Source organism: Symphalangus syndactylus, chromosome 15 (assembly GCF_028878055.3).
Source record: "Symphalangus syndactylus isolate Jambi chromosome 15, NHGRI_mSymSyn1-v2.1_pri, whole genome shotgun sequence".
Taxonomy (NCBI): Eukaryota; Metazoa; Chordata; class Mammalia; order Primates; family Hylobatidae; genus Symphalangus; species Symphalangus syndactylus.
This window is the reverse complement of record NC_072437.2, coordinates 31,126,524-31,198,612: the sequence shown is the minus strand read 5'-3', so window position 1 is coordinate 31,198,612 and position 72,089 is coordinate 31,126,524. Positions and strand designations below refer to the sequence as shown.

The window sequence follows — 72,089 nt, the reverse complement described above, 5'->3', positions numbered from 1 at the left end:
AAATTTTTTGGAAAATTTGCATTTTTCTTCTAAGTGTTTTACTTGGGCTATGGTATATGACTCCCAAAAAGTCTTAAAATCACATGCCAGAAATAGCATAATATTTTCCATGAAACACTTAAAGTCTAGTCAAGTTTGTCTAACCTACAACCCTCAGGCTGCATGGAATGCAGACCAACACAAATTCGTAAACTTACTTAAAACTTTCTGAGAATTTTTTGAGATTTTCTTTTAGCTCATCAGCTATCATTAGTGTTAGTGTATTTTATGTGTGACCCACCACTCCCCCCAAATTTTTTTGTCTACCATTGTGGCCCAGGGAAGCCGAAAGATTGCTTTGTCAAAAAACACTTGGAGGGCTGGGCGTGGTGGCTCACACCTATAATCCCAGCACTTTAGGAGGCCAAGGAGGGTGGATTGCTTAAGCCCAGGAGTTTGAGATCAGCCTCGGCAACATAGGGAAACCCATCTCTACCAAAAAATATAAAAAATAGCCTTGTGTGGCAGTGCAAGTTTGTAGTCCCAGCTACTTGGGAGGGTGAGGTGGGATGGTTGCTTGAGCCCAGGAGGCAGAGGTTTCAGTGAGCCAAGATCACGCTACTGCACTGCAGCCTAGGTGACAGAGTGACTCTGTCTCAAAAAATAAAAAGAAAATAAAAGCTTAGAGAGAATATTTTAAGTTTCTACTCCATACTGCCTCTGCAATTCAAAGTACAAGCTTTAGTAGTATTCTACCTTTAGTGACATGCTAGAAGGTAAAGTATTAAATCTTAATGAAGGTAAATAACTCCAAAACTTCCACTTATTCATTTCTTTCCTTCCATTCTTACTTCTATTCTCATATATGCTTCTACTTATATTATACACAATTTTTTTTTTACTAAAAGGGAGTGCGGTAGACACACTCTAAGGTGATCCCCAATAAGCCACATCCTTGTATAATTCTCTGTCTTTGAATATAATATAAAGATATAAAGTATAAAATATACAAAATATACTTTTAAAAAAAGGCAGAACCTACCGATTACTTCTAACTAATGGAATATGGCACAAATAAAAAGATTTGCAGATGTAATTAAGTCATTCATCAGTTGAATTTGAGTTCATCAAAAGGAAGATTGCTTTGAGTGGGCCTGAACTAATCAGGTTATCCCTTTAGAAGAGACTGCAGTCCTTTCCTGTAGTTAGATAATTGACGTATCACAAGCTTTCTCTCTTTATTAATATATTTTAAGAAGCCAACTGCTATGAATTCTACAGCCAAAGACTTATGACCTCTGTCAAAAACCTGAGGAGTTGAGAAGAAAATCCTTCCTTAGTCAAGCCTCCAGATGGGACCACAGCTCAGCCAAAACTTTGATTTCAGCCTGTGAGATCTTAAGCCAAGAACTCAGTTTAGCCGTGGCCAGACCCTTAGCCTATAGAAAGGATGTGATAATAAATGAGTTAGTTTCAAATCACTAAGTTTGGTGATTTGTTACACAGCAAAGAACACTAATGCAAGGATGAATTTGTTATAGATTCTACTAAATTTTAATAATATATTAAATTGTATATTAAAATTAATTATATACAAAATTTATTTTAGTTAATGTTTTGAAAGCTACACTAATACTTTTATTCCACAAATATTATAAAGGCATTTTGTATACATTCAATATATTTAATTCTTACAACAATCCTTTTGGGTATACATATTAGTACATTTTGCTCTTTGCTCCTTTATTTGAGGTAACTGACATTTACTGAGTTTAGACACATAGCTTCAGAGGTAGGGGCTGATCTAGGATTAGGACCCTACCTCTTATTTTCAAGTCTTATTTTCAAGCCTATTTCATGCATATTGTCCTCCACTGATGTTCATTCAATGACTGTTACAGGGAACACAATGCTATTGCATCTGGAGAGAAAATTAATTACACAATTAAGGAAAATCTGGTAAATGTATTTGTTTTGCTTTGTCTTCTGCTTTGGATTTTAGTACCATTGTGCATTTCAAAAGGAAAATTCTAGGTTTATTTAGAATAGAAGAAAATAAACTCGTAATGACAAAATGTTACTTATCTAAACATTTTGGGGACAGAATAAGAGAAATATTGTTGCAGGTCCAGTTTATCAGGCAAGAATGTTTGCACTTGAGCTGGCAGTATGCCTTTCAGAGTCTGAATTGCTAAAAATAGTGCAAAACTGGGACACTGCTTAGAATACAGTGCAGAAGAAATATTCCATTAGTTATCACAAGCAAAATCACTATTTCTAATGATAAAAAAAATCAGCTGGGATGACCCAAATAAGTTATCTGAGAAAAGGTCTACGCCTTAACTGTGCTACTGTGATTAATGATTCTTGCTTTATTCTACCATAGCTCTCTCCTTAAAGAGATGAACAAGAGGTAAGTTAGAATTATGTAAGGTAAAATATAGAAAACAGTTTATTTCTCATCAGTTTTTAGAGTTTGCAAATCGCTATTCAAGTCGCATAACTCTTAAAAACTAAAACAGGAATATGAGGTGTATTATGGCAGAGTAATATATCCTGAACATATTGTGATTCATCCTGTGGAAATCATCACAGAAGAAAAGGAACTGAATTGAGGTAGAGGCATTGTTACTAAACGGATTCAAGGCAATAAATACATAGATTTGATCTTGGATTTTGTTAGTCAAATGGTGCCAGGATAAAATAGTAACCAAGTTGGATTTATATGAGCTACCTTTACTACTGTCTACAAATTTAGTGATGTTGAAATAAGATTGTGTAAATTAAAACATTTTAAGCAGTATAAAGCACTATATAAGTGCAAGAAATTATTATCATCAAATTAGACCTTCAGCATACTGTTGTTTTCTTCCCCCCAGATAGATTCAGAATTATATAAATCACTTATTTCCTTTAATTGGAATTGTAACCATAATTTTTTGCTTTCAGTAGCTCTCTACGGTACATTATGGCTAAAACCCCTTCTGGAAGCTACAGTGTCACTAAAATCTGAAAATTCGTAAAAGTACAATTTACATCGTAACATATAATTGCCTGTATGAGATTTAAATATATGTAGTTGTTATTTCCAGTTTGAAATCATAGAAAACTAAAGTACTAAAAATTTTATGTTCTGAAAGTTCAATAAAAAAGTGACCAATCCTGTTAAAGGTTATGATTCCTGAGGAACTAAGTAGATGAAACAAGTAATGACCTAAAAATGGGCATCATAATAATATGCTCTAAAGAGAATTCGCAATAGCAAGTGATAAAAAGTTACAACTATAAAAGCCTTTTTTGCTTTTGTCATTATTCCCTGTGAGATCTACTGCTAGTCTACTATTGCGTCCACATTGCGTTCTCAAAAAGCTAAATAGAAAAATCACTATCTACCCATTATTAAAATCATTAAAACAGAACCAATGATACACCAGACAATAAAGACAATAACCAACGTACTTTTTTCCAAACACAAATCACCTTTCCTGTCCCTTGTCTTGACAATACACAGCATCAAATCCTCTCACATCCCCACTCTATATTTTAATTTACTAAAAATGAGTAGTGAGCATTTTTTACCTGACCCAAAACAGGCTTTTCCTGACAAACTTCATCTGCCTTTTCGTTCATCTTTTGTAAACTTTGTGTTTTCATCCTGCTGATTTCATGAATAACTTCACACAGAACAAATTTTTACATTTTAACACGTGACCCCTGTCTTCCCTGCCTCTATTTGAAAGGCCCAGAGGATATTAACTAGAAATGAAAGGAAACCTTCGGCAATGCACATAGTGGGCATTTTAACCTGTCACAGCGTGTTAGTGTGTGTTTCTATTTTCTGGACATTTGGCCAGAATTACAGAAAATTAGCATTAACTCTGCAAGAAAACATCCAGGCCTAGCTACAGTGATTGCCTGCTGGAAGACGAAATTAGGTCATAAACCTTTCTGAAATTTGAAAATCTGATTTCCTACCAACACAAAAGTACATGTCAAACAGGACCAATAACAAAGCACAAGCAAGAATTAAATCCCCAATATATCACATTTATCATGCCTCTTCCCAACTGTCAATTTTTTAATGTAACATTTAATATGCTTTGGCCACAGGCCTCTTCAAGTAACACAACCACTGCCCATAGGCCCTTAGTTGTGTTACTTCCTAAATTTTAGCCCCTCCCCCCTTATCCAAACACCTGTGTTGTCTTCTGTTTTACCTCTGAAAATATAGAAAGCTAGCAATAAGCCAAGCATCTCTAAAACAATACTTTAAAAAGAGTAGTCATTAAAAATATGTAAATTCCATCCATTTCTATTGGCTCTTGCTGATTTTAAGGTGTTTACCTCTTGCATAAATTTTAAAATTTATACTAGCCTACACCTCTTGAATGTATTTTGCCTAAGCTAAGTTAAAAGCTGTTGCTTATAAATGAGCCAACATGACCTTCTCTGTCTCTCTAGCATAATTCATGCTTCTCATTCTTCTTAGTGTAAAATATACTTTATATTAGGAAATGCAGGTAGTGGAAAAGCCTGGCTCAATAGTTATGACAAATAGGGTAATTGTTGGCTTTCTTTTTCTTTTCTTTTTCGAGACTGAGTTTTACTCTTTTTGCCCATGCTGGAGTGCATTGGTGCAATCTCGGCTCACTGTAATCTCCACCTCCCAGTTTCAAGCAATTATCCTGTCTCAGCCTTCCAAGTAGCTGGGATTACAGGCATATGCCAACATTTCTGGCTAATATTTTGTACTTAGTAGAGACGGGGTTTCTCCATGTTAGGCTGGTCTTGAACTCCTGAGTTCAGGTGATCCACCCGCCTCAGCCTCCCAAAGTGCTAGGATTAGAGGCATGAGCCACTGCACTCGGCCATTATTGGCTTTCTTAATCACTAATATAAATATAGGAGCTCTTTAGAAGAGACATTTAGTTGCTCAAAATATTTGCAATCTCAAGGTTTTCCTTCTTATTTTTTTACTATACTACACTTGGTATAAGAGCTTTTTCCTCCAGTGATATATTAGGTTCACAAAATGCCTACAACAGTTCCAGGAGATGAACACAGTAAATGATTTCACCTATTCCTTATATCTCCTTGTATTAGTCTATTCTCATGCTACTAATAAAGACATACCTGAGACTGAGAATTTATAATGGAAAGAGGTTCAATTGGCTCACAGTTCCACAGGGCTGGGCAGGCCTCAGGAAACTTACAATTATGGCAGAAGGGAAGCAAACACATCCTTATTCACATGGTGGCAGGAGAGAGAAATACAGTGTAGGCTGGGAGAACCCCTTATAAAACCATCAGATCTTATGAGAACTAACTCACCATCAAGAAAACAGTATGGAGGTAACTGCCCTCATGGAGGGACCCACTGGGTCCCTCCCATGACACATGGGGATTATGGAAACTACCATTCAAAATGAAATTTGGGTAGGAACACAGGCAATCCATATCATTTCATCTTGGCCCCTCCCAAATCTCATGTCCTCACACTTTAAAACACACTCATGCCTTCCCAAGTGTCCTAGAAAGTCTTAACTCATTTCAGCACTAACTCAAAAGTCCAAGTCCAAATCCAAAGTCTATACACCCATTCCAAATGGGAGAAATTGGCCACAACAAAGGGGATATAGGCTCCATCCAAGTCCAATCCAGCAGGGCAGTCAAATCTCAAAGCTCCAAAATGATCTCCTTTGACTCCATGTCTCACACTCAGGCCTCTCTATTGCAAGAGGCGGGCTCCCATGGCCTTGGGCAGTTCCACCCTTGTATCTTTGCAGGGTACAGCCCCCCTCCTGGCTGCTTTCATGGCTGGCATCAAGTGTCTGTGGCTTTTCCAGGTGCATGGTGCAAGCAGTGGGTGGATCTAACATTCTGGGGTCTGGGGGATGGTGGCCCTTTTATCACAGCTACACTAGGCAGTGCCCCAGTGGGGACTTTGTGTGTGGGCTCCAACACCACATTTTCCTTCCTCACTGCCATAGCAGAGGTTTTCCATTAAGGCTCCACCCTGTAGCATACTTCTGCCTGGACATTCAGGCATTTCCCTACATTCTTTGAAATCCAGGTAGAGGTTCCCAAACTTAAATACTTGTCTTCTGTGCACCTGCAGGACCAACACCACTTGGAAGCTACCAAGGCTTGGGGCTTGCACCCTCTGAAGCAATAGCGTGAGCTGTACATTGGACCCTGTTAACCATGGCCGAAGTGGCTGAGACACAGGGTACCAAGTCCCAAGGCGGGACCCAGACCAGGAAACCATTTTTACCTCCTAGGCCTCCATGTCTGTGATGGGAAGGGCTGCTGTGAAGGTCTCTGACAAGTTCTGGAAACATTTTCCCCATTGTCTTTGTGATTAACATTTGCTGCCTTGTTACTTAAGCAAATTTCTCTAGCAGGCTTGAATCTCTCCCCAGAAAATGGGGGTTTCTTTTCTATCACATTGTCAGGCTGCAAATTTTCTAAACTTTTCTGCTCTGCTTCCCCTTGAACAGTTTGCCTCTTAGAAATTTCTTTCACCTGATACCCTAAATATTCTCTCACAAGTCCAAACTTCCACAGATCTCTAGATAGGGGCAAAATGCTTCCAGTCTCTTTATTAAAGCGTAACAAGAGTCACCTTTGTTCCAGTTTCCAACAAATTCCTCATCTCCATCTGAGACCACCTCAGCCTGGATTTTATTGTCCATATAACTATCAGCATTTTGGTCAAAGTCATTCAACAAGACTATAGGAAGTTCCAAACTTTTCCACATCTTCCTGTCTTCTGAGCCCTCCAAGTCTCTAGGAAGTTCCAAACTTTTCAACATTTTTTTTTCTTCTTCTGAGCCCTCCAACCTCTGCCTGTTATCCAGTTCCAAAGTCGCTTCCACATTTTCAGGCATCTTTACAGCAATGCCACATTCCTGGTACCAATATACTGTATTAGTCCATTCTCATGCTGCTAATAAAGACATACTTGAGACTGCACGATTTTAAAAAGAAAGAGGTTTAATTAACTTATGGTTCCACAGGGCTGGGGAGGTCTCAGGAAACTTACAATTATGGCAGAAAGGGAAGCGAACACGTCTTTCTTCTCATGGTGGCAGGAGAGAGAAATGCAGAGCAAAGTGGTCAGGTGGTGGGGAGTCCTCTTATAAAACCATCAGATCTTGTGAGAACTCACTCACTATGATGAGAACAACATGGGAGTAACCACTACTATGATTCAATTACCTTGCACTGGGTCCCTCCCATAGCACTTGGGGATTATGGGAACTACAGCTCAAGATGAGATTTAAGTGGGAGCACAGCCAAACCATAGCACTCCTTTTTCTTAATTAAATGTGAAGAGGCTTCAAAGATTATGTATATTCTTCTAGCATGTTACTGGTCAGATTACATCATATGGCCATCATTAAATCAAGTTATAGCAAAAGAAATGGAACACTTTGATTGGCTTAGAATAGCCAAGACTCATATCTTTTGGTTTGTAGTGGGTTTCCTTGGATGAGAGTGGACACTTGGACAGCATTGGGGTTTGTTTTGGAGAAAGGGTTGGGGAGGATGGACATTGAGCTGACCAACAATGCCTCACTCTCCATTAATCAAAATTTTATTTCAAACAAACACACATGGCTGTATGAAAACCTCTCTACTTGAGAACTCTGAAAAGTAATAATCTATACTACTTATATGAACGTTAATTTATCATGCATTTGCGTTGTATTTTTAGTTTTAATTTAATATGCACACACTGTCTCTCAAAATAGATATGAGCTCTCCGAAGACAAGAATGTTTTTTCTTAATAATTCTCTTTCAACCTAAGATAATATTCCATACAGAAAAATTAAAAAGCAAATGCACTAATTAATTGATTGAATTTAAGAAGTGTTTTATTTACATTTATTTCATATTTTAAAATTACTTTTCTGGCCGGGTGCGGTGGCTCACGCTTGTAATCCCAGCACTTTGGGAGGCCAAGGCTGGCGGATCATGAGGTCAGGAGATCGAGACCACGGTGAAACCCCATCTCTACTAAAAATACAAAAAATTAGCCAGGCGTGGTGGCGGGCGCCTGTAGTCCCAGCTACTCGGAGAGGCTGAGGCAGGAGAATGGCGTGAACCCGGGAGGCAGAGCTTGCAGTGAGCCGAGATTGCGCCACTGCACTCCAGCCTGGGCGACAGAGCGAGACTCCATCTCAAAAAAAAAAAAAAAAAATTACTTTTCCATATTTCACTGACATTTCAGGAGCTTAAGGTTTTAGCATGAACAAAAGTAAACTGAATTGAAGAGGATAAATGGATACCTGAGAAGAAGCTATCTAAAAGGCATACTACTCTAGGAAAAAAAAAAAAAGGTTTATTTTAAATATAGGAACATCAAAGAAACGTACAATAGGAAATATTTATTCATAGATAGTTCTGCAATATGTTACTAATTAACACAACCAGCTGCTCCAAGATTTGTCAAATCATATTATTTAATAATTATAGAAACCCACTCAAATTTTAAAACACAATTAACAGTGATGTTTTTTCTGTGATGCTTTCAGGAGAGCAACCAAAGAATTAGAACCATCTCAGCTTGTAATAATCCCTTTAGGTGATCTTCTAAATGCTGCCTTCGCGAAAATACATATATTTTTCACCTTTTTAAAAATAATTTCAGAACTAGCAAAACTTTTCTTATTCATTTTTCTCTAGTGAATATACCTGCCAAGGTAATCAGGAATAAATTGACCAACTAAATCAAAATACAAAGCTTTGGTGTGATTTTGGCTCACTGCTGCCTCTGCCTCCTGGGTTCAAGCAACTCTCCTGCCTCAAACTCCCAAGTAGCTGTGATTATAGGTACCCACCACCATTCCCGGCTAATTATTGCTTTTTTAGTAGAGATGGTATTTTTGCCATTTTGGTCAGGCTGGTCTAGAACTCCTGACCTCAACTGATCCATCCGCCTCAGCCTCCCAAAGTGCTGGGATCACAGATGAGAAAATTTTGTGAACTATGGGAAAATGGAGAACCAAGAGGAACATGGTTAGTTTTGGAGAAAATCTGAAATGAGCAGTGGGAAAAACAAGAACCAGATATTTACATATTGAATATTTAATGTCCAAGAGAAACTTTCCCTGATGCATTAGGGCAATGGTTATAAAATATGTTTGGACATAACTCTTTCAAATGAAAACCTATACTGATGACACACACACAAAGCTGATAAAAGAAGAAATATTAAGCTTAATGTTAGGCTATGATCCTAGAATTTGTATGTTTAATTACCCACTTGCTTCTTCTCTTCATTAAAGTACCTCCTAAGAACTTCTGAGGATCTCCTGACACATGGAATAGTGCAGTTTGCAAAGTATGTAAATTCCAGTGAAGCAGGAAGACTCCTGAGATAAAATACAATCAGTTATAAAAAATAATATAGGTAATTTTGGCAGAAACATAAATCACAAAAGACTACTAGAATTTGAAAGAAAACTAAAATATTATCAGTAAAAGTTAAATGAAAATTCAATAAATATCTCCTAATTTGTGTTTCACATATCAATAAAATTATGTCACTTGTATTTAAATAATTTTCTCTGATATAAATGCATTAAAGCAAATGTCACATGGGGAAAAAAATCCCAGGGGTAAAATCCATAACATGATTTTGCGTGCATATCAACCAAGTTTCCCTGAAATTTTTCATTATTTCTGAAGAACTAGTGCTATTAAAGTCTGAAAAGGAGCTGAGAGGACGGAGTCTCCCAAGTTAGGAAGAGTTAAGGAATTTATTTGCACTTTTATACTGTTTTCAATGAATATAAAATAATTAAAAGGCTACTCGTGTACTTTCTAGTGTTATATTTTTCAGGCCAGAAATAAAAATGTGAATAAAACTATTCACATGTATGTACAACAAACTTATAATTTGCAGTGTTTGATTTAGATTTGTGTTAAAGCCAGCATTGTAGAAAAAATGGGCAAAAATATATGGACCAAATTAGAAGTAAATACTGGGTACAGCAGTGTACAAAAAAATTAGAATGATGAAAAGTTTACTGAACTATTGAATAGAAAAAAAAAAAAACAACTGAAATAAAAAGAGGATTATTCAAGGGAGAAATTAGAAAGGTATTTAAAAGAAGCTGAGAATTACCCATAAACCTAGGTTGAAAGGACAAATTAGAGTATTTATCTTAAATAGCTAATTTTCTCAGAAAGAATAAAACTTTTACTTTCTCCTGTTAAATTGGCTTCCTGGTCATGAGTCTGCACCTTGGAAAGAAATTCAACTGCCTTCAAAATAAAACTAAGCATAGAATGGTAATTCTATAGAACAAGGGAATTTAAAACTGTGTGTGAATTGGAAAGCTTATGAGGAAAAGGTACACTTATCTGCCAAAATCTCAGTGTTGTGTTAAATCCCTAACATTCAGCACTGGAGATCTCAGGAGACTGTTGTAGACTTTAATCAAAAGAACATTTTGCAGTTTGGTTTAAAAGGTCAAATTTACTAACTTATCCTTATGTGATGGTAGTTTAGTAATGGTCTAGCAACTTGGCTTGTGGTTTGTCATGACCTGGATCACTCTGTGGTAATAGGAAATTGATGTGAATAGTTTTAGCCTTACTCAACCATTAAAAAGAGCATTAGCCAGGCTTTTGTGTCAAACACAGTATAGCTACTCAAAGAAAGAAAGTCTAAGAAGTTGCAAATAGAAGAGATCCAAGAATATTAAAGCTTTTTTCCCCATAAACATTTGAATGTAACACAAAAATGTAAACATCAGTCTGCTTCACATAGAATGAAAAAAGTTGAGAACAAAAGGCAGAAGGGTGTTGGTGCATTTGGCTACTATGAGTGTCTGTATCCCTGTCAGTCCTGAATATTTACTCCAATATGGAAGATAAGGAGAAGTGACCTCTCACACCTCCACTATTTGTACTTCTAAAATGAATGTTCCACAGATACTTAAGGCAGGAATGGATAGTAAATGAGTTATCCAATTATACAGGTAATTAATGAAAACGTTGGTACCAGAAAACTAGGGGAAATTATCTATTACTTTAAAGAACAATGTTCTCAAAAATTGAGGTGGGAAACAAGAAGTATTGGCTCAGATACTTCTTGATTCAATGCACATATGAATATAGTTAACATAACATCTGAGTTCTTTATATCTGTGGGTCATCGGACAGATAGTGCTAATAAATGAGCTAGCACAAAGTTTATTAGATAATCAGGACATTGCTGAATTCAGGTTGTTTTAATTCCTTGCGGTACTATATGTGAAAGCAATGTACTGGTTTTGGTTTCATTTTCTTTTGACTTTTTAAAAATCATATTTTTTAAATTGACACAAATTATAATTGTACATATTCATGGAGTACATAGTGATATTTCCAAACGTATGATGTATAGTGATCAGATCAGACTAATTAGCATATCAATCATCTCAAACTTATATTACTTGTTTGTGTTGGGAATGTTCATTGTCATCCTATAGCTATTGCAAACTATATATTACTATTAACTGTAGTCATCTTATAGTGCTATAGAACACTGAAACTTATTCCTTCGGTCTAGCTTTGACTTTGCATTCTATAACAAATCTCTCATTTTGTAGGTTTTAGTAACAGTGCTTACATAATTTTATTATTTTTTATAAATATATAGAATATACAAGTGAATAAATTCTTCAGATCAATACATCATTGTAGTTTTAAAGATATGTCCACAGACTGTCAGATACTTCTTTCCTCAAGACATGGAACTTAACTCGCTTCCACTTGAGGGTAGGCTGGTTTCAGTGACTTACTCTAAAGAGAATATCGTCATATTCTAATGATGGGATCCTAAAAATACCATAGCTTCCCATGATGATTTCTCTCTCTCTTCCTTTCTCGATGTCTGGCTCTGGGGGAAGCCAGCTGCCATCGTGTGAAGATCCTCAGGCAGCTTACAGAGAGGCAAGGTAAGGAACTGGGGCTTGTCAGGATTTGTGTGGCCTTGGAAGCAGGTCTTGCCCCAGACAAGCCGTGAAAAGATTGCAGTTCTGACCAACAGCTTGATTTCAAGTTCATGAGAGCCCATGAGCAAGAACTTCCCAGTTTAACTGCTCTTGAATTCCTGATCCCCAGAAACTATGAGACAATAAACGTGTGCTATTTTAAGTCACTGATTTCAAGTAATTTGCTATGCAGGAATAGGTAATTTGTGTGTATACAAAATGCAATTAGGTTAAAACTAATACTGCATATGTATGCATATTTTTATAATTTCCAAAGACTGTACCTATGTGAATAAGGAGGAAAAATATTCAAAGACAGTGATAAGGCCAGGTGCGGTGGCTCACGCCTGTAATCCCAGCACTTTGAGAGGCTGAGGCGGGTGAATCATGAGGTCAGGAGATCAAGACAATCCTGGCCAACATGGTAAAACCTCGTCTCTACTAAAAATACAAAATTTAGCTGGGTGTGGTGGCATGCACCTGTAATCCCAGCAACTTGGGAGGCTGAGGCAGGAGAATCGCTTGAACCCGGGAGGCAGAGCTTGCAGTGAGCTGAGATCACACCACTGCACTCCAGCCTGGCGACAGAACAAGACTCCATCTCAAAAACAAAAACAAAACAAAGACAATGATAAAATATTCTTAATTTTCACATTAAGCAAAGGAAGAGTTTACCTGATTTTTATTTATGGAAGAACATTCCATGCTCATGGGTTGGAAGAATCAATATCGTGAAAATGGCCATACTGCCCAAGGTGATTTATAGATTCAATGCCATCCCCATCAAGCTACCAATGACTTTCTTCACAGAATTGGAAAAAACTACTTTAAAGTTCATATGGAACCAAAAAAGAGCCCGCATCGCCAAGTCAATCCTAAGCCAAAAGAACAAAGCTGGAGGCATCATGCTACCTGACTTCAAACTATACTACAAGGCTACAGTAACCAAAACAGCATGCTACTGGTACCACAACAGAGACATAGATCAATGGAACAGAACAGAGCCCTCAGAAATAATGCCACATATCTACAACTATCTGATCTTTGACAAACCTGACAAAAACAAGAAATGGGGAAAGGATTCCCTATTTAATAAATGGTGCTGGGAAAACTGGCTAGCCATATGTAGAAAGCTGAAACTGGATCCCTTCCTTACACCTTATGCAAAAATTAATTCAAGATGGATTAAAGACTTAAATGTTAGACCTAAGACCATTAAAATCCTACAAGAAAACCTAGGCAATACCATTCAGGACATAGGCATGAGCAAGGACATCATGTCTAAAACACCAAAAGCAATGGCAACAAAAGCCAAAATTGACGAATGGGATCTAATTAAACTAAAGAGCTTCTGAACAGCAAAAGAAACTACCATCAGAGTGAACAGGCAACCTACAGAATGGGAGAAAATTTTTGCAACCTACTCATCTGACAAAGGGCTAATATCCAGAATCTACAATGAACTCAAACAAATTTACAAGAAAAAAACAAACAACCCCATCAAAAAGTGAAAGTGGGCAAAGGACATGAACAGACACTTCTCAAAAGAAGATATTTATGCAGCCAAAAAACATATGTAAAAATGCTCATCATCACTGGCCATCAGAGAAATGCAAATCAAAACCACAATGAGATACCATCTCACACCAGTTAGAATGGCCATCATTAAAAAGTCAGGAAACAACAGGTGCTGGAGAGGATGTGGAGAAATAGGAACACTTTTACACTGTTGGTGGGACTGTAAACTAGTTCAACCATTGTGGAAGTGAGTGTGGCAATTCCTCCGGGATCTAGAACTAGAAATACCATTTGACCCAGCCATCCCATTACTGGGTATATACCCAAAGGACTATAAATCATGCTGCTATAAAGACACATGCACACGTATGTTTATTGTGGCACTATTCACAATAGCAAAGACTTGGAACCAACCCAAATGTCCAACAACGATAGACTGGATTAAGAAAATGTGGCACATATATACCATGGAATACTATGCAGCCATAAAAAATGATGAGTTCATGTCCTTTGTAGGGACATGGATGAAGCTGGAAACCATCATTCTCAGTAAATTAATTATCGCAAAGACAAAAAACCAAACACCGCATGTTCTCACTCATAGGTGGGAACTGAACAATGAGAACTCATGGACACAGGAAGGGGAACATCACACTTCGGGGACTGTTGTGCGGTGGGGGGAGGGGGGAGGGACAGCATTAGGAGATATACCTAATGCTAAATGACGAGTTAATGGGTGCAGCAAAACAACATGGCACATGGATACATATGTAACAAACCTGCACATTGTGCACATGTACCCTAAAACCTAAAGTATAATAATAAGAAGAAAAAAGAAAATTAATGAGGCTTTGGATTTTAAAGGGCTATTTTAATTTGCTGGACACTGAAGGCTGACCCAGTTTTAAGTAGGAGAATGATATCAGAATGGTAGCCAGTAAAGTGAATAGTTTGCTTTAGTCTCCTTTTTTTTTTTTTTTTTTTTGCACATATTTAACTAGGCCGTCAGGGTTAAAAGCAAATGTTTCAATAACAAGAGCAAAACAAAGGAAAAAAGTCGATCTAAACATACTTAAAAACATGCTTTTATATGACTGCTCTCAATGCATATACTTCGTTTCAATTTTTTTTTTTACCTTTACTTCACTAATTTTTTACAGAGCTATACAAGATCATTAATGACCCATACCAAGGTAAACAATTTTAATTGCATGAATATATCACTGGGAATCTAGGCACTGGCCTGCTGAGCAATCTGGGGAGAAAGAAGAAGACAGAAAGCAGAGACTGAAGAAGCTTCTCTCCTTGCTTCTGCCATTTTCTTCCTTCATTTCCTTCCAGAAGCCTGTCACATAAAGTGACCACAATTACATCTGGGAGAGGAGACCTCCATTTATCTCTGTGACACAAACAGGACACTTTTGACAGAATAGAAACAAAAGTCAAGCATGTGATTGAAGTAATCATTTCTAGTAATAGAGGCATTTGCTAGGATGAACACCATCTAAAACAACCATCTATGATATTGAGTTTCAAAACATAATATTAAGTTTTAGAAAATTCTTTTATAACCTCTCCATCTCTCTCAATCTATTAAATATCACATTCTTTAAAAAAAATAATAGCAGCTCCTCTTGTCAGGCACATGCTAGTTCTTTGGTGCAAACTGCATTATTTACTCATTACAAAAACTCCTATGAGATTGATATGGTTTGGCTCTGTGTCCCCACCCAAATCTCATCTCAAATGGTAATCCCCTCTTGTGTAGGAAAGGACCCATAATCCCCATGTGTTGATGGAGGGAGGTGACTGGGTCATGGGAGTGGTTTCCCCATGCTGTTCTTGTGACAGTGAGTGCGTTCTCACAAGATCTGATGGTTTTATAAGCGTTTGACATTTCTCCTTCACTGGCTCTTGCTCTCCTGCTGCCTTGTGAAGAAGGTGCCTGCTTCCCCTTCCACCATGATTATAAGTTTCCTGAGGCCTCCCCAGCCATGTGGAACTGTGAGTCAATTAAACTTCCTTTGTCTATAACTTACCCAGTCTCAGGTGGTATATATGTAGTGGTGTGAAAATACACTAATACAGAAATAGAAATTATAAAACTTTTTAAAGAAAAACCCAAAACTTAAAAAATCAGGCAAGATGGGGCCAGGCGTGGTGGCTCACGCCTGTAATCCCAATACTTTGGAAGGCCATGGCAGGCAGATCACCTGAGGTCAGGAGTTTGAGAACAGCCTGACCAACACGGAGAAATCCCTCTCTACTAAAAATACAAAATTAGCTGGGCATGGTGGCGCATGCCTATAGTCCCAGCTACTCGGGAGGCTGAGGCAGGAGAATCGCTTGAACCCAGGAAGCGGAAGTTGTGGTGAGCTGAGATCGCACCATTGCACTCCAGCCTGGGCAACAAGAGTGAAACTCTGTCACAAAGAAAAAAAAAAAAAATAGGGCAAGCAAAGGGTTTTATTTCTTGCCTGTGCATCCAGAGTCTATGTTTGTTCTAAGATTCTACACTGTCTCACACACTCAATCAAGGGAAAGCACAGAATGTGGATTACCAAATCTGGGTTCTATTTATTGTTCATCCACTAGGTACCTTGCTGTTTCAAGTAAACCACTGAACAGGTGTAGGACTCCACTAATTCCTTGAAGTGCCTGTGTTTGCTTTAATTTTTAAGAAGGACTGGTCAATTAAAATAATCAATTCCAACATTTTCCAATCGGATTTTTGTCATGTAATGGATCTAGAAAGGACCCCATGAAATAAATTGCTCATGCCTCTGTATAAAGTGCCATGTGAAAAATTTCTTGCAGAATATAGAGCCCTCCAAAAAATATGTTTTTTGTAACGTGCACAAGAAAACATGGCTACAGTTTTTAAAATAAAACCATGAAACAGTGAAAAGTTTTGAATGCAATATTTAGAAGCCAATGTGATTTAATCACATATTCACCCCTCTTACAACTCTATAATTCCCATTAGATTTTTCTGTCGTGATTGATAATTTTATTTAATATATTTTATAAAACTGTTTTATATAGTTTATGTAAAAATGTATAATGCGTATATTTCTTTATAATAATTTATTGCTTCAGCTAATATGTTTAATGTATAATACCTAAAAATCGTTTGTAAAATGAAGTGAAAATGAAAACAGGTTGTTTCTTCCCACTTCTTAACTTACGTCATCAACACAACCTCAGACCCAGTCATCTTAACTGTATTTAGCAATATTACCAAACAATAGCTCAATTAATCAGCAATACTAGGAGAATCATAATAATTCAATCAGAGTGGTTATTTTTAATTATACAAGTTAAGAAACATTTCTAAATTTTTCATTTTTGAAACACATTGTTTAGTCTAAGGCTGTGATAACACCTTTAGTAACTTGTGAAGTTAAAGCCCATATACACACACATACATTCACAAAGCATATATTTATATCTGTTTACATAAGCCTTTTAAATTAAGTGGAACACAAATCCGTGAAAGCAGCTACCTGGCACAGTACAATCAAAACAGCTGGCTGATTGATTAGGTTTTGCCATCTGTAATTAACTATTGTATATGTATAGCTTCAAAATTAAAATGCTCAAAGAATATAAAACAGATGCAAACTGTATGCTCTCATTTGGTAAACAACTTTAATTTCATGCCTTTTTGCTGCATTGTTTGGAAGTTCTTTAAAGAGCATGTATTATTCAAAAACTGCATTTCAGTCTGTTGCTTCAGCTATGTGGAGAATGCATGTAACAAAATATACAAACGTATGCAAGTTATTACTGTGTTCTAATTTATAGAAAATTGCTCTCTGGCATAGTTTTTCTGCCCTCTGCATGTCCTTAGATGTAGAGTATAATATATACAATTAGTATTCATCCATGAAAAATAAAATTTAAAAATAATAATAAATCAAATCTTAATGTTTACTTCAAACTTTTTGGTTTTATTTTTGATGGAAAAATACTAATTGTACATATTTGGAATACAATATGATGTTTTCATACATGTGTATATTTTGTAATGATCAAATTATGGCAATTAGCATATTTGTCACTTCAAACATTTATCATTTCTTTATAGTGAGAACATTCAAAATCCTCTCCTATAGCTATTCTGAAATAAACAATTCATGATTTTTACCTGTCACTCTTCTTTGCCATGGAACGCCAGATCTATTCCTCCTATTTAATTGTAATTTTGTACTCATTAACTATCATCTCCCCTTTGCCCTTCCACCCAGAGTCCCAGCTTCTGGTAATCACCATTCTACTCTCTACTTGTATGAGTTCAGTTTTGTTTAGATTTCACATATGAGTGAGATCATACAGTATTTGTCTTTCTGTTCCAAGCTTCTTTCATTTAACACAATGTCCTCCAGGTTTATTGTTATTGTCACAAATGACAGAATTTCTTGTTTTTGTAAGACTATATAATTATTTTATTGTGTCTATATACATTTTAAAAATATATTCATCCATGGATAGACACTTAGATTATTTCCAAATATCAGCAATTGTGAATAATGCTGCAAGGAAGATGAAAGCACAGACATCTCTTGACCATATTGATTTTAACTCCTTTGAATATATACTCAGTAGTGACTTTGCTGGAACATATGGTAATTCTATTTTTAGTTTTTTGAGGTGCCTCCCTACTGTTTTCCAAAATGGATAAAGATATACGTAATTAACACATAATTGTTACAGTATTATTCTGAATCTGACTGAGTACTTACTGTTACAAGTAAGTTTTACAGTTTTTAATTTTTTTAAATCAATAGGATTCTTTTATTTCAGCTCGAAGAACTATCTTTATCATTTCTTGTAACACAGTTCTAACGATGATAAACTAAACTCTGTTAGATTTTGTTTTTCTATAAAAATCTTTACTTTGCTTTATTTCTAAAAAAAAAAAATTTGTTGGATGAAGTATCCTTAGTTCAGAAGTTTCCTTCAGCACTTTGAATATATCATCCCACTCTCTCCTAGCCTGTAGGATTTCTGCTGAGAATTCTGCTGATACTTATGTTGAGACCTTCTTGTATCTGATATGGTTCTTATCTCTTGCTGCATTCAGAATTTTTTATTTGTCTTGGATTTTTTAATAGTTTGATTATTATGTCTTGGTGTACTTCTCTTTCGGGTGGATTTTATTGGAGATCACTGTGCTTCCTATACCTTAATGTTGGCACCTACTCTCAGATTAAAGAAGTGTTTGGCCATTATTCCTTCACGTGTGCTTTCTGGCCCGTTTTCTCTTTGTTCTCATTCTACAAATTTGATTATGCAAAAGTTTAGTCTCTTGATTGTGTCCCATAATTCCCATAGGCTTTCTTCATTCTTTTTCTTTGTCTTTTTTCTCCAGTGACTGGATGTTCTGTCCAGCTCACTGTTTCTTCTGACTGATCAACCGAGTCTTCTCTTGAAGTTTTCTGTTGAAATTTTTAGTTCAGTCATTGTGTTTTTCGTCTCTAGAATTCCTACTTTGCTCTTTTTATTGTTTCTATTTTTTGTTGGTTTTCTATCTTTTCTTTTATTGTTTGCCAAATTTTATTAAATTTTGTATCTGCATATTCTTGTCATTCACTGAACTACTTTATGAGTATTATTCTGATTCTTTTCAGTTATTTCACAAATCTTCATTTCTTTGGGGTTCATGATTGGAGTCTATTCATTTTTTATTGAAGTGTCATGATTCCCTGATTCTTTGTAATCCTTGTGTTTTTATGATGTTGTCTGCACATTTTAGGAGATAGCTTTGTTTTCTGGCCTTTACAGGAGTTCTTTGGCAGGAACAAAGCATCACTATTTTGTTATTTTCATTTTTGAGACAGAGTCTTGCTATGACATCCAGGCTGAAGTACAGTGTCAATCACATCTCACTGCAGCCTCAAACTTCTGGGACTCAAGCAATCTACTCTCCTAAGCCTCCTGAGTAGCTGGGACTACAAGTGCACACTACCGTGTCTGGCTAATTTTTTTTCTTTTTCTTTTTTGTAGAGACAGAGTCTTATCTTATTGCCCAGGCTTGTCTTAAACTCATGGCTTCAAGCAATTCTCCCACCTCTGCTTCCAAAAGGGCAAGGATTATAGGCATGATCCACCACACCCTGCCCAGAGCTTCACATATTTAGTCTAGCCTGTGATTCTGGAAGGGCTAGATAGTGAAAACCCCAGGCAGGTAGAAATTGCTGTGAGTTCTCTAGTTGGCCGATCCAGTGCCTTTGCTCTGATGTCAGAATGGGCTATTGATTGGTTTTACTGACCAATGAGACCACTGTCTGGGCTTTTCTGTCAGATGAAACTACTGGTTGGATAATACAATGGCTTCTGGTCAATTCAGTCATAAGATGTATTCCTAGATGGAAAATTCTGCTATTTGAAATCTACAGTTAGACAAGACTGCAAGTTAGACTCTGAAGTTAGGCAGGGTCACAACCCTGGACAGGTAAGACCTGAGGCTGCAATACACTACTTATATAAAACTGAAGATTTTTCTCCCAATCTGGGTGGAGCCATGGAGTGGGCTTCCAACTGAGTTTAGTGTCTTAACGACTTCCCAGATAATGTAAGACTAGCCCTTGTTGTGTTTCTCCAAAATATAGAAATGTGGAAATATTCCTTCCTGGTTGGAGTGATTGTGTGGCCTTTTTGGCTGTGTGGAGCTGCTACTTGTTCTCCCTGGTCAGGCCCAGTCTACCTCTTCTCTTCTCACAAATAGGTGAAGCTGTGTTTCCCTGACTGGGCAGGGTTGTTCATGTGGGTTCTAAGGCTGAGCCGAGAGACTAGCAGTCTAGGGCCTCAAGTTAAATTGTACTTCCCACTGTGCTTCTAAAGGGAACCAGCTTAACTTTGTGGTTGTGCTATGAGGTTGGCTAATATCCCTGATCGAGCAGCACAGCTGTCAGGAAAACAGAGGTACCACCAAGATCTGTGCACCAATAATTTTCTTTGTTTGTTTCTACCTGACCCTAGGGCAGTCAAGCCATGCCATTTCCCCTAGGATTCCCCATGAGGTGAAACCAGAGTGGACTTCCTAAGTAGCATCTTAGAACATTAGGGAAACTGAATGACTGCCTCTTATTCTCTTTTTTCCTGGTAGAAACTGTGAGTGCAGGGAAACCATCTCCATCTGCTGTGCCAACTTGGGGAAAGGGAAGGGGGAAGCACAGGTGGAGTGAGACCGTTCTTTTTACCATTCTGATTCAGATTTCATTCAATTCTACATCCCTTGCTGGTATCTCAGGCTGGTTTCCAGGTGTAGGGGTTTCCAAAGGATGTTCCAGTTTGTGGACAGTTGCCAGTTAAACTTTCTGTGGGCCAAGTAGAGCCTGAGGTTTCCTGTTTGGCTATCTTTCTGACATCACTACTAAGATCTACTTTTTGATAGTTTAGACTGCTGAACTGTGTTCATCTTCTAAATTTTCATTTTAAATTACTTGATTGATGTTAAACTAAGAAACAATACAGAATTATAATGCATGGCCACTCTTCAAAATATAACAATGACTTTGTTAGTCTTTGCAATTGTTGAAGTGATAAAGGATTTTTTTTTAATAGAATGTTAGTTATGTAGAAGAGATAAAGGTTTTACTTATCCTGAAACATCTATCTTTGTATAAGTGTTTCATAAGAAGCTCTGTGGGATCAGAAGTAAAACCTCAAGTAGTCCCTCCACTGAAAGCACTTTATAAGGATCATTTTGCCTCAAAGCCCTCCTACAGGCAAGAGGAGCTTACTGTGACTTCCTAGAAGAAAATGTTGTTGTGGCATGAGGCACTTCTCTGTTCATAGCACTGCTGTACTAAAGGTATATTCTACATGTACCTTTTGGGAAGAAATTGATGGTTATTTCACTAGTGTTTATTTTTGATACAGAGGACCAAGTAAAACTCTGAAGACTAAGGTCTATTTTCTTATAAAGAAAAAAATATCAACTATTCAGACTGATGCAAAGTTACTTTCTTAGCGTAAATTCTAGGGTTATAGTTAATACCTTGCCTGGAATACTTGGGCCAAAGTCCAGCCATCTTTGTCGGGCTACTTATTCTGTAAAACTACAGTTTTTTCTTCTATGTCATTCCACCATATTTTGCTGGTCATTGTGAGAATGAAATTAAAATAAGCATGAAAAGCATTTTACACAACACGTAATACTTACTAAATGCTCAATAAATAATTAATTAGAATTTAAATTTTTGTGCAGCTCGCTTTTATAAATAAAATCCTAACATTTTCTACTAGTAATTAAGCAAACATCTTCACATATCAGGCCTCTGTTAATATCTCAGCTTTTACTCTCATGGTACGAAGTAACTTAAGTACTTACACTGTTATGCCATCATTTTGCTATTTTTGGAATCACCTTTCTGAACTGTATATTGATAATCGCAATAAAAAAACTAGACAACACAGCACAGACCATACATTTAAAAGAAAAAAATGTATATAATTTAACCCAACAGCTGAACATAAATTACCCTAGAACAATAAGAGCGAAAAAAAAGTTAAAGAATAGAAAGTAAAATTGTGGGCTAATCTCCATTACTTCACTAGACAACAAACAGTGCTTTCATAATCTTGATCAAAGATTTTTCTTCTCAACTTATTTTGGATGCTGTTGCTTAAATATGTATGATTTACTTAGGCTAGAAGAAAGAAATATATCAATTTGGTACCTACTAAAGCAATATTTACTTGAATTAGATTTAGCAAAGTATTTCAATGTTATAAGATGGGTAAAATGTTCAGACAGATTCTTTCTGGGGGAAAATGTATTTATAATTATTGCTTTTAGAAATTATTAAAATATAGTTATTTGTGAAACAATGTTAGTAATGCTGGACTGTGCTTCAGATCTGATGCATATCTGAAAGACAAGGTTTAAGAGCTTTATTTTCTACATTCTTCAAATTAAAATATAGCGTTTTTTCTAATGTATTAAAACACTGTAAAAATAATGGTAATATCTTTGAAAAAATTTAGCTGTGTGTTTTAATACCAACAGACTTGAATTATGAGAATTCATGGAGAAGGGATTATGAGCTCAAATGACTATAAAATACTGTCATTACTGAGTTAATTCTGACTAGAAATTCTCTCTGAATGTTTATGGAAGTCCTATTTTTGATCAATGAGTTAGAGACTTGAACCAAATTATCTGTCTTCTGTTTCTCTTTCTTCTTCTCTCTTTGTCTGGCTTTCTCTGTCTTGCAAATGGAAAACATTATTATGTATACACAGAACATAATTTGAAGCTTCAAAGTTTTTATGTGATCAGAAAATCATGCCCATTTCTAGTCATATATGTGTGTAATCAATATTCATAAGAATGTCTATTGCCACACATTTTGTAGTGTGTTGTATATAATATTGTCCTTATTAATATAACAGAAATGCCGATTATTCATTAAAGGAAATGTATGACACGAGAAATTTTAGACTTATACTCATATCTCTTATGTTTTTTACAAGTGAAATGTTTTTCTGACCTTGTAATGAAAAATAATGGGTTATTGAAATATAAATGATGTTCAAATTAATTTTATAAAATAGGCAATTATACAACTTCTAATATGATTCTATGATTATTTATCTTACAACACACAGTTGTGCCCTAGGTATACGATGTATTTGGTGTTGAGGAGTTTGGACAGTACAGCAGCAGCTGCTCTAGGTAAGAGAATCAGGGCAGTCCATTCTGAGAAGATTACATAGTATACACACATAGAAAGATATAAATAATTTAAAGGCACAGTCTTATTTTTGTATGACGTGCTTGTTTGTCACAGTAGGAATAATTGTCTTCATCATTTCTTGGTCATTTTCTTGCTTAGTAATGTTGATCCTGAAGATCAAGTATATTTTCAAAAATGCTTTAGCATGGAGTAAGAGAACAATGTAGATTGTTCTCTCTCTCCCTCTCTTTCTCTCTCTCTTTTTTCTCTCTGTCTCCCTCTCTCTCTCACACACACACACACTTTTACTCTCTATCTCTACACACACACACACACACACACACACACACATCAACATTGTGAATGCCACATAAAAAATTTCTGAGACCTTTCATTTCTATGACTTGATTTATGGACAATAAACTTGGGTCATGTAATAAAATGTAACTTAGTTTATGCATGGAGAATATAGCTTAGAAAATTACCATCTGTATACTAAAAATAAATTGACGAATACAGATAACAGGGGATACAGTACAATACAGTTACAGAAGCAGTAATCTTATAAGTGGTAAGCAAATTGGACTTCGAGTATAGATAACACATATTTGTTATTGTTTTTCAAGTTATTTATGATTTTATTTTCTCCAAATCTCTATTCTCTGATTACTCTATTTATTTCCAGATGGCATAATTATGTTTCCAAATTTCTAAGATTCTGCCCTTATGGTTTAACTTGTTTTATTTATACCAGAACAGCTGACTTCAACAGCTGTTTTTTCCTGAAATAGATTTTAGTCAATAGTTTGCCATTTCCATCAATTCAGATCATCTGATTTACTATAGTAGAATATTTCTATGGAGTATTTTAGGAGTTTTCCTTGTACTTGAAATGAAAATTTAACATTAGATTTTCAAGTTGTTTGGCCAGTATCTCCCTGAAACTTTCTAATGGACCAAAATAGTACATACTCATTTGGCATTGATATTACCAATTGAATAATATGGATCACTAATTGCTCTTATGATAGGTAATCATCCATATCTTTGCCACTTTTTATTAAATTCAGATGTCTTATGTTTCTTACATGTCAATGATAAGTTGTGTTGGAATATTTTCCCATTTATGCTATTTACGGTTTTTAATTTAAAATTTAAATTAAATTGCTTTAAATATCAAAAGATTCAATACACTTAAAATTTATAAATACACATTTAAAAAGGAAGTTAAGTTAAAATAATAAAGTACAGATGCTCCTCAACTTTTGATGGGTTTATGACCTGATAAACCCATTCTAAGTCAAAAATAGAAGCTGTAAACGCATTTAACACCTTGATAAAACTATCATAAAGTCAGAAAAAGTTATAAAGTCAGAAACCTGTAAGCCAAACAATTGCAAGTCAAGAATTCTCTGCAATACAAATTTCACATCATTTTTTACATAATTTTTAAAATTGTTTTTTAAAGATTTTGATAATGTTCAACCATAGAGGGAAGCAAGGTTAATTAATGAGTGCAGATACTGAATTCAGATGGAAGCTTAATGGTATTCAGAAGGAAATTTATGCTTTACTTGCTTTTATAAAACAAAATGAATAATAATTTCATATTTTACAAAAACAATGTTCAAGAAATGCATAATCCAACAGAAATAATGTGTAAAAAATCATGAAGAAAAATATGAAATTGATTGAAAGATCTTTGAAAGGCCTAAGTCAAGGAATAGGTTCACCATGTTTCTCTTTAGGATGATACACTGTGAAAAAGGTGCATGCCAATTATACCTATATCAACCTATAAAGGTAATGCATTCTCTTTTTTTTTTTTTTTTTTTTTTTTTGAGATGGAGTCTTGCTCTGTTGCCAGGCTGGAGTGGGGTGGTATGAGCTTGGCTCACTGCAACCTCCGCCTCCTGGATTCAAGGGATTCTCCTGCCTCAGCCTCCGAAGTAGCTGGGACTATAGGCGCGCACCACCACACCCAGCTAATTTTTGCATTTTTAGTAGAGATGGGGTTTCACCATGTTGGCCAGGATGGTCTTGATTTCCTGACCTCATGATCCATCTGCCTCGGCCTTCCAAAGTGCTGGGATTACAGGTGTGAGCCACCACTCCCTGCCAAGGCAATGCATTTTCAATCAAAATGCCCCTGTTTTATTTTTAACCCATTTGGTATGAGTAAACAATTAATATTAGATTGGATATTAAAATGAAAAGCCAAGAACAAAGGTGTCAATTTTGAAGCAGAAAGAAATGAAAATTCCACATAATAAATATCGTGGCTTACTATAAAATTATATATTATAGCATTGGTGAAAATTGTCCAATAACACAAATGCAAAGACTGAGGCCTGTGTTTTCTTGTTGGCTCTAGTAATCAGTTCAGAAACATTCTTAGTTTCTAGAGGACTTTCTCTAGCCCTTGAGCATAGCGCCCACATCTCAGAACCAGAAACTGGCATCATGTGGTTCTCATATCACATCTCTTGGGGCTGCTTCCACAGTCACCTATCTCTCTGACCACAGCCAGGAAAGTTATTCCACTTTAAAGGACCCATGTGATTAGACTGGGCTCACAGAGATAATCCAAAATAATCTCCCATTCTCAAGGTTCATAACCTTAATCACATTTGCCAAGTCTTCCCTCCTCTTTTTGGCGTTAAGATAACTTATTCGCAGGTTTTGAGGATTAAGACCTGGATTTCCTTAGGGCTTATATTTTTCATTCGATCCCATAAACTAATGATGAGATAGGCAAGTTGATAGACTGGATATGTGCAGATCAGATATAATATATACAAGAGCAATTTTAGCTTACTGTCTGATACTTTTTAAGACTAGAAAGATATTTATTGAAAAGTATTCTGTTCTGCTCATACAGGTTCTCTTGAGTCCAGTTATTTTTAGTACTTGGTGCACGGATAAAACAGTAGATACATTGACCTTGACTAGCTTCCATCTATCTAGAGTGTCGAATCTGTTATATCTGAAGCAGAAACATGTTTTCATTGACATTTTTACACATAATTTGCATCTAGAAAAAATGTAGGGACAGAGTTGCTCTGTCGTCAGATCTGCTGAAGGAAAATGTCACCCTCCCCAATCAAAACCAACTATTCATGGATCAACTGCTTTATTTGACACAAGGAAGAAATTTTGGTGAGAGCAGGAAACATTCCTCTGCTTAAACTGAAAGACGGGGACAATATTATCTGTAGCTATCATTCATTGATTTCTAGATATTCACTCTCAGAATCACAAGTTATCTCTATTACTTGTGTATCTATTTATCAAGCATAAAACATCACAATAATATTAATATACAATGCCTAATTTTTAAACTCATACGTGTTTTCCATTTCCCCATTGTCTAAGATAGTGGTTCTTAAATTTGAGTGTGCTTCAGAAGCACCTGAAGGACATGTCAAAACACAAATTGTTGGGAGCCACCTCCAGAGTTTCTAATTTATGTGTACAGTATACAGCCATACACATTTGTGCATATGTACACACAGGCATGATACCTGCTTACAAATAAAAGAGTAGAAACATAACAGTAAAAACATATAAAACAGAGCACTATTATCTTTCTCCTTCACTAAGAGATCATCAACATTAGCTGAAGATGTTTCTTTCCTTGTAATTTCTTGAAGGTAAAGATCTTTTATAGTGCTCTTAGGTTAAGAAATAATAATAAAGTCAGAAATAGGTCTCTAATCTAGCCAATGAACAATCATCTGGTATCCCTGTTCTCAGATATAAGGAGCAAACCTAGCTCAATAATCTCAACTGAAATAGTTATAAGGGTGAAGCCTGGGATCTCTGCAGAACCCAGAAGGGTAAAAGAATGGAGGGGAGGTCCAAGAATAAGGGGATTTAAGGAATCCACTAAAATGAGGCTGTGTGTAGACTTAAAGGTGACAGGAGGGCAAAGGAAAGAAATGCTTTGCCCACACTCTGGGCTCTAGATTATCAGGATCAGCCATGAATAATCATAAGTCTTCCCGCCAATGGCTTGTCTGTGCCTGTGTGCCCTGCCAGATGCCATGGCCATGATGGAAAGGCTATGCTTTTGTGCACTATCACCCAGAGTTGTTGAACTGTGATGCAATAATCAACAGCCTCACTTGTAATCTTGCCATCAAATTGAGCAAAGAAAACTACACCATTACATCCAAATTGTTAGTGGAGGGGTGCCAGGGAGTGAAAGCAGATTCAGCAAACTCAGTTATGGTGCCAAGAGTAGGCACTCAGTGAGAAAATGATGCCATGTAGACCACTGGGTAACGTGAGATTCAAGACTAAGTGGGCCAATGAGAAAGCAAGGAGCATACTCTAGAGTGTCTGTTCTTCTGGAAGTTTCCACTGAATTTTTCTTCAGAAGTTGTTAAGGCAAGAGAGGTAGCTAAAGGGCAGCTGGATAGAGTGCGATTGATTGCCGTTGTCATCCTCCTAAGTATATGTGCAACTTATTAAAGAAAGCTTCCTTAAGAGCCCTTTTTACCAATTGCCACTGCCTTACCCTTTCATACAGTTGCCACTGAGAAAAAGGGAGAAAAAGTAGCTATTCCATATGCCTGTACTCTTCAATATTATTCTGCAGCAGCGGGTTAACTCAGCAGGTCTAGCTTGCCCAAACTGCAGATTCCAAGGTCTTCAGGACCAGCCCTTGATCAGCTCCTGGGAGATAACCTCTGAACTCTTGGAGTCTTTTGGAATACAAAGAGTGCTTTTGAAGATTTGAGACCTTGGGAATGCCAGACAGTTTATGCTAACAATGTGATTAATGGTAGATGCTTGTTTTCTATTCCTGGAGCTTTGGGTCACACTGTACCAGTTTGAATTCTGGGGGTTCTGGGTCTGAGTAGCTCAAGTGAATGACAGCCACATGTCTATATGATTTACCTTTAAGTCATATAGGTAAAAAACCTATAAGTCATATAAGTCAAAAACCCTGGGAACCGTGGTTCAGGTGAACTTCTCTGATTGGCCCCATTTTACATGTGCTGTCACACATCGTTGCTTGGAGAATTAAGCACTATTTCAGTGCTTCCAGTGAGAGAGGACAACTAGAAGCTTGTTCCTGGTCTCTCTTGGACCATCTGCCATAAGTGTCTTTTATCTTGCTAATTTTATGCTGTATCCTTTACCTGTAATAAACTACTACCATGAGTGTGACAGCTTTGCTGATTTCAGTGAGTCGCTCTGGTGAATCTTTGAACCTGACAGTGGTCCTGGGCATCTCTGACACAATTACTCAAAAAGCTAACTGTTCCTCCATAGTGACAGAAATACGTATCATGAGCGTTTTTGGCAAAACCAATGAGATAACTCAGTGTATTCAGAATATGACAATATACTACACATGCACACGCACACACACAGACCAAATCAGGACTCTGTGCTGGAGGGCTTGAGGTAAACAAGAGATAAAATTCATACAATTCAATGTAAACTGCATACAAATTATTTTATTTACATAATTGTTTCTATATTTTTGGTATTTATGATTCATGGGCTTGTTTTTATATTTGGTTATAGGTGACTCCCACTCGAAATATTTTGTTATATGAAGAAAAGGCTAGGCATGAGGAGGTAGAGCCTATCTTTTAAAGAGTAGTAATAGATAACCTGTATGACATAGGTATTGGAATAGCAGGAGACAGGGCAAAAGGTCTCTCTTTTTTCATGAATAAAATAATAGAAGAAGATGAGGTGATTGAGGAAGATAGTAGCAAAAGAGGAAATCACCTTCATACTTCTTTGAAACTAGTGATGCTGTTCTTAAAACCTCAGCTGACCCGAATGTCACCTCTAAAATAATTAGAATGTCACCCCATTTTATGAATAATTTACTACCATTAGCCAAGAACTGTCATAATAAATACTCAGGTCTATGAGACTGTGATGGGAATGTCATCCCCAAGGTGCAGTCAGTGGCTCCGGCTGCTTGGCTCCTCGAACAAAGCTTTGGTTGATTTTTTTAATGTCCAAATCCACCCAACAAATAGTTATCAGAGTTCAATTCAAGTTCAGGGAACATTGCATTTGAGTCTTGGTTTTACTACCAGAGTTTTATTTCTTCTCAGGGGTATCGGGTGTGAGTGATTAGCATAGGTTATTTTACAAACTCTATGGACACGACTGGCATCCAAGCTCAAAATCTTCATAAACTTCAATTAATTGTAAAGTCTAACTTTGTGATATTGATTAGGGTCAGTAATTGTCTGATCTTTGCTTAGCAATTATGGATAATTGCAATGGCATGCGAATTAATAGAAACATATGGCACTTAAGCATATTTATTTATTAATTTTTACTGAGCTGATTTTTGTGCTAATTAATATGAGTGTACTCTAGAGGGCAATAAACAATAACCTTACTGGTACACATCTTGGCTTACAAATCTCTGGTTCAAGGAAGGTTTGCTTCCTGGATGGAATGCAGTAAATTTTTTAAAAATATTATATATGCTTGGTTCTGTGCCATTTTAGATTTTATGATAAATATTAATTTTAACTTTTGTATTATTTTAGTTTTTGCATTATAGGAGTAAATGATTTAATTTCACTTTTAAGATTAAATTATTTATGCATCTATTCATTTTCTCTTATGCCTATTCCCTACTTATGTTCCCTGCTATCCTGAGTGCTTAGAATATATATATTTTTTGTTTTAAGTTCAGGGTTATATATATGCAGGTTTGTTGCATAGGTAAACTTTGCGTCATGAGGGCTTTTTGTACAGATTATTTTGTCAGCCAGGTTTTAAGCCTTGTACCCAATAGAATGTATCTTTAAATTTTATTTATTCTTTTAAAATATGTAGATTGTGTGTGTGTTTGACTAACATAAATGGCATTTTGCTACAGATATTTCCTGTCATAATTTTTTACTCAGCATTGTTTAAAAACCTATTCACACTGCTTACCATACAAGTAGCTTTTTTGGCTTTTGACTCCTGAGAGTATTTCACTGTTTGTATTTCATCCATCCCTCAATAATGTGCCCCTACACTGCCTTCTACTCCTTACCACCAAGTACCATTGCAATTAAAATCTCACTCTTGGCTTGTTTGGGAAATTTATAAGAATCTTTCTAGGATTTTTGAGCCATGAATGATAATACTTAAATTATCTAATACTGCCAGTAGGGTTGCACCTGTATAAATTACTGCAGGAAGGGCAAATGGTTTTCTGTTTTCAGAAAACTTCTCAGTTTCAACTTTACTAACTTTTTGCCACATCGATATGTAGAGTAGTACCTTACTAATGTTTCGCTTATTCTACACACTAAAGAAGTTGACTGTCTCTTTAATTGTTAGGGATTTACTTTTGCTTTTCTACAATTTGACTTTGCCCATTTTTCTATTGTTTCTTTTGCTTGTCAATTTTAATTAGGTCTTCTTTTGCATCACAGATACTTTCACCATTGATTTTATGTTTTGCAAATATATTGTAATATGTTACATCTCCGTTAAATTTGCACAAGTTGGTTTTTATTGAACAGAAACTCTAGACTTAGACAGTGAAACTTTAGTATGATTAACTCAAATTTATTATTTATTCCTGTATGATTTGTGATTTATTTTGGCATGTTTAGTGTAGTGCTTACTCATTCCTAAGACATAAAAATACTTTGCATATTTCTATATATCATGTTTTTTAATTTGCTTTTATACAAGTTATACATTAATCCTAGGTCAGACATTTTAAACAGTATAATTTTAGTTTTACTCTTTCATGTAACAAACCCATTTTCCTAACACTACATTATACATAGTTAAACTCTTCACCCTTTGACTTGTGAGACCATATATTTCCTATATAAAACACTTATAAATGTCTCCAAATTGTCTATGTCTTTGTCTGATTGTCTGTTCCTAATCTATTATCATACTGCCCTTATCATAATGTCTTTATAACACACATGCTAAAGCCTAACAAAGAAAGGACTTCACTGTGACCCTGATTTTTTCAAAGTTAATTTAGTTCTGTGTGGTCCTTTATTTTTAATTTCAAAAGGTTTCAAGACTCTTTAAATTGTAAAGTCTGATAATATGATGACTACTACTCCAAAACTCATTTTGGGTTTTTAAAAAATTATCATTGTATTTAATTTCATAGGTAAAATCTTCCATGCTATTATTGACATTTTGATTGTTTAAGGATTTAGATTATTACAAATAATGTTACTGTGAACATTTTTTCCTGGTACATATATTTATGATTTTTTTTAAACAGATATACCAATGCCTAAGATTTGGTCTTTGTATCCATATATGCTCAATTTTAGTGTTTAATGTTTAGTATTTAGTATTTATTATCAATTTTAGTAAAATTGTATTTGATGTGATCTAGTAGAATACACAATTTCAGTAAAATTGTATCTGATGTGATCTAATAGAATATAATAGTTGTACCAAATATTATACTCAGTAGTAATGTATGAATATCCCCTTTGCTACAAATTTTGCCACTTTCATATTGTCAAACATTTAAACATTTTGCCAACATACTGTGTTTGAAATGTGGTTCTACCCTGGAGTTTTAACTTGCATTTTCTAGGTTACTATTAGTATTGAGCATCCAACTAGGTTCCTTGAGGGCCCCAAGAAGGGCTGCCAGATTTATCTGACTGGTTACCTATCTGTGGGACTCTAACTTACATAAGAGAAAAATAAACCACATCATATTGGACTTTCTTTGTATGCACAATTAAGTCTAAACTCTCACTAATACAGATAACTTGGAGGGTGCCTGATATTTTCTGTTTGGGTCAAACCTCATTTTTACAATAGACAAATTGTAAATAGTTTAGATTTAACAGAAAATTTGCTGAGATAGTACAGAAAATCTCCATACACTCTGCACCCACCTTCCCTTATTATTATCTTATATTTGCATGACCCATTGTTGCAATGAATGAAAGAATACTGATACCTATCTTAGTTCGTTTGGGTTTCCAATAACAAAATACCATAGACTGGATAATTCATAAACAACAGAAATTTATTATTCACAGTTCTGGAAACTGCAAAGTCCAAGATCAAGGCGCCAGCAGATTTGGTGTTTGGGGAGGGCCCTTCCTCGTAGATGGTGCCTTCTTGCTGCATTTTCATATAGCAGAAGAGGAAGGTATGTTTCTGGGGCCTCGTTTCTAGGGGCATTTATTGCATTCATGAGGCATGAGCCCTATGACCTAATCACCTCCCCTAATACCATTACTTTGTTGGTTAGGTTTCAATTTGTGCATTGTTGGGGTACACATTCAGACCATACCAATACCTTTCATTTTATTAAAGTCCATAGAATATTCAGACCGTCTTGGTTTTAATCTAATATCCCTTTCCTGTCCCAGGATGCAATCACATTAGTTGCCATGCCTTTTAGGTTCCTCTTGGCAATGACAGTCATTAAGACTTACCTTGTTTTTGATGATCTTGACATTTTGAGAAGTACTACTGTAGGATGCGCTTTATAGGAATTTGTTTGATGTTTTCCTCAGGAGTATATTGGGATATGGGACTGATAAGTTGGATTCCATTCAAATTAAAAATATTTGCTCTGTGAAAGACACTGTCTAGAGAATAAGAAGACAAGCCACAAATGGAGAAAGAATATTTGGAAAGAAATATTTAATAAAATACTGTTGTTTTTAATATCCAAACAACTCTTAAAACTCAACAATAAGAAAATGAACAAACAAGATGTGGCTGTAGTCCCAGCTACTCAGTAAGTTGAGGTAGGAGGATTGCTTAACCCCAGGAATTCAAGACCAGCCTGGGCGACTCTACCTCCAAAAATTAAATAAATAAATAAAATAAGGTAAATAAAACAAGAAAATAAAAACTTCTTTAAAAATGGGCAAAATATCTGAACAGACACTTCACCAAAGAAGGTATGCATATGGTAAATAAGCATATACAAAGGTGATCAACATCATATGTCATTTAGGAATTGCAAATTGAAACAATAAGATACCACTAGCTATTTAATAGAATGACTAAAGTCTCAAACACTGGCAACAACAAATTCTGATGAGGATTTTGAGGCAGTAAGATTTCGGTAAAAATGCAAAATGACACTGCCGCTTTGGAAAACATTCTAGCAGTTTCTTACAAAACCAAACATTCTCTAACTATATGACCCACAAATTAATCTTCTTGCCATTTACCTAAGTTCATTGAAAACTTATGTCCACACACAAAAAAAATGCACATGGATGTTTACAACAGTTTTCTTCAAAATTGACAAAACCATGATGCCCTTCACTACTTGAATTGATAAGTAAACTGTGGTACATTCTGAAAATGGAATATTATTCACTACTAAAAAGAACTGAGCTACCAAGCAATGAAAACATATGGAGAAAACTTAAATGCATACTACTAGGTGAAATAAGCCAACCTAAAATAAAATACATACTATATGATTCCAAGTATATGACATCCTAGAGAAGTCAAAACAATGAATAAAAGAAAATGATTAGTGATTGCTGGGGTAATGAGGGAGAGGATGATGAATAGGGGAAGCACAGGGTATTTTTAGGACAAGGAAACACTTCCATGTGATACAATCATAGTAGACATATAATACGTATATGAATAGTCATTATACATGTCATTATACATTTGCCCAAACCCACAAAATGTACAGCACCAAGAATCAAGAGTCAACCCTGTAGTAACAACGGACTTTGGTTGATAATGATGGGTTAATGTTTGTCCACTGATTGTAACAAATGTACTATTATAGAGGGCAACATCAATGATGGAGGCTGTGCGTGTGTAGGGGGAAGAAGTATGTGAGAACTTCATATGTTTTACTCAATTTTTCTGTGAAGTTTTATTCTTATTTACCATAAGAAAGTCTTAGTAAAGATAAGGAACACAATTATGTACATTAAAGATGTACACTATTAAACCTAATGCAACCACTGAAATCATGTCATAGCATTATACGTCATAAGCAACTTAAGAAGAGAAAATGACATCATAAAACTATGTAACTACCCTAAAATAAAAAAGAAAGGAAAAAGAGATAAATAGGATATATAGAAAAGCAAACAGGAATATAATAGAGCTAAACTTTGTTATAGCAATTGTCACATAAAATGTAAATAGTTTACACAGCCAAATTAAAAGACAGAGATTTTGAAAAGATCCGACTATATGCTGTCTTTTGAATAAAGAAACAAATCAGTTAAAAGTGAATAAATGAAAAATATACCATGCTAACCAAAAAAAAGCTGATATGAGTACATTACAATGACAAAGTAGATTTTAAAACAAAAAAACTCCAATATTATCAAAATGATAAAAGGGTTATCATAAGAGCAACACATGGTTACAATCATGCTTACTTGTAAACAATTATATTTGCACATTTAAAATAAATGAACCAGCCACTAATAAAACTGCAGTGAGATATAGATAATGCCATAATTGCAGTTTGAGATTTCAAAGGAGCTCACGATAATTGATAGAACAAGTATACAAAGATCAGTAAGAATACACTGACCAACTTGACTACAGTAATATCTACAGAAGCCTGCATCCAACAAAAATAGAAAACACATACTATTTAGGTATACATGGAGTACTTTTGGGCATAGAAGTTAATATGAGCCATAAAACAAATGTCAATGAGTTTAAAAATATCTTTTCTACTAATGGCATCAATGACAATCTACCAAATCACAGAATATCTAGCAGCTAAATAACACACTTCCAAATAACACATTATCCAAAGAAGAAATAAAGGGAAAATACAAAAGTAAGTTAAGCAGTTTTAACTGGAATATTTTGAAGTGAAAACACTTCAAAATATGTAGGATACTGCAGAAGCAGTAAGGATATTGGGGAGTAATTAACTTATAGTGGTGAACTTCTCCATTAGAAAAGCAGAAATGTCTTGTTAAGGTCTTCACTTCAGCAACCACCAGAAAAAAAGAAAACCTTAAAGAAAGAAAGAAAAACAAAATTCAATGTAAGGAGAAGAAAAAAAAATAAGAATTAGAGTGGAAATCAGTAAACTGGAAAACAATAGAAAAATCAATGAAGCCAAGAGCTAGTTTCTTGAGAAGATCAGTAAAATTGATAAGCCTCTATCCAGATTCATCAGAAAGAAAAAAGGGAGAACAAAAATATAAGCATCAGGAAAAAGAGAGGATATTAAGGAAACTGAGTTACTGGTTAAAACAGTTACCCCAAGGAATTTTCCCAGTTCTGATGGCTTTATTGCTAGAATCAACCAAATATTTAAGGAAGAAACAACACCAATCCTACACAAACTCATCAGAAAATAAAACAAAACAAAACAAAAACAGAGTGAATATTTTGTAACCTACCCTGTTAGGTTAGCATTACTGCACTATCAACGCAAGACAAAGACACTGCAAAAAAAATAATAATAATACAGACAAGTATTCCTCGTAAATCTAGATGACATTTGTTTTAAATAGAAACTGAATATATCTGTCCAATCGATCTATCTATCTATATTAATAATTCATGTACTAAATGCAGCTTATCCTACAAATACAAGTTTGGTTAAACATTTGAAATGCAGTCAGTGTAATTCGCCATATCAACAAACTAAAACATGAGAAATAAAAGACATCCAGAATGAAAAGCAAGGAAGTAAAACTGTCATTATGTGCAGATAGCATGATAATTCATAAAGAAATTCTAATGAAATACATAAAAAAAGCTACTAGATCCCATTTGTCAATTTTGGCTTTTGTTGCCATTGCTTTTGGTGTTTCAGACATGAAGTCCTTGCCCATGCCTATGTCCTGAATGGTATTGCCTAGGTTTTCTTCTAGGGTTTTTATGGTTTTAGGTCTAACATGTAAGTCTTTAATCCACCTTGAATTAATTTCTGTATAAGGTGTAAGGAAGGGATCCAGTTTCAGCTTTCTACATATGGCTAGCCAGTTTTCCCAGCACCATTTATTAAATAGGGAATCCTTATCCCATTGCTTGTTTTTGTCAGGTTTGTCAAAGATCAGATAGTTGTAGATATGCGGCATCATTTCTGAGGGCTCTGTTCTGTTCCATTGATCTATGTCTCTGTTGTGGTACCAGTACCATGCTGTTTTGGTTACTGTAGCCTTGTAATATAGTTTGAAGTCAGGTAGCGTGATGCCTCCAGCTTTGTTCTTTTGGCTTAGGATTGACTTGGTGATGCGGGCTCTTTTTTGGTTCCATATGAACTTTAAGGTAGTTTTTTCCAATTCTGTGAAGAAATTCATTGGTAGCTTGATGGGGATGGCATTGAATCTATAAATTACCTTGGGCAGTATGGCCATTTTCACGACATTGATTCTTCCAACCCATGAGCATGGAATGTTATTCCATTTGTTTGGGATCTAAAGAGCTTCTGAACAGCAAAAGAAACTACCATCAGAGAGAACAGGCAACCTACAAAATGGGAGAAAATTTTCGCAACCTACTCATCTGATAAAGGGCTAATATCCAGAATCTACAATGAACTCAAACAAATTTACAAGAAAAAAACAACTCCATCAAAAAGTGGGCAAAGGGCATGAACAGACACTTCTCAAAAGAAGACATTTATGTAGCCAAAAAACACATGAAAAAATGCTCATCATCACTGGCCATCAGAGAAATGCAAATCAAAACCACAATGAGATACCATCTCACACCAGTTAGAATGGCGATCATTAAAAAGTCGGGAAACAACAGGTGCTGGAGAGGATGTGGAGAAATAGGAACACTTTTACACTGTTGGTGGGACTGTAAACTAGTTCAACCATTGTGGAAGTGAGTGTGGCGATTCCTCCGGGATCTAGAACTAGAAATACCATTTGACCCAGCCATCCCATTACTGGGTATATACCCAAAGGACTATAAATCATGCTGATATAAAGACACATGCACACGTATGTTTACTGTGGCACTATTCACAATAGCAAAGACTTGGAACCAACCCAAATGTCCAACAATGATAGACTGGATCAAGAAAATGTGGCACATATACACCATGGAATACTATGCAGCCATAAAAAATGATGAATTCATGTCCTTTGTAGGGACATGGATGAAACTGGAAACTATCATTCTCAGTAAACTATCACAAGGACAAAAAACCAAACACCGCATGTTCTCACTCATAGGTGGGAATTGAACAATGAGAACACATGGACACAGGAAGGGGAACATCACACTCCGGGGACTGTCGTGGGGTGGGGGGAGGGGGGAGGGACAGCATTAGGAGATATACCTAATGCTAAATGACGAGTTGATGGGTGCAGCACACCAACATGGCACATGGATACATATGTAACAAACCTGCACATTGTGCACATGTACCCTAAAACTTAAAGTATAATAATAATAATAAATAAACAAATAAATAAAAATAAATCTCTCATATAAATTCCTGAACCTCAAAAAAAAAAAAAGAGCTACTAGAACTAATAAATGAGTTCAGCAAGGTTGCGGAATAAAAGAGCAATAGACAAAATCAATTGCATTTTGAACACTAGTAATGAGCAATTAAAAATTGAGATGAAAATGTTTACTACGGGATCAAAATATGAAATACTTAAGGATAAATCTGACAAACATGTGAAATACCTGTACTTTGACGAGAGAAATTAAAGGAGCTCTATCTAAATGAAAAGCATCCAATGAGCATTAATCAGAGAAGTAATACTGTTAAAATGGCAATAAACCTCAAATTTATCTACAGGTTGATACAATTCCTATCAAAATCCCACTTAGCATGTTTTCAGAAACTTGTAATATGATCATAAAATCCATATGGAAATGCAAAAGACCTAGGACATTCAAAACAATCTTGAAAATGATTGTAGTTGAAGAACTAACAATACTTGATTTCAAGTTTTGGCATAAAAATACATAAATAGGTCCATGGAACAAAATAGACTTTAGATTAGAAGCTAGAGTTGACCTATATAAACAACAGATTTTTGACAAAGGGCCAAAAGCAATTCAAAGGAGAAGGTATAGGCTTTTCATAAATTATGTTGGAGCAATTGTATATCCATATGTTGTTTTCCATTTTTGTTTTTTTAAGAATATTTTTTATACTTCATACCATATTAGAATATTAACCCAACCTTGATCATAGGCACAAATGTGAAACATAAAACTATAAAACTCCTAGGAGAAAACATAAGATAAAACCGTCGTCACTTCAAATGAAACAATTTCTTAGATACAACACCAAAACCAAAATCTATCAAAGAAAAAAAAGATACACTTCTTTCATCAAAATGAAAGCTTCTAGTCTTTGACATTTATTGCTAAGACCAAATGCAAAATATGTACTGTATGAAATAAACATTTACAAATCATATACATGATAGAATATGAGAATCCAAAATATAAAATAACTTTCAAGGCCCATAATTTAGAAACCAGCAATCCAATTTACAAAACGAGCAGGTGATTAGAACAGATAATTCATCAAGAATGACATAGATAATAAGCATGTGAAATAGGCACATGAAAAGACGCTCAGTATGATTAGTCATTCAGAAAATGCAAGTTAAAAGCACATCTCAATGCTACTGCATACATATTAGAATGGCTAAAAGCAAAAAGACTGACCATATCAAATTTTGGTAAGCATGTGGACGAACAGGAATTCTCATACACTAATGGTGGGAATGTAAAATGATATAACCATTTTGGACCACAGGTTGGCAGTTTCCTAAAAATTTAAACATACATGGACTATACTGAGTGGATACATGATTACATATTTAAGAGAAATGAAATTTATGTCTCTACAATGACTTGTACATGAATGTTCATAATAGCTTTATTTGTTATTACCCCAAATTAGAAATAACTCAAATGTCCATTAATTAGTAAATAGATGAGCACACTGTGGTATGTCCATACAATGGAAGGCACTCTTCACCAGCCCCAGCCCCAGTAAGGAACTCTCAATCTCATTATATCTCAGCTTGCACATTACTTCCTATGAAAGCTATTTTTTTCTTCTAAATAGGATAGATGCCCTCTTATCAACTATATTTCTACCGCATGAGGAATATCCACTATGATCCTTACATTAAATTACAAATATGTATATAGCCCTCCCTCTAAATAGGGACAGAAAATGTTATTTATATTTACATTCCAAAATTTGGAAGTATTGATATTATAAAGAATTATTTGGAAATGAATATATCACTATGGTTAAGCTGGTCATTATATTCTTACAGATCTATCCTAAAATTAGAACAAGCTGAATAAGCTGGAAATCAGATTTTTAGAACTTATTATAGATCCGAGGATACAAAAGAGGTTTAAATGATCTAAATTCAATAAAGAAAATGACAGGCATTCCTAGGAAGAAAAGACTTGTGGCTACTTACAACCTTGTCTAAATGTCTTGGTTCTGCACTAATTCTAATGTGATTCGTGTACCCAGATAGGAACAGCACTTTTCATGATATCTATTTTCAAATCCTTTACTGATTACACCTGTTTTAACTATTCCTATTACTTCTATAATATCAGTAAGATAAAAAAAGATAAGCATAAACTCAATCACAAAATAAAAGCCTCTGAATACAACCACTCTAAATTCTAAATTTGTGTGGTAAGATTTAGAGTTGACCTTGCCAATGAGATGAAATTTAAACTTTGTTTTCAATGAAAGCATCAGATAGGTAACATTACTCTTAAGAAGGCTTGTAATTCTCTTTTTGAAACGCAAATCTAAAACTTAGGCATTTCACAGAGATATAATATGGGATGTATATAACAGGAAGATACATGTTTCATATATCCTGCAATAAAATGGGAATCAGTGAATGAGCCACCTTAATCTCTTGCCTATTTTAAAAGCTGAGCGCACACTTTCCAGTAAAGAAAATCAACAGAAAGGGAGACAAAAAATTTAAGAAAGAGAACTACAAGTCTGAATTAGAAACATATGTGATTAATACCTCAACTCTGCTATGCTATTAGGCAGTTTTAAATACTTAAAAGTTTAGCAGGAGGCTGAAAGTATTATAGTATGTTTGCAGATACAATAATACATGCATTATGTTAAGAAAACAGACTAATCAATAAATCACTCTTCAATGTACTATGACTCATCAATTCTTGAATGTATTTTTACAATTATTAGACGTATATGAGGTTTCCTTCAAGGATGTCACCTGGAAATAAAAGAGATGTGGAACTTTGAAAAGAATTACTTGACAGATACCTTGTATATATACATTTAGATAATCATTTTGGAAGACCTAAAGATAAATGCTAGGAAACTAGCTTTCAACTTACATACATCATTTGATCTCGCATTGCACCAGATTACTCTTAGAAGGAGAGGGTCTGCTCAACACGACAAACACACTCTGACTGGGAAACTGTAAGATAGAAACAAACTTAGCATACCAGATGATGGGTCCAATGTTTGTCCGAAAGAACCAATTTACTCTGTCATATCTTTCTACATACAATGAGAGTAACAGAAGCACTTTTTAAATAGTTATATGAGGCTTACATTACATATTATTTGTAAAATAGCATAGTGATAGTATACATTAGATACTCTTTTTATATATAAATAAAATTAATAAACCAATGATGGTGAATCCAGAATTGAAGTTACAGTTTAAAATATATACCAAAACAATATTAAAAATGATAACTGAAAGTAGTAAAAGACTGTTGGATAGTTTTGTTTCTGATAATCTAACGATTAATAATTACAATTTGAAAATTAAGTAAATAGATTTTTAACAAGTACCAAAATCTATTTCCCTTGAGATTAATTATTTCTGAGAAGCTATTGATGAGAGTCCCTTAGGCAAGTCATATATTTTCTGGCTTCACGATTAAATGAGGACCTTAAAATGAAGAAAATCTTAAATCTTTTCCAAATCTTGACTGCTGTGATTTTGATTTTAACATGTAATAAATATTCGATTTACGAGCTTAGTTTTAAGGCATTAGAATATATTTCCTAAAAAAAACTTTGTAATTTATAATATTCATTTATCAATAATATTTTGATACAAATGGTTTTCCAATACAGCTAGTGGTCACTGATAAAACAGAAAAATCATTTCAAGAAAGTTTGGTAATTGTAATAATTAAACAATAAGAATTGCTAACATTTACTCATCATGCTTTGTTTACCAGGCACAGCTATGGGTTTTATTTAAATGGCTTTATTTAATATCCTCCTAAATCACATCAGGTAAGTAGTTTTCCTCATTTGACCAGAGGTTGAGAGAATTAGGTAATACAGCACAAAGGCTGGAAATGCAGTCATCCAAGTTTAGATACTAAAAAGAAGAAATACAAAGATGAGGAATTGATGTTTATGAAGAAAGATTACTACCTTGAAAATGAAAGTAAACTTGAGGCCAGTGAGTGTTTCTAGAATATGGAGTTTGACTTGTCTAGTATAGTGGTGGTTGAAGTCAGAGGTTTGGGTTGTCTAATGAGGGTCCTTGTCTTCCTTCAGTTGTATTAAACAGAGCATAAGCAGATGGTAAATGTTCAACTTGATTAAATTGACCAGATGGAATTGGATAACAAACTCGAAATAGTTTGAGAAAAAAGGTAATATAGATTTGAGGACATAGACCAACATGTTACCAGAGATCACCAAGGCAGATATAACTAAACAAAAGAGGGAAAAGATCTATAAGAACAGCAGTGATTTCTCTTATTGGAGGATTAGATAATTAAAGAACGTCAGCTACAATTTAATTGAATTAAAGATGTATAAAAATGATAAAACATAAGTATATATATCTATATCTATATCTATATCTATATATCTCATGATAGTTTGCCATAATTTAAAGAAATGGGTTTGTATTCCCAGCTAAATTTTTAAGAGAAGCATAATTCCCTTTAAAAAACCTGAAAAATAATATCTATGAAGTCATATGTATTATTTGAATTTTTACAAAACTGAGGAATATAACACTGGAGGTATTCTACTTTAATTACCATAAAAATTAGTTAAAACTATGAAAAAAATCAGAGTATAGCTGACAACTTGAAAAGACCTTAAGATAAAGTCTTAAATAATAAAATCATGACAAATTTAAAATCTTATAAAAATGTCAGAAATTATTACAAAGAACTTCTAATTTTTACAAGTATTACCAGAAGTGACAAATGAGAATGATCACTATAAAATTTCCTGTTTGTCATTTTGTTTTGAAATTTCTGGCTAAAGCCAAACCATGTGAAAATTAGAAAGCGGTAAAAAGAATTATTGGAAAGGTTTAGATAAATTTATCATGTCTTGTGACTTATATATGGTTACATAAGACAATATGACATAACAAGAAAATCTAAGAAAACAAATTAAATATATCTATTAGATAAATTTTCTTCTAATTAAAAGTAGAGGATGATGATACTATTGTTTTTAAGGCATCTGGTAGCATTTACCACTCCAAATTCATAAATATTAATACCTGTAGATATCATGAATTTGTCTTCCAGTATTTAAATAAGATTGTTTTTGGTATTTTTAAAAGGATAATCCTTTTGTGTAGAACATCATGAACACTTCAGGCTGTTTACCAGTTCTGCTGTGCTCAAAATTAAGTGCACGTGCCAACCTCAATCACTGAGACTTTCAGGAAGGCTGCTTCCTATTTCCAAACCTGTGCAGAGTGGAGAGGGGGAGGGCAGGAAAAGAGATCTACCGTGCTCTTTTGATCAACAGTGATCCAGAGGGAGCATACGTCTTTATGACAGATTTTTTTAAATATATAATATTCATCTTGTATCCGCAAAAAGTTTTAAGTGGCTCCAATAAATGCTTTCTGAAGTACATGCATTCTTTTTTGTTTGTTTGTTTTGAGAAGGAGTCTCGCTCTGTCGCCCAGGCTGGAGTGGAGTGCAGTGGCGCGATTTCGGCTGGCTGCAACCTCCGCCTCCCGGGTTCAAGCAATTCTCAGCCTCAGCCTCCTGAATGGCTGGGATTTCAAGCGCCCGCCACCACGCCCGGCTAATTTTTGTATTTTTAGTGGAGACGGGGTTTCACCATCTTGGCCAGGCTGGTCTTGGGCCGGGCTCACGCCTGTAATCCCAGCACTTTGGGAGGCCGAGGCAAGTGGATCACGAGGTCAGGAGTTTAAAGTACATGCATTCTAAAGCTATTTTCTATCTTAGAAAGGTGAGCCATTATGTAAAAGTGCCTCAATATAAGCAGGGCTAATATTAGAGAGCTAAGAAGAAAGTTTCTGTCCTAATCTCCATTCATTTATAAATCGATTTTAATATTATAACTATGTATTAATAGAAGTAGGTTCTAATTCACTTATCATTTGTAATCAGAAAAAGATAAGTAGCCTAAAATATGAAAATAGTTTAATGAAATACATTAAAATGATTAAATAAAATTCAGTCAGGAATATAAATTGGGTAGTTACTTTGTAATAGGCAATGTGAAAAACTGCTGAAAACGACAACTACATTGTACTAATATATATCATCACAAATAATTACATATATAAGATATATGGTATATATATTGCTTATCTAATTTCATCTCTGTGACGTCCCTAAATTTAGACATTTTCTCTGTTTACAAATGGGAAATTTGAAGCCCTAAGAAACAAATAGCTATTCCAAAATCACATTAGTATTCTGCAGAAATGATGTTTTTATATATAGGTCTAAGTCCAATACTGGGAAATTAATTATTTTAATTAGCCATGTAGATAAGTTCAATCAGTAAAATTAATCAGTTATTTTAGCTAAGTATCCAAAATAGTTTAAATATTTAGAACATAATATTAAAAAGTATGTAGAATTATCTTAAATGCATATATGAGATTGTATGTGTGTCCATATCTATAATAGATTTATGTAAACAAGAAAATATGTGAATATGAAAAAATGTTCACTCTACTTTTTTCTAAAACTAAAGGGTGACTCTACGTTATTACAGTATTGCTTCTGTATTTGTCATATTTCTTAAAATCAATTGTGCTCAATGATACTTACAAACTTTCTGGAAAATAGAATCTAGTAACAAAATTTTATTTGTTAATGTAATGGTCATGAATGAAGAATGAATAGATTTTTTTCAGAAAAAGTACAATCAGTGTTATAGGTAATTTATTAAGAATATGAAAAATATAATATTTGATGCAAAAGTATAAAATGTCTAGACTTTTAATTTTTTAAATGTCACAAAAATAATTCAATAATAACTCAATGGGATGAATGGCAAAAAATGCTTTAGTCTCTGTTTAAATGAAGTAAAGACACTGGTTACCTGCTTTGGTGTGGCATAAAAATATTATTTTAACCAGTAGACTTTCAAGAAAGTTTGTATTTGTTTAGAAAAATAACCAAATAGGCTTTTTAGAGGATAGAAGTTTTCATGTCAACGCCGTGGATGGAAGAAGATACTCATGTCCTAAGTTAATTCCTCAGCAGAATAATAAGAAATGCAAAGGAAGTTAGAGAAGGGGCAGTAGAGAGAGAAGAGAAAAGTGAACCCACTTGTTGAGTGGACTAAAGCTCAAGTTATTGGAAGGGAGTGAAGGAAGGAAAATGAGTCTTAAAAACATTTTTTATTTATCATTATTACAGATAATTATTTATTTACCTATCTATTTATTTCAAATTATGTTTCAAAGTAATTGTTTGCCAAACATGATGATGCATAAAGGTGAAATTTTAAAGATCCACACTGTCATGTTTGTAATTTGTGATGGTGGTAGGGGAGAAGGCTTAACAGTAAGAAGTAGAAAAATAGATGAAAATATATACTCAGGATGAGAAAGGCAATATAAAATAATCAATAAAGGTAACCATGAGTTGAGCAGCTGAAATGCAGAACCTTCAGAGGAGTGAACAGAGCCAGCCTGTCTGAGTTGGTAATATTTGCAGTGAAGGCTAAATGATGGGAAGTAAAGCTCTCTAGGAGAAGAGGACCTCAGGCCCTTGTTTGGAAAGGTCTAAGGTCTGTGTTTGGAAAAATTTTGACAAACTTTAGCAACTGTGTCACTGTTTGTGGGGAGATTTATAAAGATATAGCTAGAGAGAGAGTTAACAGCATTTCCAGTGATAAGTTTGGATTTTATTTCAAGTACTAATGGAAGAAAATGATAATTTTAATCAAAAGAGTGCCTTAACTATTAGTTAATGCTCTCAAATCTCCAAAAAACAGATAAAAAACAAAGAAACACAAAATACAGAAAAACTTTATTATATAAAATGTAAGTTTAGTGTGAGAGTTATTTGGTAGAGTGGGAAGAAAATTGCTTGTCATTAAGAAGGGGTTGTGCAGCCCATTTAGCTCCACTGCAATCTCAAAAGAAAAAAAAATTGTAAGGCAAAGAAAAAGGAAAAAAAAATAGATACTAAAAATTTTACCCAGAACTGTTATGAAGGTGTGTGGTCATATTTTCTACATATTGACCGATGGCATATGTAATACAACACATATATTGATTTTCTTTCCAAAGGGTCATGAAGTATGGTGAAGATACACATAAGCAATTAAAACATTGCCTTAAATTTCTTATATTTCAAATATGAATTTTAAGAAGAGACAAAATGTCTAATTAACTAATACCCTGCACCTGAGATCTTTAGGCCTAAATTGGGCTGAAAAACAAATAGCTGACACCTTTTTCTGAAATAAATACTATTGATAATGTTTCAAAGATGTGGGCATGGCCATTGACACTAAGTCTATTTCTAGGAGGGTATCAAGATACATTTGGCTCAAGTAAGGAAATATCAACTGAGTGTCTTACTGAGGGAGGTGGTACTGTAGGTGGTTTTATGAGTCAAAATTATCACACAGACCCAATCCTTGGCTCTTTTCATTTCTCCATCTGCATTCTCATCATGCTACTTCTTCCTTTATAATCATAAGATAGCTGCCAAAACTGCAGTGATTATATCTTCCCACATTTATTAAGAAGGGAAGAAGAAAGCCAAGAAGATTCCCTTTCACTTCTCTCTGTTATTGTCAAGAAACTAAATATTGTTCCATGACATTGCAGATGACATCTTTTCTCTCTAGCTGAGTAGAACAGAGTAGCCCAAGTTCTACTATGCCTGTCAGAGGAAAAAATGGAAACAGATTGTTGCAGTTACATAAATTCTTACTCTGGGACCACTTTTACATCTAAGAAAAATCAGGAATCCGTTGGTGAATAAATGAGAATGACAGGAAAGTGACAAACAGTGTCTGCCACAATAAGGAAAATATATATGCTAAGAAGGAAATTGTTACAGTGTTTAGAAAAAGATAAAATCTAATTACCCAAGGAAGGAATGGGAGTGAATTTTCAATAAAGAGGATAATTTAATTGAACACAACGTGAGGAAAAGCACAATTATTGCTCTGTTCAGGGGAAGGAGCAATAAGGACATTAAGAACATCCAAAGAAAATAAATCACTGTGAAATTCTTTGGGCAAATCACTGTAATATTTGATATGTTCATAAAATATCACCTATTTTATGATTAGATATTATCTATGGACACACATTTATGAAGGACAAATGAAAATATCAAGAAAAATAACAGCAAGACATCTGAAAAACAACATAATATAGATGACAAGAGTAGAATGGCTAAAATCCAAAGCACTAATAATACCAAATGCTGCATCAGCATCTCTCATTCATTACTGCTGAGAATGCAAAACAGAACAGCTAATTTGGAAGATATTTTCAGTTTCTTACAAAACCAAATATACTCTTACCATATGACTCAGCAATCTTATCTTGATCTTATTGATATCTACCCAAATCTGCTAAAAATGTATGTCCACACAAATACCTGCACATTGATGTTTAGTTTTCTTCAAAATTGCCAAAACCTGGAAGCAACCAAGATGTCTTTCAATAGGTTAATGAATAAGTAAACAATGGTCCATGCATACAATGATTTAATTATTATTCACTGCAAAGAAAAATGAGCTCTCATGCCAAGAAAAGATAAGGGAAAAACTTAAATGCATGTTACTAAATGAACAAAGCAAATCTGAATAGAATCACTATGTGATTCCAACTCTGGCATTCTGGAAAAGGCATAACTATGGAAACAGTAAAAAGATCAGTGGTTAACAGGGGGTAAGGGAGGAGGGAAGAATAAATAGGTGGGGAACATATCATTTTTAGGGCAGTGAAGGTATTCTGTAAGGTATTACAATAGTAGATACATATCCTTATACATTTCTCAAAAGCCATAAAACATGCAACACCGAGAGTGACTCTAATGTAAACGATGGACTTTTAGTGATAATGATGTCTCAATGCTAGTTCATTATTTGTAAAAAGTGAACCACTATCACCTGCGTAAGTTCTCAGGCCAGTAGCAGCTCAGCACTTCCCTGGGATGAGGCTCCCAGAAGGAGAGGCAGGTGGCCATTTTTGCTGCTTCACAGCTCTCACTACTGTTGCCATCAGGATAAGAGGGTGTGCAGTGATTAGGGACTAATCCAGAGCCCCAGCACAGTGCAGCTGTTTGCCATGTGGGCCCACACCCCCGCTACTCCACTCTAGGCACGGCCTCCAGACCCAGGACTCCAGCCACTTCCTGCCTTGGCTCTCGGGCCAGCAGCAGCCCTGCATTTCCCTAGGATGGAGCTCCCAAAGGAAGTAGGCAGGCCACTATTTCTGTTGCTTTGCAGCCCTTGCTCCTATTGCCCTCAGATATGGGAGGGAGCACAGTGATTGGCTATTGATGAAGATCCTAGGCACAGTGTAACAGCCTTATGGAAAAGTGGCCAGACTGTTTGCCACACAGGTCCCCACCTCCACTACTCTTCACTGGGCAGTGTTTCTCCACCTTGACCCCCAGTACAACTACATTTCCCCCATCTGGACACTTCAATCAGTGGCAACTCTGCATTTTTCTGAGGAGGGAATCCTAGAAACAGCCTACAGCCCCTCTCCCATTGCAACCGCAGTGGTAATGACCCTACTGCCCTCAGTCAGGGAAGGGAACGAAGTGCCTGATCACTACACTGAACCACCAGGACACCACAGCCACTACACAGAAGGAGTCCAGTCTCTCTTCCCTGTGAGCCCCCACCCTCACTCTTCACCAGTCAGGGCCCCCAGCTTGGGAACACAGAGCAGCTGTCTTCTACCCATAGCCAAGCATTTCCACTGCCAGTGGCTCTGTGTTTTCCTGAGAGTGGCTCCCAGAAGGAGAAAAAGGCTCTCTGTCCTTGCAGCAGTTCTGTCCCTGCTGCCCTCAGACTGGAGAAGAAACGAAGAGCCTGTGGGCTTTACTCATTTCCAACACAATACAGTCACCATCTGGAAAGTTGCCCACTCTCTCCTAACTGTGAGCCCTCAACCACCAGCTTTTCATCAAGTGGGGCCAACAGCTGGGCCAGCAGTGCAGCAGCCCCAGACCCTTGTTGACCATTTCCAGTAGCAGTGGCTCTGTGTTTTTCTGAGGTGGAGATCCCAGAGGCAACTGAAAGTCTGTCTACTACTGCCACTGCTCATCACCAGGTAAGGTGCCCTGGTTTTGGTCCAGAACACAGCTGCCCCACCACAGGCTAATCACACTATTGGAAAGCCACTTTGCATCTCTCTCTGGGGTGGAGCCCCAAGAGACAAGTAAAAGGTCCTCTGCCTCAGGCACTGTCATGGTCCCTCCTCCTACTGCCTCCTAGCTGGGAAGGGGACATAAAGCCTGAGCTTGCCCCAGTGCTGCAGTGTGAGGCCAAGGAGTGCCAAGCTGAGAACTGTAGCCAGCACTCAAGTGGGACAGAAGCACACACTTTCAGAGCATTGAGCGGTAGCATGGCAGCAATCATGAGGAAATACAGAGAAGTCACATGGCTGAGCAAAAGCCTATCTACACATTCTTTGCTTACATGCCATCTGTTGGATCAAAGCCCAAACTTCAATACCAAAAATACTAACATACCCTCCTGTGAAACCATGGATGATAATTCAGCTACAGATAAAGACTTGCACAAAGCCTTGGCCTTCTGGAAAAATATAGAAAAGAAGTCAACTGATGGTACTCAAATTACACCACAGTTAAAGGAGCACCAACCCATACAGATGAAAAAGAACCAGCACAAGAACTCTAGTAACTCAAAAAGCCAGAGTTTCTTCTTACCTCCAAATGACCAGACCACTTCACCAGCAAGAGTTCTTAACCAGAATGAAGTAGCTAAAATGACAGAAATCGAATTCAGAATATGGATAGGAATGAAGATCATCTAGATTCAGGGGTAAAATGAAACCCAATTCAAGGAAATTAAGGTTTACAACAAAACAATATGGGAGCTAGTAAACAAGATGACCATTATAAAAAGAACCAAACTGATCTGATAGAGCTGAAAAACCCACTACATGATTTTCATAATGCAATCACAAATATTAACAGCAGAATAGATCAAGCTGAGGAAAGAATCTCAGAATTTGAAGACTGGCCATCTAAACTAACTCAGTCAGACAAAAATTTTTAAAAAAAGAATAGAACAAAACCTCCAAGAAACATGGAATTATGTACAGAGACCATGTCTACAACTCACTGGCATCCCTGAAAGACAGGGGGAGAAAGAAAGCAATTTGGAAAACACATTTTAGGATATGGTTCATGAAAGTTTCCCTAACCTCACTAGAGAGGCCAACATTCAAGTTCAGGAAAAGCAGAGAATCCCTATGAGATACTACACAAGAAGACTATCCCCAGGATACATACTAATCAGATTCTCCAAGCTTGAAGTGAAAGAAAAAATGTTAAAGACAGCTAGAGAGAAAGGGCATGTAAGAAATATTTCAGCAGAAACCCTACAAGGCAGAAGAGATTGAAGGCCTATATTCAGCATTCTTAAAGAAAAGAATCTCCAAGCAAGAATTTCATATCCAGCTAAACTAAGCTTCATAAGCAAAGGAGAAATAAGATTATTTTAGAAAAGCAAATGTTAGAGGAATTTGTTACTACCAGACCTGTCATAAGAGAGGCCCTGAAAGAAGTGCTAAATATGGAAAGACTATAACCAACCACTACAAAAACAAACTTAAGTACATAGATAATTGATACTATAAAACAACCACACAAACATATCTGCATAATAACCAGCTGATAATATAATGACAGGATCAAATCTGCACATATCAACATTAGCCTTGACTGTAAACAAAATTAATGCCCCAATTAAAAGGCAAACAGTGGCAGGCTGGATAAAGAAGCAAGACCTGATGGTATGCTGTCTTCAGGAGACCCATCTCACATGCAATGATACCCATAGACTCAAAGTAAAGGAATGGATAAAAATCTACCAACCAAATGGGAAATATAAAAAAGCAGTGGTTACTATTCTAATTTCAGACACAACAAACTTTAAATGAACAAAGATTAAAAAAAAAGTTTGGGAGGCCGAGGCAGGTGGATCATGAGGTCAGGAGATCGAGACCACGGTGAAACCCTGTCTCTACCAAAAATACAATAAAATTAGCTGGGCATGGTGGCAGGCGCCTGTAGTCCCAGCTACTCGGAGAGGCTGAGGCAGGAGAATGGCGTGAACCCGGGAGGCAGAGCTCGCAGTGAGCTGAGATCGTGCCACTGCACTCCAGCCTGGGTGACACAGCGAGACTCCATCTCAAAAAAAAAAAAAAAAAAGTTCAGCATTATATAATGGTAGAGTTCAACTCAACAAGAAGACAACAAACAAGAATATATACATACACACAACACAGGAGCATTCAATTCATAAAACAAGCTCTTAGAGACCTATGAAGAGGCTTAGATTTCCACACAATAATAGTAGGAAACTTCAACACCCCGCTGACAGTATTAGACAGACCACTGAGGCAGAAAACTAAACAAAGACATTCAGAATCCGAACTTCACATTTGACCAAATGGACCTAGTAGACATCTACACAACTCTCCACCCCAAAACAACAAAATATACATTCTTCCCATCTGCACATGACACATACTCTAAAATTGATCACATAAGCATACATAAAACAATCCTCAGCAAAAGCAAAATAACTGTCAGAGTTTTGTTTACCAAACACACTCTCAGAGCACAGCATAATAAAAATACTAATCAATACTAAGAAAACCACACAAAACCATACCATTACATAGAAATTAACCAACCTGCTCCTGAATGACCTTTTAGTAAGCAATAAAATTAAGGCAGAAATCAAGAAATGTATTGAAATTAATGAGAACAAAGACAGCATACTAGAATCTCTGGGACACAGCAAAAACAGTGTTAAGAGGAAAATTTATAGTGCTAAACACCCACATTGAAAAGTAAGATAGATCTCAAATCAGCAATCTAGCATCATACTGAGAGGAACTGGAGATACAAGGACAAATCAACCCCAAAGCTAGGAGAAGACAAGGAAAACAAAAACAAAAAACAAAATCAGAGCTGAATTGGAGGAAACTGAGACATGAAAAACCACACAAAAGATTAACAAATCCAGGAGCTGGTTCTTTGAAAGAATCAATAAGATAAATAGACAACTAGATAGGCTAATAAAGAAAAAAAGAGAATATTCAAATAAACACAATCAGAAATGACAAAGGGGATATTAACACTGACCATACAGAAATACAAAAAGCCCTCAGAGATTACTAGGAACACTTCACTGCATACAAGTTAGAAAACCTAGAAGAAATGGATAAATTCCTGGAAACATATGACCACCAAGATTAAACATGAAGAAATTAAATCCCTGAACAAATTATTAATGAGTCCTGAAATTGAATCAGTAGTAGTAAGCCTACCAACCAGAAAAAGCCCAGGACCAGATAGCTGAATTCTACCAGATGTATAAAGAAGAACTGGTACCATTCTGAAAGTATCTCGAAAAAACTAAAGAATATGAATTCCTCCTTAGCTCATTCTATGAGATCACCATTATACTGATACCAAAACCTGGGAAAGACATGGCTGAAAAAGAAAATGTCAGACCAATATCCTTGATGAACATAGATGCAAAATCCTCAATAGAATACTAATAAGCTGAATCTACCTGCACATCAAAAATATAATCCCTTATGATCAAGTATGCTTTATCCTTGGGATACAAAGTTGATTCAACATATACAAATCAATAAATGTAAAAAAAAAACCAAATCAATAAATGTGATTCTTCACATAAACAGAACTAAAAACAAGAGCCATATAATTATTTCAATAGATGAAGAAAAGACTTTTGATAAAATTCAACATCCCTTCATGTTAAAAACCCTCAACGAAATAGGCATGGAAGAAACATATTTCAAAATAATAGGAACCATCTATGACAAGCCCATAGCCATCATATTAATAGGCAAAAGCAAGAAGCATTCTCTTTAAAAACCAGATCAAGACAAGGATGCCACCTCTCACCATTCCTATTTACCATAGTACTGGAAGTTCTTGAAAGATCTATCTGGCAAGGGAAAGAAATGAAAGGCATCCAAATAGGAAGAGAGGAAGTCAAAGTATCTCTGTTTTCAGACAATATGATTCTATACCTAGAAAAACCCATAGTCTGCCCAAAAGTTCCTTAAGCAGATAAACAACTTCAGCAAAGTTTCAGGACACAAAATCAATGTACAAAAATTAGTAACACCTTTATACACCAACAACATACAAGCTGACAGCCAAATCAAGAATGCAGTGCCATTCACAATAGCCATAATAAGAATAAAATATCTAGGAATACAACTAACCCAGTGAGGTGAAAGTCCTCTACATTGAGAATTATGAAACACTATTCAAAGAAATCAGAGATGACACAAACAAATGGTAAACCATTTCATGCTCAATAATAGGAAGAATCAATATTGTTAAAATGGCCATGATGCCCAAAGCAATGTACAAATTCAGTGCCACTCTTATCAAACTACCAATGACATTCTTCATAGAATTAGAAAACAAACTATTTTAAACTTCACTTGGAACCAAAAAAGAACATAAACAGCCAAGAGAATTCTAAGCAAAACCAACAAAGCTATGTTACAAGGTTATAGTAACCAAAACAGTATGGTAGTGGTAAAAAAAAAAAAAAAAAAAAAAAAGACACATAGATCACTAGAATAGAATACAGAGCCCAAAAATAATTCTGTACACCTACAATCATCTAATATTCAATGAAGTCAAGAAAAACAAGCCATGAGGAAAGGATTCTCTATTTAATAAATGGTGCTGGAATAACTGACTAGCCATATGCAGAAGACTGCAACTGGACTATATACCTCCTTATACCATATTAAAAAAGTCAACTCAAGATGGATTAAAGACTAATGTAAAACCTAAAACTACAAAAACCCTGGAGATTTCTTCTTGGCCTTTTGGCTAACATTAAGTGTAAAAACCCTGAAAAATAACCTAAGAAATATAATCCTGGACATAGGACCTAACAAAGATTTCATGACAAAGATGCCCAAAGTAATTGCAACAAAAACAAAATTGACAAATAGGGCCTAATTAAACTAAAAAGCTTCTGCACAACAAAAGAAACTATCAACAGAGTCAACAGACAACCTACAGAATGGGATAAAATAGAATGGTATCCTATAGAATCGGAGAAATATTAAGCCAAGCTTGGACAGTATATAAGAACTAAGGTCATACCAGAGGAACTGTGATCAAATGATGTCACTACTGCTATCTTGGCACTCTGGTAGCTGAAATTGTCACAGACATAAATTGCAAATTATCCAACTTTATGTGCTTCTATCACTTAATCTAGATTTAAAATGTTGGACAAAAATCCAAATTAAAATAATTAAATAAAGACATTTTGATTCCCAGATTAGTATATGAGGAAAACAGAGGTAACTCTACAAAAGAAAGAATGGAGGGAGTGGCACATCGTAACAAATTAGAAGACAGAGGGCAAACCAACAGCCTCATTCAATAGCTTATTTCTCACAAGATTAAAATTTTCTTAAGTTTTAACATATCACAATGAGCAACTTTAATAAAATTACATTTTAAAAAGAACAAGAAGTAACTATTGTCCATAATTCATTATCATTTGACAATCAACAATATAGATAAACGAGTTTATTCCAAATTGAAAAGATTATATTAAGCTAGAAGTGTAATTATCTGCATGGCCTGTTTTACTAGATTCAATACATTTTTAAGAATTCTAGGGCAATTTAGAGTTGCCTCAGAAGCCTCAAGGGATGGCTTGGGAGGCAGAGGGAGCAGAGCTCCGGAGAATTCTGTTTTAATTACAGCAGTTTTTAAAACATTTGCTACATTGGAGGTTTGCATAAAAGTATTATTTTGAAAGGGTTTTGAGCTCCCAAAATTTGAAAACCAGTAAATTATAAAACGGCAGCTTCTACCCACACTATAAAGGAACAATTCTGTATATAAATGAATTTGGTTGTTTAAAGAAAATGATTTGGGGTGGAGCCAAGATGGCTGAATGGGAACAGCTCCGGTCTCCAGCTCCCAGCCCCAGCGACACAGAAGACGGGTGATTTCTGCATTTCTGCTTGAGGTACCGGTTTCATCACACTAGGGAGTGCCTAACAGTGGGTACAGGACAGTCGGTGAAGCGCACTGTGCGCGAGCCAAAGCAGGGCGAAGCATTGCCTCACTCGGGAAGCGCAAAGGGTCAGGGAGTTCCCTTTCCTAGTCAAAGAAAGGGGAAACAGACGGCACCTGGAATCCTAATACTGCGCTTTTCCAACGGGCCTGGAAAACGGCACACCAGGAGATTGTGTCCCGCACCTGGCTCGGAGGGTCCTATGCCCACGGAGTCTCGCTGATTGCTAGCACAGCAGTCTGAGATCAAGCTGCAAGGCGGCAGCGAGGCTGGGGGAGGGGCGCCCACCATTGCCCAGGCTTGCTTAGGTAAACAAAGCAGCCAGGAAGCTCGAACTGGGTGGAGCCCACCACAGCTCAAGGAGGCCTGCCTGCCTCTGTAGGCTCCACCTCTGGGGGCAGGGCACAGACAAACAAAAACTCAGCAAGAACCTCCACAGACTTAAATGTCCCTGTCTGACTGACAGCTTTGAAGAGAGTAGTGGTTCTCCCAGCACGCAGCTGGAGATCTGAGAACGGAAAGACTGACTCCTAAAGTGAGTCCCTCACCCCTGAGTAGCCTAATTGGGAGGCACCCCCCTAGTAGGGACAGTCTGACACCTCATACAACCGGGTGCTCCTCTGAGACAAAACTTTCAGAGGAACTATCAGACAGCTGAATTTGTGGTCTCACGAAAATCCGCTGTTCTGCAGCCACCGCTGCTGACACCCAGCCAAACAGGGTCTGGAGTGGACCTCTAGTAAACTCCAACAGACCTGCAGCTGAGGGTCCTGTCTGGTAGAAGGAAAACTAGCAAACAGAAAGGACATCCACACCAAAAACCCATCTGTACATCACCATCATCAAAGACAAAAAGTAGATAAAACCACAAAGATGGGGAAAAAACAGAGCAAAAAAACTGGAAACTCTGAAAAACAGAGCACCTCTCCTCCTCCAAAGGAACGCAGTTCCTCACCAGCAATGGAACAAAGCTGGATGGAGGATGACTTTGATGAGTTGAGAGAAGAAGGCTTCAGACGATCAAACTACTCTGAGCTACGGGAGGAAATTCAAAACAATAGCAAGGAAGCTAAAAACTTTGAAAAAAAATTAGAAGAATGGATAACTAGAATAACCAATGGAGAGAAGGGCTTAAAGGAGATGATGGAGCTGAAAGCCAAGTTTCGAGAACTACGAGAAGATTGCAGAAGCCTCAGTAGCAGATGCGATCAACTGGAAGAAAGGGTATCGCTGATGGAAGATGAAATGAATGAAATGAAGAGAGAAGGGAAGTTTAGAGAAAAAAGAATAAAAAGAAATGAACAAAGCCTCCAAGAAATTTGGGACTATGTGAAAAGACCAAACCTACGTCTGATTGGTGTACCTGAAAATGATGGGGAGAATGGAACCAAGTTGGAAAACACTCTGCAAGATATTATCCAGGAGAACTTCCCCAATCTAGCAAGGCAGGCCAGCATTCAGATTCAGGAAATACAGAGAACGCCACAAAGATACTCCTCGAGAAGGGCAACTCCAAGACACATAATTGTCAGATTCACCAAAGTTGAAATGAAGGAAAAAATGTTAAGGGCAGCCAGAGAGAAAGGTCGGGTTACCCACAAAGGGAAGCCCATCAGACTAACAGCTGATCTCTCAGCAGAAACTCTACAAGCCAGAAGAGAGTGGGGGCCGATATTCAACATTCTTAAAGAAAAGAATTTTCAACCCAGAATTTCATATCCCGCCAAACTAAGCTTCATAAGTGAAGGAGAAATTAAATACTTTACAGACAAGCAAACGCTGAGTGATTTTGTCACCACCAGGCCTGCCCTAAAAGAGCTCCTGAAGGAAGCACTAAACATGGAAAGGAACAACCGGTACCAGCCACTGCAAAAACATGCCAAATTGTAAAGACCATCGAGGCTAGGAAGAAACTGCATCAACTAACAAGCAAAATTACCAACTAACATCATAATGACAAGATCAAATTCACACATAACAATATTCACGTTAAATGTAAATGGGCTAAATGCTCCAATCAAAAGACACAGACTGGCAAACTGGATAAGGAGTCAGGACCCATCAGTGTGCTGTATTCAGGAAACCCATCTCATGTGCAGAGACACACATAGACTCAAAATAAAGGGATGGAGGAAGATCTATCAAGCAACTGGAAAACAAAAAAAGGCAGGGGTTGCAATCCTAGTCTCTGATAAAATAGACTTTAAACCAACAAAGAATAAAAGAGACAAAGAAGGCCATTACATAATAGTAAAGGGATCAATTCAACAAGAAGAGCTAACTATCCTAAATATATCTGCACCCAACACAGGAGCACCCAGATTCATAAAGCAAGTCCTCAGTGACCTACAAAGGGACTTAAACTCCCACACAATAATAATGGGAGATTTTAACACCCCACTGTCAACATTAGACAGATCAACGAGACAGAAAGTTAACAAGGATATCCAGGAATTGAACTCAGCTCTACATAAAGTGGACCTAATAGACATCTACAGAACTCTCCACCCCAAATCAAGAGAATATACATTTTTTTCAGCACCACACCACACCTATTCCAAAATTGACCACATAGTTGGAAGTAAAGCTCTTCTCAGCAAATGTAAAAGAACAAAGATTATAACAAACTGTCTCTCAGACCACAGTGCAATCAAACTAGAACTCAGGATTAAGAAACTCACTCAAAACCGCTCAACTACATGGAAACTGAACAACCTGCTCCTCAATGACTATTGGGTACATAATGAAATGAAGGCAGAAATAAAGATGTTCTTTGAAACCAATGAGAACAAAGACACAACATACCAGAATCTCTGGGACACGTTCAAAGCGGTGTGTAGAGGGAAATTTATAGCACTAAATGCCCACAAGAGAAAGCAGGAAAGATCCAAAATTGACACCCTAACATCAGAATTAAAAGAACTAGAAAAGCAAGAGCAAACACATTCAAAAGCTAGCAGAAGGCTAGAAATAACTAAAATCAGAGCAGAACTGAAGGAAATAGAGACACAAAAAACCCTTCAAAAAATTAATGAATCCAGGAGCTGGTTTTTTGAAAAGATCAACAAAATTGATGGACCGCTAGCAAGACTAATAAAGAAGAAAAGAGAGAAGAATCAAATAGATGCAATAAAAAACGAAAAAGGGGATATCACCACCGATCCCACAGAAATACAATCTACCATCAGAGAATACTACAAACACCTCTATGCAAATAAACTAGAAAATCTAGAAGAAATGGATAAATTCCTCGACAAATACACCCTCCCAAGACTAAACCAGGAAGAAGTTGAATCTCTGAATAGACCAATAACAGGTTCTGAAATTGTGGCAATAATCAATAGCTTACCAACCAAAAAGAGTCCAGGACCTCATGGATTCACAGCTGAATTCTACCAGAGGTACAAAGAGGAACTGGTACCATTCCTTCTGAAACTATTCCAATTGATAGAAAAAGAGGGAATCCTCCCTAACACATTTTACGAAGCCAGCATCGTCCTGATACCAAAACCTGGCAGAGACATAACCAAAAAAGAGAATTTCAGACCAATATCCTTGATGAACATTGATGCAAAAATCCTCAATAAAATACTGGCAAACCGAATCCAGCAGCACATCAAAAAGCTTATCCACCATGATCAAGTGGGCTTCATCCCTGGGATGCAAGGCTGGTTCAACATATGCAAATCAATAAATGTAATCCAGCATATAAACAGAACCAAAGACAAAAACCACATGATTATCTCAATAGATGCAGAAAAGGCCTTTGACAAAATTCAACAACCCTTCATGCTAAAAACTCTCAATAAATTAGGTATTGATGGGACGTATCTCAAAATAATAAGAGCTATCTACGACAAACCCACAGCCAATATCATACTGAATGGGCAAAAACTGGAAGCATTTCCTTTGAAAACTGGCACAAGACAGGGATGCCCTCTCTCACCGCTCCTATTCAACATAGTCCTGGAAGTTCTGGCCAGAGCAATCAGGCAGGAGAAGGAAATAAAGGGTATTCAATTAGGAAAAGAGGAAGTCAAATTGTCCCTGTTTGCAGATGACATGATTGTATATCTAGAAAACCCCATTGTCTCAGCCCAAAATCTCCTTAAGCTGATTAGCAACTTCAGCAAAGTCTCAGGATACAAAATTAATGTACAAAAATCACAAGCATTCTTGTACACCAATAACAGACAAACAGAGAGCCAAATCATGAGTGAACTCCCATTCACAATTGCTTCAAAGAGAATAAAATACCTAGGAATCCAACTTACAAGGGATGTGAAGGACCTCTTCAAGGAGAACTATAAACCACTGCTCAATGAAATAAAAGAGGATACAAACAAATGGAAGAACATTCCATGCTCATGGGTTGGAAGAATCAATATCGTGAAAATGGCCATACTGCCCAAGGTAATTTATAGATTCAATGCCATCCCCATCAAGCTACCAATGACTTTCTTCACAGAATTGGAAAAAACTACTTTAAGGTTCATATGGAACCAAAAAAGAGCCCGCATCACCAAGTCAATCCTAAGCTAAAAGAACAAAGCTGGAGGCATCACGCTACCTGACTTTAAACTATACTACAAGGCTACAGTAACCAAAACAGAATGGTACTGGTACCACAACAGAGACATAGATCAATGGAACAGAACAGAGCCCTCAGAAATGATGCCGCATAGCTACAACTATCTGATCTTTGACAAACCTGACAAAAACAAGAAATGGGGAAAGGATTCCCTATTTAATAAATGGTGCTGGGAAAACTGGCTAGCCATATGTAGAAAGCTGAAACTGGATCCCTTCCTTACACCTTATACAAAAATTAATTCAAGATGGATTAAAGACTTATATGTTAGACCTAAAACCATTAAAATCCTACAAGAAAACCTAGGCAATACCATTCATGACATAGGCGTGGGCAAGGACTTCATGTCTAAAACACCAAAGGCAATGGCAACAAAAGCCAAAATCGACAAATGGGATCTCATTAAACTAAAGAGCTTCTGCACAGCAAAAGAAACTATCATCAGAGTGAACAGGCAACCTACAGAATGGGAGAAAATTTTTGCAACCTACTCATCTGACAAAGGGCTAATATCCAGAATCTACAATGAACTTAAACAAATTTACAAGAAAAAAACAAACAACCCCATCAAAAAGTGGGCAGAGGACATGAACAGACACTTCTCAAAAGAAGACATTTATGCAGCCAAAAAACACATGAAGAAATGCTCATCATCACTGGCCATTAGAGAAATGCAAATCAAAACCACAGTGAGATACCATCTCACACCAGTTAGAATGGCCATCATTAAAAAATCAGGAAACAACAGGTGCTGGAGAGGATGTGGAGAAATAGGAACAGTTTTACACTGTTGGTGGGACTGTAAACTAGTTCAACCATTGTGGAAGTCAGTGTGGCGATTCCTCAGGGATCTCGAACTAGAAATACCATTTGACCCAGCCATCCCATTACTGGGTATATACCCAAAGGACTATAAATCATGCTGCTATAAAGACACATGCACACGTATGTTTATTGCGGCACTATTCACAATAGCAAAGAGTTGGAACCAACCCAAATGTCCAACAACGATAGACTGGATTAAGAAAATGTGGCACATATACACCATGGAATACTATGCAGCCATAAAAAATGATGAGTTCGTGTCCTTTGTAGGGACATGGATGAAACTGGAAACCATCATTCTCAGTAAACTATCGCAAGGACAAAAAAACAAACACCGCATGTTCTCACTCACGGGTGGGAATTGAACAATGAGAACTCATGGACACAGGAAGTGGAACATCACACTCCAGGGACTGTTGTGGGGTGGGGACAGGGGGGAGGGACAGCATTAGGAGATACACCTAATGCTAAATGACGAGTTAATAGGTTCAGGAAATCAACATGGCACATGGATACATATGTAACAAACCTGCACATTGTGCACATGTACCCTAAAACCCTAAAGTATAATTAAAAAAAATAATAATAAAAATAAATAAAAACTAAAAAAAAAAAAAAAAAAAAACATGCTATATTATGTTCCCTGCAATTTTTTTTTTTTACTTTTGAACTCATCAGCAGAATTTCTCTTTACCAATAAAAAATCTTTTTTAAAAATTTTTAATATCAGCATACAACTCTGGAAAATAGACAAATCACTTTGTACTTAGCCATTCCTTGATTGATGAACTTTGGTTGTTGACAGTTTAAGTTATTTAAATTGCCACCTAAAACATATGCTGTAATAAATATCTTATGATTATAAAATAATATACTGGTAATTTTTATTTCTAAAATAAATGTATATGGTTATTCCACATCCTAATAATGTGTTGTTGGGTAAATATTTTGCATACATAAATTATAATTTTAAAATATTTTAATGAGAATAAATGCCATGCAATATTTTTTTTCTAAGCGGTGTTTCCTCTTTTGTCCATTTTTTTTTAATGAAATACTAACATTTTAAGAATGAAGTACTAACATTTTTATGAATACTAACATTTACTAATATTGTGTAAAAAAAATAAATAAAATGACTTATTCGTTTCACAAGTGAACTACGTTTTATCAAGTGTTTACTACAAAGCAGATACTTTTCTAGAATTTTCAATAAGCTATTGAATTTAAATAAGTTTTATAGAAGGATAGGGATGTAGTGTTTGGTAGCACAATTAGGGAAATATAGTTAACAGTAATGTATTTTATATTTCAAAATAGCTAGAAAAGATTTCAAATGCCCCATCATAAATAAATGACCAACGTTTGAGATAATGAATCTTCCAAATACCCAGATTTGATCACTATACTTTATAGGCTTGTATCAAAATATCATATGTACATTATAAATATTTACAACTACTGTGTTCCTAAAAATTAACAATAAAATTAAAAGTTACATATCTTTACAGTTTTGCCATTGGATGTAAACAAAAAAGTTAGACATATGTACAATCATTTCAAAACACATTTAGTTTTATGTACTTAGAATCTCTTGGCATGTTTTGGTGTTGCCAATTAATTTTCACTCAGTCAAACATTCTGGTCTACCCTACTCCATATAAGCCTTGTTACAGTTGGGTTGAAACACCAGGAGGTTTAATGGGTTAATGAGACTAATGTGATATCCCTCTACTGTATTTACACAAGTGGAATCTCTTCATTATATTAATAGAATCCTGTAGCAAGCCTATGCTGTCTTCAAATGTGCACTTGCATAGACTGTACAATACCTAAGGTGAATCCTAATGCAAACGATGAACTTTGGGTGATTATCATATATCAATGTAGGTTTATCAGTTGCAACATGTGTACCACTCTGTTGCAGAATGTTGATAATGGGGGAGGGTATACATGTGTAACAACAGAGAAGAGATAAGAAATCTCTGTGCCTCTCTCTTATTTTTGCTGTGAATCTAAAACTGCTCTAAAAACATCCAGTACTAAAATTAAAAAGTGCACTTGAATATACTTGAATGCCACATAGTATCTGAAAATATTGTAAATCTAAAATGCTCCAGCCAAGAGGAAAATAAATTTTTACAGTAATCCTCTTATTGGCAAAAATTATAACTTCCTTTTAAACAGCTGTTAATCACCCACATTTAATCTCCAGTTTCTAACCACAAAAGGAAACTAGAAGGTATATATAGTATAAAGAATATCTTCCTATATATAGAGAGAAAACTTTAAAATATGTATTCGTATATGCTTTTCATATAATAAAATTTGCCTTGTCTCTTACTTCTAGTTTGTTAGAATTGACAGAGCTATTAAATGAATTTGTATCTTTTGGCTATTGCCTTTCTTCTTTTCTTCATCTTCCACATTGGAGCACAGGTATGATGCCTAGAGATGTAACAGCCATTTTGCAAGAATGAGAATGAGTACTACATGCTAAGGAAGGTGGAATGGAAAGCTAAGAACAGTTAAGGTAACTGAGGACATAATGGAACTGCCATGGACCTATACATGGACCTATACGTGTCAATTTATAACATAAATTGACAAATAAAAAGAACCTATTTAAAAACCATTTAAATAGCTACACCCTTATAGGTTTTTCCATTTATAAATTACATGTTTATGTAAGAATTGTAGACAAAGATTTTGTTCATATTAATTAATTAGAAGTCATATATGAGGCTGGGTGCATGGCTCACGCCTGTAATCCCAGTACTTTGGGAGGCTGAGGTGGGTGGATCATTTGGGGTCAGGAGTTTGAGACCAGCCTGGCCAACATTGTGAAACCCCGTCTCTACTAGAAATACAAAAATTAACCAGGCCTGGTGGTGGGTGCCTGTAGTCCCAGCTACTCAGGAGAGTGAGGTAGGAGAATTTCTTGAACCTGGGAGGCAGAGGTTGCAGTGAGCCAAGATCACACTGCTGCACTCCATCTTGGGAGACAGAGTGAGACAGTTTCAAGAAAAAAAAGAAGTCATCATATGAAACAAGTTCATAAACCACAGTTTAATGCACAGTTTAAATACTAAATAAGATGCCTGGCCACACTTGCCTTTCTTCCCAAAGTGAACTTTGGTTTATTTGACACAATTTAGTAGACATTTTCTTTAATGCCTCTTTTATAACCACTGAAAAGGAAAATTTTGACATAATATTTGAAATTGTTCAGGGGCTTATGACTGTATTTTTTCTCTTTATCAGATTGTTTCTCAAATGTATTCATAATTTTTAATTTCACAATATATTTGGTCAAATTTAGACACACGCAAACACATATACACACTGTATTTATACATATTCTCATTTTTCTTTTTATGTATGAATATCAATTCCTCAACATAATGTTAAGATATTTCCAACATTGGCCGGGCGCGGTGGCTCACGCTTGTAATCCCAGCACTTTGGGAGGCCGAGGCGGGCGGATCACGATGTCAGGAGATTGAGACCACGGTGAAACCCCGTCTCTACTAAAAAAAAATACAAAAAGTTAGCCAGGCGTGGTGGCGGGTGCCTGTAGTCCCAGCTACTCGGAGAGGCTGAGGCAGGAGAATGGCGTGAACCCAGGAGGCGGAGCTTGCAGTGAGCCGAGATTGCGCCACTGCACTCCAGCCTGGGCGACAGAGCAAGACTCCGTCTCAAAAAAAAAAAAAAAAAAAAAAAAGATATTTCCAACATTGATGCGGTAAATATTGCTCAATGCATTCACGAATCAGTAAAAATTTATATAAATCTTAGAAGCATATTAAATCTTTTGTATTGACTCAATTCAAGAAGTCACTACAGGAGACAACATTTTCATGTAAAATAAAAATTTACACAAAATTGTACATAAGAATTAAATTTCAAAAGGAATTTGATAATGCTTATACTGTTGTGCTCATTTTTTCCTATTTTAGCATAAATTACCACAAGTTTTCTAAGGTAAAAACACAGACAGTCAAAGAGAGATATAGTAGTGAAATAATACTTACAGTTAATCAAATAGTTTCTAGTATATTAACAAATATAGATGGATTGATTATATTGAAATGTTTCCAAAAATAAGGCACTTATAAAGGTAGCATTCAATGTACAGATTAAACAAACTTCAGAAAGCATTCAATTTAAACCTACGTGATCTGCGTATTATTTTGATTGAATATACTGTGTGAAAAGTAAAAAACATGCATACAAAGAAAAATGAACAAATTATCATGATATGCTAACAGTAATCACAGAGATATAGTAGCAGAGGACACAGTAAAAGATTAAAGTGATGCTGAGTTTTCACCGATGTATGTTCTGTCACAGAAAGTTTAGGCCACTAGTAACAGAGAATATAATAAAAGATTAAAGAGATACTGAGTTTTCATTGATGTATTTTCTGTCATAGGAAGTTTAGGCTATTGTTTTCCCAACACCTCAAGTGGGAAAATAAATACCTTCTAGGCAAATAGAAAGTTTGTGTAGGCCAAGGTAATTTAGTATCTGTTCTGGTAGATGACATATGCAATTTTTTATCCTCCCTGAGACCACCTGAAGAGCTGTCCTTGTGTGCCTAAGTGGTTATTAAAATACCTCTTTGTAAGTGTTTACCTGAAGGCTATAGGAAAAGTGAGATGTCTTCTCAATTCTGGAGAAATTCAATTTAATAAAGTTGATTTTAAGCTCTATTACATCTCAACTCTATTTTCTCCATGGTTATTTCAGATGGAAGGAAGGGATGTCTCTGTTGGAAAACAGATCTGTGGTGTCAAAAGACAGTATTTGGATTTTTTTTTCTTTATTATTATTATTATACTTTAAGTTTTAGGGTACATGTGCACAATGTGTAGGTTTGTTACATATGTATCCATGTGCCATGTTGGTGTGCTGCACCCATTAACTCATCATATAACAGTGAAAATAATTCATGGGTAATCAGTAAAGCCATTCTAAAAAATAAAAATAAAAATATAAAGACTCCTTAGGAAGGGAAAATAAAATAAGAATGCACCTGGATTCTTGGTACTATTTCAACAAAAGTAATTTCGATCTCTTGAAAATACTAGGCATTTTCCTGACTCTTCTCTGCATGGAGCAGTTTTCAGTTAGAAATTCAAGGGAAATTTCCCTTACCTCCTTCGGACTTACTCTAATCACATGCTCTCAATAAGCCTATCTTAGGCCACCCCACCCTCCATGCCAGGACTCCTAATCCTTCTCACCTTGTTCTATTTTTTCTTTTTGCTTTAACATTTCTTTTCTTCTTACAAACTGGACATTTTACTTAAACTTTTTATTGTCAGACCCCTTCTTGTAGCATGAAGGTTGTGCAAGGGCAGATGCTCAAGCAATATCTGTGGAGATGATGGGTGGATAAATAATTAATAATCTGTAAATATTTATTTGCTTTTAATATGTGCCATGTCCTTTCAGACACTATAGATATTCTCTGTGTTTATACAGAAATCTTCTAATGTGAAATATAGCTATTAAATAAATGCTTAAAAATGTGATCAATAAATATGAAATATTATGGGAAATTACAGAAGATAATGATATCAAATCCAGGGCTTCAGAGAAGTTCCACTAAGAAATTGAGCTAAAATTTTGTTCTGACAAATGAGTAAAAACATTTCTAAGAAGTATGAGCAAAAAGCTTTTTGTTTGCACACACTGTTTGAGTCACCTTGTTTGTTGACCTAATAACAGTTTTCAGACTATACTTAATCTTTGTTATCAGAAATTTGGCCTCATTCTTTCTCATGTGACCCATATCCTCCAAAATAAAAATAGAATCACTTTATTGATTGGCATAGGTAGTCAAGACACCCTTACAAATGATTGACTATTAAAATATTTATATTTATATGACAAATACTTGTTTTATATTCAAGCAAAGGGGAAATGCAATGAGGATTGTTACATCTCTTACTTTTATACACTAAATTTATGAACAACTACTGATTAAACCACAGCTAGTAAAACACAGTGTAAACTCTGACTAAAAATATCTCTAACTTACCAGAAAAGGTTTGGCCCCTTTCCTCATGGTGACGAGGTATAAATATTCCATGGAGCACTAACTAGAGAGGAAGGGGTCCACAAGAAAGATATATTGGCTATTTGGATTCTCATCAGACAACTTGCCCCACTCTACATCCCTTTTATTTTCCTGGCAGAATGAGGTGAAGACTAGAAAAGGGAAAATTGTCTTTGTCAAAGAGGTAAGAATAATCAAACGTCTTGGGTTGCATGTGAATATAATCAGCAGAAGGTGAAACAGAGATGGTCTGTGAATTCTTATGGTCAGTTCACAAAGGCGCTATCTCATCTCAGACAACACCCTCGCTCACAGGGTAATTTGTTCTTGGCAAATATCATAACAGCCTCTTTAAGAATATCTACAGGATGGATCTGCTTTTACAATTGTGCAGCTAAGGCACTGGTAGGAATTGTTTGCTGTGTGCTATGAAAAAGATTGGATGTAGATGTTAATATTTGATAACATTAAAAGATGAGAGAACAAGCTCTACAATCCTGGTATTTCTGAGATTTTGGTCAGCTGTAAGCCAAAAGTGTACATATTCATTTTTCTTATTTGTCTAGTGCTTTTATGGCAAGACAAAATGAGTCAGCAGGTTGAGTCTGTGCACGTTTCCGAAGAATGCACAGAGGAAGGGTGAGAACAGCAACTGGGTGTGTGGAGTATCCTTCCAGGACACCTACTGAATATTCTTTTGACTATTACAGGGAGGAGATTTTTTATTTATCAAGTATTTGATCACTTATTCTCAAGATTTATGTATAACAAAGGACACAATTGAATACGAGCGCTACAATTAATGCTATTAGTCTCATAATATTTCAATATATATTGTTCTTTTAGATTTAGGTTTTTTACCTCTTTGTACAATTAATAGTTGGAGAGATTCATATATATATATATATATATATATATTTGGAGATGGTGTCTTGCTCTTGTTGCCCAGGCTGGAGTGCAATGGCGCAATCTCTGCTCACTGCAACCTCTACCTTCCAGGTTCAAGCAATTCTCCCGCCTCAGCCTTCAGAGTAGCTGGAATTACAGGTGCGTGCCACCATGCGTGGCTAATTTTTTGTATTTTTAGTAGAGACGGGGTTTTACCATGTTGGCCAGGCTGGTCTCGAACTGCTGACCTCAGATAATCCACCCGCCTTGGCCTATCAAAGTGCTTGGATTACAGGCGTGAGCCACTAGTTGGAGAGATTCTTATATGCATGAAACATATTTATTACCGGGTAGAAATTTTCGTATTCTCCATAAAAACCCTCTATGTTTTATTTCCTTAAGAATAATGCATATTTGTCGTTATGCTCAAGCCAGGTGTTACTGTTACTTAGCTAGTCTATTTTTTTAACTGGTTTACGTCTAACTGACTGTAGTCTTTGTCATTCCCACCAGCTGTACACTCAAACAGCTGTGTCTCCCCCTTTCACTCAGAGCAATTTCCAGGGACTTGTATTTAAAGGAGAGTGAAATGTTGTCTCTAATTATAACGGCAATCTGTTCCGCAGCAGTTTTCACACTCTACTTACATTCCCTACTGTGTTTTTCCAATAGTTTTACCCTTTCTTCCATTTCTCTAATTTTTGCTCTAAACCCATCAAACTGCTGATTAGTTGAATTACTTTTCAAGTTCATTAATTCTAGCACACTTTTTTGAAACCTTTATGGTTGTTTTCATTGATATTTATCATCAAGTTTGAGTTATTTCTCAACTTGTAATCCATGCAAATATATTCATTCATAAATAAAAAAATTCCCACTCTATCCCTCCCATTGTAGTTACTATGGATAAAGTAAAAATGCGTACTGTGATTTTTATTAGGTATAATAATTTAATTCCCTCAAGAAGAGTTGCATTACCAGCTTAGTTATAATTCTTATCCAGCCTATGTTTGTTAAAAGAAATAAGTCCCTATGTTAGACCCTAATGTAAATATAGTTATAGTCTTCTTTAAATTAGTAAGCAAGAACTTTTCTAGCTTGTGCATGTGTCTGTGTGTGTGTGTGTATGTATGTATATGCACATATATATCAGAAGATTTTACACCAACCTCTAAACTCAACATGTCTTTGGGTACAAATAGATGGTTTTAAGGATGGATATTTCTTGTCATAGTGCTTGTCTCCTGACAGTTACTCAGTGATGCAAAGCTAAAAAGAGCACTGTGCTCATGGTGGAAAATAATTCCCATGACCTGACAGGGAAGAATGTACTCATTCCACGCCCCGGGCAGAAGTCTGCTGAGACAAACAGAAGAAAGATAGTCAGTGAGCAAATTCATCAAGACCAGTATCATGTATTTCTCCCCCTGGCCTGATGGCTGGTTTGCACTCCTCCTGTAAGCAACAAAACTGCAAAACCAGTGCTACAAAACAGAAGCACCTGTAAGTCCGTGGGAGCACATCTTTGCTCAACAAGAGATCCTGACAACTAACAGCTAACAACCATCTGCCTGAGATACAGTTCGAGTTTTTAAGATGCATCAGTTCTCCTTTCCAGCCTGAAGCCTCATCATCAAACAATGCTTCCAATACTTGGCATCTTGAATTATAGAATTATGGACTATTAGAGCTTGCTTGGTGGGCAATTATGTGAGGCAACCCTCAAACTTTCCAGAGGATAATGAGCGTAGGCTAATTTGATGGCATTTCAAGGTCATGCATCTATTTGAAAAAGAGATCAGAATAAAATCCAGATTTCAAATTCCTGGTCTAGTGTTCTTTTTATGCTGCCCTCCTTAAATAGTTATTTCTTAAAGTTAAATTAAAAGTAATCAAGTCAGAGGAAGCCTTTGAATTAACATGCCATTTTGAAGACTATGATTTTAAAGATAAGCCTTCTTACCCTTATCACCAAGCAATCAGCCCTTGTTTTAACTTTATAACAGATAGCCCATGTTTTTTTTTTTTTTGCCAGATACCCCTGGTGAATGAGTGGAGGAATTGTTGAGTTGGCAGCCCAAGTTTATGAAAACAATCTGTAGCACTGGAACAGTGAAGCTAACTGGCACATATGGTCAGTGAAAACATGGCCATGGCCTCATTAGCACCATGTGTTAAAAAATGGAGCTAAGCAGTCAAGTGTGAAGGTGAAGTAGGCATGGAGAAGGTCTGTGCACCCTAAAATGGACATGCTTGGTTTCACTGTGGAGTTTTTCCTGGTTGTAATTAAAGCCTGATCCTTTCCAGCTGTAGTGGCACAGATTGTTTTAAGATAAACTCAATCTATAATTAAAAATCTCATTAATCATTTCCCAAATTATTTGTTGTAATATAAAATGGAGATGGAAACCATTCCTGCTGTGAAAAATGGTAACAATATTAATAATTGTGGCTGTAACAGATGTTAATGGCAAAGGGACCTCTCTGGTACTGCTCACAGTTTTCCATTTTCACACCTCCATCACTAAGCAAGCAACTGAATATCCAAGTAATCTTTAATCCAATGTGTTTTCTATTTTTAAATACATTCAGCATTTTTAAGCATATTCATTGTGATATAAGAATTTTAGTTGTGATTTCAGATTAAATTTATTAAATAGACTCAAAGTACCAAACTGTAACTGGACTAAAAACTTTTTAACTTTTATGGTCACTGAAAATCCATCTAGATACTTACTGTTAATATTTCTAGCTATCAGGCTTTGAGCTTTTCTCTTTCGTAGAACTCAATCTTCATATCAACTTTATGAGTTTATAGAAATAAAGGAACTTGCCCAAACTAATGGGAATAATCAACAGAACTCTAAACAGGTGAACATTTTAGTTGTGGTTCTATGGTAAAGAACTTCCCAATATTGTGTGTAACCAAATGTTGGTTTCCCTGGGAGATATCCAGGTTATATTTATTGTCCCCAAGACCCTTATGGTGCATTTAGCAGTTGTTCCTGATTTTTTGTTGTTTAAAATCATTATCAATAGTTGCATTAATTTAGGATAGATTTGGCATATCTCTAATTTTTATTTTCATCTTCTGGTATTCTCTCTATTGTATTGTGTGAGACACTCATGGGTAGAGAATTGAATTCTAACACATTTCAGTCTAAAAGCCAACCAAAAACCCAGTTTTAATTTCTGCACCTTTTCCAGAAGCAAAAGACCCAACATATTTAAGCACAGCATGCTAACTAATAAAATGAGGTGCACTCTTCTATGTGGCTGTCCTTGCTGACCACTTTAAAATAACTAGTGTGCCATGACCCTTGCTGAAGCTTAGAAGATACCAAAAGCTACCATGGTTAATGAGAAATTCTGTCTATTTTTATTGGCTGTTTTAAATATACATATTATACAAAGACAGAGTAATCCTGCAATAGAACACATAGTAGGCCAGATGTTTTGTTATAATGATTTTTTTGGTCATTTGTGGTTCAAAACTACAATTCTATATTTGTTATATTGTCATGCTTTTGTCTTTGTTGTTCTGTATTATTTTTTAAAAAAATTCAGCAGCAATAAGCCCAAACAAGTACATGTGCAACAGAAAAATAAGTTCTGAGTTTCTATCGTTTAGGATAGTTGATATCGAAAATGTAATCTCACAAAATGTTCATGCACATTTACCATCCACATTGGTGACACAAGGAAGCACAAGAGAACTCTGCAACTTGAATTTGTTGAACAATCAGTATAAAGCTAGTTGACGTGAAAAAATGTGCACCTAAATATAATAATTTAGCAAGAGTAACTGCTGAAAGTGTGTTTACACACCTCCCTTTGAAAACCAAATTTGCATTCAAAGATTTCTTTCCAAAAATTTTTTCACTATATTCATCTTCAAGTTTTCTTATGCACTATGAAAAATGAAATAACCATCAATGTGTGGCTATGCTAACGGAAGTCCATAGATAATAAAATGATCTTAGTATATATCAATGCCATCAGATAACTTCAAATACAAAGTCAGTGGATTCCTGATATAGGTTAATTTTTAAAATCCAATTTGTGAAATCAAAGTGAAGTCATTAAAAATTCATTCTCAAAGGTTAAACATCAGACATTACTCTGAATGCTACTGTGAGGTTATTATTAGCTGTCATATTTTACCAGTTGAAATAAAACTTGAAGTTATCTGAGTTTACTTATACATACACATACATACAGACAGAATGTAATTAAAATACAAAATTTTAGTTATGTAGCTCTTGTACAAAGCAAAACAAAATTCTTCATATTATGTTCTTTTGCACTCTGATGCCCATTATCAGTTATATTTTAGAAATGTCTGCTCTTGGAAAAACTATTTTATAAATCAACCTAAAGAACCATGTGTGGTATTTAACATTATGTAAGGCAACACCTATATTTCAGTTGAAATTTATTCAAAGTTGAAAATTTTATTCAAAATACTCACTGAATAGGAAGCTAAAATTTAATCCTTAGTAGCTTTTAGTATGTGTAGTTATTTAAAACAAGACTTAGAGCTTCCTGTTTTCCCAGGAAGCACCCAGATGGTAGCGTGGGTCTCCCCACCCATCCCACCACTGGTAGCCAGGCAAGCCACACCTGCTAGAGTTTCTAGCCCAGTGGTACTACTTCTGCCTACATTTGCCAAGGGGTGAAACCTCCTGTTTCCCTAAAAATACCCAGATGGTGTGGGGGCAAATCCAGCCATCCCACCTCTTGTACCCAGATGGGCCATACCTGCCATGGCTTCTACCTCAGTAGTCCTGCTTCAACCTGAACTGTGCAGGCAGGTACAGACCTGGTTTCCCTATGAAGCACACAGACAGCAGATTGGGGCTGACCTGGCAAGGATGCCATTTGTATGCCAACTGCAGCCACTACCTGAAGGAGCCTCACTGACCAGAATACCCTACAATAGAAACAAGCATGGAGACAGTAATCAGAGGCGGCTTCTCTAAGACCCAGGAGCAGACTAGAATAGAAGTCAGTGAACCACACCCACCTTATATC

General features: G+C 35.9%; 1 long non-coding RNA gene across 1 annotated transcript; it reads left to right on the top strand.

Moving 5' to 3' along the window:
- Positions 1-19,815: 19,815 nt before the first annotated feature.
- Positions 19,816-68,877, top strand: LOC134732538 (uncharacterized). Its single transcript, XR_010115851.1, has 6 exons — positions 19,816-19,945; positions 23,118-23,173; positions 41,675-41,759; positions 62,535-62,633; positions 66,307-66,351; positions 68,290-68,877. It is a non-coding gene; the product is annotated as an uncharacterized lncRNA (long non-coding RNA).
- Positions 68,878-72,089: the final 3,212 nt, after the last annotated feature.